Source organism: Labrus mixtus, chromosome 22 (assembly GCF_963584025.1).
Source record: "Labrus mixtus chromosome 22, fLabMix1.1, whole genome shotgun sequence".
Lineage (NCBI taxonomy): Eukaryota > Metazoa > Chordata > Actinopteri > Labriformes > Labridae > Labrus > Labrus mixtus.
In genome coordinates, this window is record NC_083633.1 from 17,707,888 (window position 1) to 17,779,073 (window position 71,186).

The window sequence follows — 71,186 nt, forward strand, 5'->3', positions numbered from 1 at the left end:
CCTGCTGGGTCATACCAGAGGAGATAGAAAGGTTTAATGCCATGCTTTGATACACATCAGCATGTATAATGTCACATTTTAAACATTAATATAGCAGAGATGAAATATATCCTAGCGTTAAGTGATGACTTTCTAAAAAAGAGTGAAACAGGATGGCACTTCCTTCAGCTTATTTATGTATTTCTCAGAGGCTACAACATGTTTCATTATGCATTTACACCAGATTTACGTTCCTGCTGCGATACCTTAAACGTAAGTAGTGTGTAATCTCGGTCTGAAATTAGACATTTTTGTTATTATAAAAAACTATTCTCATCAGCTTTTAAACGTAGCTGGGGCAACACAGTGCTGGCATCTAATTCCAATCTTTTCTGGTGAAATAACAAGAGACTCAAACACACAAAGAAGGACCAATCAAGTTTCAGGATTCTTTAAAATGACACCTTACATTTTACATTCCAGGTTTACATTTTTAGCAGCTATGCTATCTCAGAGATCTACACCGTACAGAAAGAATAAAGGCCATGAGCTCTGCTGTGAGCTGAGGTAGCGCAAAAAAAATGATTCCAAAAATAATCTAATTAATATGTATAATATAGTAAGTACAATACAAAGGTGGATGTAAAATCTATAACTTTTGAGACTACAGTGGAATATTTCTTTTGGAATACATTTAAAAACAAAGACCTCTGTTGAATGGGTGATTCAGTGTGAGAAGAGAGGGTTTCTACTTTCTGCAGTAAGCTATAGCGCCGTATGCTACAATTCCTACGACGGCCACTAAAGCAGCATTTCTAATCAGCAGCTTTGTGGAGCTCTGAGGTTTGGAAGTCTTTGGTAGAGGCGAAGGTTGAGGCTCCGACTTTTCTGTCGCCGCTTCAGAGCTTTCGGCAGAATGTTCCTCCACGTCGGAGAGGAGAACCTGTGAGAATTTTAAATGCTCGGGACTCTCCGTCGGCGCGAAGATGAACGGAGGGTGGAGCCCCTCGGTGATGTAAGGCTCCTCGGCTTCGGAGGTTGTGATTGACGGGATGGGCGTTGATGTAGTGGAAGGGGGATGAAGCCTGACGATAGGTAGAGGAGGCAGGGCCATCGGGGGAACCACCTGCATGAACTCCGCAGGCTCCTTTTCCACTATGGGCTCCTCCGCTGACACCAGGAGCCCCTCAGTTTCTGGGGCCTGGAGGTCCATCTCCTCCTCCTCCCTCAGCTCAACTAGCTCCCTCTCCCCGCCTAAAACGCTCAACACACTCGACTGCAGGTCGTCGTCCTCGTCCTCCTCCGCCTCCTCCAGCATCTCGGCCTCCTCCCGCTCCAGGTGGACCATGTCCGAGTTGGACGAGTGGTTCTCCTCTCCGGCCTGCACTGCCCCATCGCTGCTGTCCAGGCTCTTAGTGTCCTCGGGGTCCATGTCGCCCATCGTGGACCACGACTCTGCCAGCAGGCTCTCGCTCTGCCAGGGCCCAGGGCTCTGTGTCTGGGTCAGAGGCAGCGCGGCAGGGCTGGGGCTGAGGGAGCCGGCCTCCCCGTCTCCTCCGTCCCCCCTCCTGGACTCGACTGGGGCCTTTCCCTCCAGAATGAAGGCTGGTGGCTAAAAAGAGACATTTTAAAGCAGTTAATTTAAGCTCCAATTAGACGTCAAACATCTTGACTTTCTGTATCTGAAAGTTACTGAACAGAAGTTTATTTTTGTACTGAAAATGTCGAGATGATATCAGCTAGCCTGGCCCTTTCAGACGCTATCAAAATCGACCTACAACTTTCTCTAAAGCTGTCTGATTTGCCATTAAGCTAATAAATATAGCCTCCTGATTACTTGTGACTCCAGTCTTTAAATGCTAAGTGAAGCTAACCAGGTGCTAGCTGTAGCTTGAAATGTAGCAGACAAGACTTTGAAGGGGTAGTGATTCTGTATCCTACCCTGGACAAGTAGGCTAACAATCATTTTAATTTTGCACCAAACTAAATGTTACACTCGGGTTAGAGTTCATTTAAATTGATTTAAAGTTGCCAATTTCATCAAGTCATTGGACTTCAGGCCCAATTTTTAAATACGTCACAAAAACATCAAGTGCTAATTTAAAGACACTCAGGGGGGGGGGGGGCTTTGGGTGGTACGCCATAATCCATAATCTGATTGACCACGCAAGGTGCAAACCCATAATCATAAACAATGATTGACTTTCTACCCACTAAGAGGCCGGTTTAAGTTTAAACCAACTTTGTAACATTTATTGAAATTGGCTGCAATCGCATTTTTGGATTTCCATTTTTGGTATTTTATTCTGTCACTTTTGTGTTGCTTGTTGGCAATGTGTTTAGAAACCCAGTGGCATCAATTTAACCAGAATAACATATTTTTCTGCAAACAGTTATGTAAACATATCTCCACATTGTGTCTTTATTAGGTAACAATATGCATAATGCTTTTTTTGTCAACAGGCCTGTGGTCTCAGTGACGTCAGTGGGGGCTGTGGTTGGAAAATGTTGCTCACTGGCTGCTCTGTATTGCAGCGGCTGTGACTATCTATAGCCTCGACCTGCATATCTTACTATGTTTAGGCACCATATACATCTCCATCTGTCGCCCTGGAGTGGAAGCTATTTCAGTGATTTCACATGACGTGGGAGCAGGGACATGAAATGGAAGTGACACGTTATTAATTTTGTCTGGAAAAGCTCAGTTCTAACAGCAACAACCTCAATCTCACCTACACACTGAGACATCAAGGTTTCACCCAAAGAGTTAAAAAAAATAATGTCATTAAGATAATTAATGACGACTAATCACATGGCTGCTTGCATACATTATGTGAGTGTCAAGGTGACCCTTTTCACCTCTTGTGCCGCGTCGCAGCTTCGACTGCAGAAGGTATTCACCCCAACGCCATGCAGGCCCAGAATAGGAACTCTCAACACTTGCTCTGCACTAACTGTAACGCTGTATCACGTTCACGACATCTGGTGTCTGGTTTCAGAAAATTCTCCTCTAACAGGGTTGATCAAAGTGAGTGCCTCGCTCGTTACACCCCTGATATCCTGATTCTTCTACATTTGTAAAAGCATTACACCATACAAAACTTTTTAATGTGATTATATTTATATATATTCATAACTTAGAAATAGAAAGAGAACACTTTCATAATTCTATATTCCTCATTTTTAACGTTTATTTATTGTTTTGTTTCAGGAAGTTCAGTCATTTTAAATTTCATTCAATTGTATTTAAAGATTTTGGCTGTAATTAAGTTCATATGGTGGCTTTATGTTGTAATTATTGCTGTTGCTCAAAGAACATTTTTTATGTAAATCAAATGTAATCATGTTATTAATTAAGCAAAAAAAAAAAAAAAATAAATAGTAAATAGTAGTTGAGAAGAATTTCTGGACCGGCGCTCTGGACCCTTTATATCTCAGATTCATCATTTGAGTTGTGATTATTAAGAAATTTGAGAATGTCACTTTCTTAACATAAATAATGGTTAAGTAAGGGGATTTAATGGTTTAATGTTTTGGAGAAAGTGACATCAAACCTAAACCCTTACTTCTAAAAACACAAATATTTCAAATATTTGTGGACGCCACACTATTTGGAAATGTCACAGATTGTATAAAAAATGGACGTAGTCTCTGTGCCATCATCCACTGGTTTCTGAAGCTGAGGCAATGATTGCAGCCGCCATATTGGAAATGCTGTCTTCAACTAACTTTCGGTCAACCTAGCAACAGGTAAAGAGGTGGAGCCCCTCAGATCAGCAACGTCCCTAATAATGATGATATAATAAAAACATGAGTTATAAAAACATTCACCCCCCATACCAGTAAAGAACCAACAACGACATGAGCTATTGAGACTGAAATCATTTTTTTGAACCAGATTGTAAATATGTTAATTTCTGCTGTCAAAATTAACATTTTGCAGCTAGCCCTCCAGTGGACACTCAGGGAATTGCAATTTCTTGCACATCAACAGTGGCTCCATTTTTCAACTATGGAGGTAGCAGCTTGAAACTCATTTGTAAAACACAATGGATGCTGGGTCCTTTGTTGGTTCAAAAGTAAATCTTGTATTTCATCATTCATTTCATAATAATCTCCTCAGTTTTTAGTTGCTCCTGCATACTCGACTCTCTGCTTGATGTCAAATGTTTCATTTAAAACAGATGCATCAGTTCATTCATAAAAACTAAAACAACACTGCACTGGGATTCTATAATGGAAATATAAGCACATCAATATTAAAAACTAATAAGCTTATCTTAACTAAGAACACTCCTCTACAGAGGACACTTCAGGGCAAGAATATCTGTTTAATATGAATCCAAACTTAGACGAAATACATTTTGGCTGACCCATTATTCACTCCATTATTTGCAGGTTTGTAAAAATAAGCAGCAGTTAAACATAAAATCCATCTTTTCGCTCACAGCTCAAATAAAAATAAAACATTTGAGAAGTTTGGATCGTTCTAAAGGCTGATGAGGGACTTCCAGTCGTTTTTAAAAATCTTTTTTTTTATTTTCTCTGGTTGATGCCGACACATTAAAATATGATACTATTGTAGTTTTTTTACTTTTACTTACTACTTATTACTTTAACTGCCTTTCGATATCTGCCTGCTTTTGTTTGAGTTATTCTTGTCGACCTTTAGGGTTAGCCTTTGCGTTTGCTTCTTGCCTTTTTTTTTTTTTTTTTTTTTGGACTTCCCCTCTTCGGCCCGACTGTTGTTTGTCTGAATGTTTATTATATTATCCTCAGTTTCTTTGTGAACATCTGCTTTAAAATAAAATAATGATTAACTTTTTTTTTTTATTAAAGCTTATGACAGTGCAAACAAATCCAAAGTTTTAGCTTTGAGTTGACTTCCTTGATTCTTCAGTTCCTCTATTTAACCCTTAGAGGACTCCATCGAGGCTTCAGTAAGACTTTCAGACTGGTCTCTAATTCTAGGCCGTCTTAGTAGAGCTGCCCTGTTTACATCGGACACAATAAGTGTCGTATCGGTTTTGTATTTTATTCTCATTTAGTTCAACACTAGTTCTTTTGTTCGGCCTCACAGGCGGAAAAGCAAACATTCTTTTTGCCTGTTATGCAACAACGTTTTGTGCAATAAAAGCCAGCAGCTGGACAGAATCAATAAACAAGGCTTATGAGGCCTTGGTGGAATATTTCCAGTTCACAAAGGTTCATTCAAAAAAGCCAGATCAGCTCATGAATAGTGACCAATGTGTGTGTTTCCACTCTTCACCTGCATTTATTTTGAGACTGGTCGGGCTATATTGCATGTTATTATTGATTTCTGATTCTGTCTTTGCTCACATCCTTTAGGCCTCACTCTCCAGACTGAAACAGACGTCACCCAGACACCACTAATTTTAATGACCACCGCTGCCGAACTGTCTGCCCCCCCCCCCCCCCAGCTGAGCAGCCTGCAGACTTCTTTTCCATTGTGAAACTTTAAAGCATGTGTGCCCTCTGAGAAACCAATCAATCTTTTCCACTCCTGTGCCTTACTGGCCTACTTGAGTAATTGGATTGCCAATGATCCCATCGCAGCCATAACAGACTCCCGCTGAGGTGAATGATCAGGGAGATTTAGGCCACTCTTTCTGTGCCAATGTGTGATACAGGAAACATCTGATATCTGGGGACAGATTCTCCAAAAGGGTCAGACTTCAATGTCAAAGAGGGGGTTAATGGTGGATAAGAGAAAAGACGCTCTAACGGGGGGGGGGGGGGGGGGGGGGTTTCTTGTGCTTGTGCAAGGTGAGATTTTGCCCTTGACAACACCAGAGTGACCCATAATGACCTCTCGAGCTCTGACAAGTTTACAGATAACACTTCTTTTTTTTTAAACAAAGCATGGCAACACAAATGCCACAAAATGAGGTCACATTCTTGATTTAAGACAGCCTACATTCTTCCCTCCTTTTGTTAAAAAACTTTCCTCCATGTGAGTGAGAAAAGGAATAAAGGTCAGAGCGTACCTGCGTCCTCCTGGCGGGCTGCTGAAGGAGCTGCTAGATGGGAAGATCAGCGAGAGATTTGTGTTCAGACGCGGAGCCACAAAACAACAGGAAGGCAGACATGCATTGCTGGAGCTGCCACAGGAGTATCAAGGTGGACAAGCTGTGCTCTCCCTCCCTCTCCCGCTCCCTCTCCCTCCCTCTCTCTCTCACTCACCCTCCCCTCTTCCCAAATCCATGACATAACACTTGGCCGGGGAGCAGTCAATGGTGACTTTGCTGCCTAATCAACACTTTAAATGTTTGGATAAGTGGGAATAAATATCAAATCTTCTAAATCAGACTTTGCTCTGTGTGTGGAGGGTCAAAAGGGGGTTTTTGTGTTTATCCATGTAAACAAGCTGTGATGTTTTCTCTGCCCAAACAGCAGATAATCAGTCAGTCCTCTGTGTGCTGTGAGCCGGTGACACCGAGTGGAAAAACGAGTGTCAGACTGGGAGAAGAGCTATTTCTAAAACTAACCTTTCCAGGTTCTACTTCCCTCTACTGGAGAGACGCGTTACCAGACTGGAAACTATGCCAGCAGGGGTTTAATGAGGCACATTCTCAGAGTAGATTAAAAACCTTAGACCTGACCTGCTGCCATCTGTCGAGTGAAAGTAGTTTTTATTTATTTATTTTATTCTATGTTCTCTCCTGCATTGTATCTTTACTATTATCTCCCCGTGCTTCATAACACTCTGGCTCAGCTGTGTTTCTTGTTTGGTTCTTTGTAAAAAAAACTGAAGAGAACGAACCAAACGTAATAACAAAAACAAGAGTTGGAAATCCAACTGTGAAATCAAATAAATTAATGCAAAGACTGTAAAAAATAATCAGAATCAGAAATACTTTATTAATCCCAGAGGGAAATTCGATCATTACAGTTGCTCCAAAATATTCAATATAGCAGTAGAAATATAGTAATAAAAATATTAATCAAATAGAAGAGGAATGTAAGTAAGATTTCAATAATAGGTACAAGTTAATTACATTTTACTCTGCCCTTTTCCCCCGAGCTAAGTACCAAACAGACTATTTAGATACCTGATAACAGATTCTTCAATCTTATACCTGCTGCTATTTTTACTGCTAAACACAGAGAAGTATTTTGATCATTGGTCATTGTTAAATTAAAATAAAGGACTACGGCTGCTGCAATCTGATTTTTTAAAATCACAAGGAATCATTGCTTCTTCCTCATAAGAACATTTTCACACTAAATGTAATGAAGAGATGCGTCTGCATAGTACGGAAGACGATTAGGGCCACACATTAAAAAAAAATAGAATTCTGACTTTTAAGTCCTGACTTTGTGTCAGGAAGTTCAGTCATTTTAAATTTCATTCAATTGCATGCAAAGATTTTGGTTGTAATTGAGTTCATATGGTGGCTTTATGTTGTAATTATTGCTGTTGCTCAAAGAACAAATTTTATGTAAATCAAATGTAATCAAAAAACCAACATTTTTTGAGCAATTCAAAAATAACGGATTATCACAGAATTTTGACTTTATTCTCAGAATTCTGAGAATAAAGTCAAAATTCTATTTTTTTTATGTGTGGCCCTAATCCTCTTCCGTAGCATAGGGGCCTACTGAAAATAGTTTGATTTAATTTGTCGACTAAAACACTACACACATTGAATGAATGTTTCCGTAGTTACAACAGATGTTAAAAAGGTCTCAAACATCCACAAACGCACTCTTTACACTGCTACAATAAATAAGTAGGATAAACATCTTCGGTAAATGCATAAAAGCAAAGAGATTATCAAAAAGTAGGATTAAACTACGGTTATTTATTCGGTTTAAAATACATGTTAAAATATTTACAAGTGTGAATAAAACATAAATTGATAGCATACTAATGTCATCGAGCCGTGAAAATTATAAATAATTCCATAAATCAACGATAATGTCCCTATTTTCCTATTTTTTTTTTCTACGCTAGGATAAGCGCGTCACTCGTTCTCGCACCCGATTGGCTGCCCGGCCGGAAGTAAACATCAGGTGACGCTGCAAATCAGCTGATCCTCCGTAGACATCTTTACGAGTCACGACTGCGGTGCGATTAATTCATACCTTCTCCTCTGTGATTTTCGGGTATAAAATTATCTCTTTATCTTTCATAGTATGAAATTTAAACCCCGCGCTCTTAAAGACCGCGTCGTGTGTCGCTTAAATTTAAATTTACGTGTTTTTTGTCGTTTTTTCATCGCAGGCCCGAGCGGATCTTTGACAGCTGCAACCATGGCGCTCAGCGATGCCGACGTACAGAAGCAGGTAATGAAGCTTTTTACCCTTGAAATGTGACACAATCCAACCTCTTCTGTTCCCTTGCTAATGGTCTTATTCATAAAAATGAAGAAGCCTTTCTATAAGCTGTAATATTTCCTGTAAGCCTGAGTGTGGGGCAGAATGACATTGAACGAGCTGCAGGAGGTTAACATTGAAATGTAGACAAACCTTAATGTTTAACAGCTGTTTGATGCTGTTTGTTGCAGACATTTGAAGCCGTTTTGAAGCCTGTGTAACATGTCAGATATTGGCTGTGATGGAGAGGGCATTATTTCCAAATGGTCACATGATGAACACACGCCACGGCCTGATGAGGAAGTTGGGAGTGAGCCACAGTCTGCACACTTTAAAGTCAAATGGGAAATCTGAGCAAACACTGGAAATAACCTTTTTAGAGAAGAGCTCATGTCACGCTGCAGAAGTCCAGCATAAAGATATATGGGGTCAATTTGTGAATTTTCTGTCTTTTAATAGCTTTCATGCCTTGAATTAAAAATGTCCAACACATCATCACTGAAGATGTTTCCTCTCATCTTCAGGAGAAATTCATGTTTTATCATAATCCAAGGAGACATAGCATACACTTTTGTGTAAACTGATCTGAATCTGTTTTTTTTGTGTGTGTAACATTTTGGGTGTTAGGCTCATTCAATCAATCATTAAGTCTACAGTGAGCCTTTTATTCATAATATTTACCTTTAATTCTGATTAAATAATGCTTGAAATCTCACATTTCATTGAGCATAATTCACTGAGGTAAGGCTGTTTTAGATTGAAGCGGTATTTGTGTAGCAAGAGGCGAACACCTTGTGAAATCCAGCTCGTCCATGAGCAGTATTCTGGTTTATTAGAGGTCTGAACACATTAAGAAACAGAGAATCACAACTTTGGAGCAAGCAGAGAATACAACACGTTGTTCTGTTGCAAGCTTAATCGTTTTCTTTAACAGAGAAGCCGTCAGCGTGCAGGACGGGACGCCATCGACACGAGCTGATTCCAAACGCTTGCGTTGAAGTAGTTCATCACGTTCAAGTTTCCGTCAAAAAGTTTGCGCAATTTTTATTATCTTTGACAATTTTATGTGCCGTGCGATACGCGGTCAACCTCCTGTTTGATGCTAGCCCCGCCCACCTTTGTGATGTCACAAACACGCACTCATCATTGTGTGGAGCCAGAGTTTGCGTTGTGGTGTTCATGAACAAAATGCACAGGAACATTCCTCATCGCAGTGACAGAGTGAGTTCACAGCAGGCTGAGGAAATAGTTCAGGGTCTCACTTTTTGAAGATACTGAAGTGTGCTGCATGTAACAACCTTTCCGTGTCTTCAGTATTTTTTTAGCCCACAGCTGGGGAAGGAACGAGGATTCATCAACAAATACATCGACATACACAAAAAAAAAAAAAAAATGTTTTGTGTGAATCTGAATCCTTCATTTATCGTATTTTTCCGTCTTCCTTTCTGCAGATCAAGCACATGATGGCCTTCATTGAACAGGAGGCCAATGAGAAGGCGGAGGAAATTGATGCAAAGGTATAAAAACATGGCGGTTCTTTATTTAACGCTCCTGTGAAGAGCTTTTTAACTGGTTATATTTAATGTCTCTGTATCAGGGGTTCCCAAACTTTTCAGGTCGTGACCCCCAAAATAGGGGTGACAGAAACTGGGGACCCCCCCCACTGTTCTTTAAGGTGGTTAGTTAGGTATATAACGTAGCGACCGCCATGCACACTAAAAACTAGTAACACAAAATAATACAACAGCCTAAAAGAATTAAAAATGTAATTTCCATTTCACTTAATGATACTGTCTTATATGACATTGGACTACTTTTTGTATATTTACAAAAATGGTAAAAAGATATACTTATGCACTTTTAATTTTTTTATGGAAGGCATCTCGCGACCCCCCTCTTGGTGGCTGGCGACCCACCTTGGGGTCCCGACCCCCACTTTGGGAACCACTGCTCTACATGACCTGCCAGAGCAAACACTTGAAAAGATTCTGATTGATTTTGATCTTTAATGCCTTCACCTCTGCTGCGTGTCGGTCTCAGACAAGGCGATAAAACATGCTGATACATGAGTTGCATGTTAGACTTGGATGAGATTTTTTCGGGGACAAAAAACACTTCTGGTGTGTCACATTTTAAAGGGCTGCAACCTTCATTGGGTGACCCGCTATCCTCCTACTCAATATAATCCCACAAAGAAAATAATTAATAACCCAAAACGCCAAAATATACTTCAAATATACTTTCTTCTTCAAAGTTATTTTTATTGAATTTTAGATAATTACACACAATAACACAAACAGATCCCACCCCAATACAATCCCCCACCTCTTGCTGTCACTCACGTATAAAGACTCTTTCACTACCTTCTGTTGACGGTTAAAATGAAAGAATAGTTGTTGAGGCACTTGGTGAAAAATAAATGAAATAAACATAAATATACACAATTAAGTATTAATAATAATATTCTGATGTATAGGTAAGGTGGAATAAAACAAAAAAGCCAGCAGCATTTCCATTGTCAGTAGATAGAATGGGTCAAGGCAAAGCAAATTCACTATTTATTCCTGTACATGTGTGGAGGGTTACTTCAAATATACTTTGATGACTCCAACATGATTGATGAACAGCAAACATGATTTACTCGGTTTATTATTGAGAGATCTTTACCACAGCATTCAAAATACTCCCCCCAATCAGAGTGTGTTATGTGTGACTTTCACCACTAGAGGTCACTAAAAACACACCAAAAATGATCCCTTACCAGAAGTCTTTTTTTTTTCTCTCAGCTGACATTTACTGTATATTTTATGTGTAATTTTCCTTGACTTGTCGTTGATATCAGGGCAGCATAACGCTCAGATAAAAAGTTGTTTAAAATAAGTTCTATGAAAAAGGAGTTATTTATATTTTTAAATAATATTTACATAAATTAAAACAGTCCTCCGTGGTTGTTCTAGTTGTTTTAAAATGAAGTAGTTTTTTATTTCAAGGATGTTTTTGTGTCATAATTGTCGAGGAGAGTAAACGCCTGTGGACATTTATTCACAGCACTACAATCAGACTGATCAGTGTTTCTGTGTAAACAACACGACACACTGTTTTAGAATTCTTTCTACAGGCCGATTTCACAAAGAAAAGTCTATCATTAAATATTAAAGCTCTAAAGCAGGCCTATTCATCTCCGGCCCGCGGTTGACACCCGACTGGCCTGCGGATCATTTCAATTAAAATATAAATAAATTATGAACAGGGGGGAAAAGTTGTGAACGACTGTCATTGTTGCCACAGTAAAGTTTTTAAAAACAGCAGAGCGCTCCCGTTTAATAGAACATCTTTGGTCCTGTACTGCTGTGGTGGGCTTGCTCGTCTGGCCCCCTTGGCTTTCTGAATTCTAAAGTTGAATATCTCTGCTCTAAAGGGCCTTTGGTTGTCCCTTAGGCTGATGGAAAAATAAAGATGTGATTAATAATAAACATTTAACTGTATCTATGGAGGGTTAACTGTGTCTCCTCCTGCAGGCAGAGGAAGAGTTCAACATCGAGAAGGGCCGTCTGGTGCAGACTCAGAGGCTGAAGATTATGGAGTACTACGAGAAGAAAGAGAAGCAGATCGAGCAGCAGAAGAAAATGTGAGTCGTCTTTACGAGAAATCACAGGACGCCCGAAGGCCTCCTTTTTCCTGACTCCTTTTCAGAACAAAGAAACATCTGTATGAGCGACACTGACTTTCCCTAATTTGATTACGTCCCTTCTTCCCCACAACGACCCGTGTTGTAACGTGGGCACCAAGCTGTCTCCAGTGTTTCCGCACGCACAAACATAGACATCTAAACGGACCCAATGTGTTTGTGATTTGTCCTTTTTAACAGCCAAATGTCCAACCTGATGAACCAGGCTCGCCTGAAGGTGCTGAAGGCCCGCGACGACATGATCTCGGTGAGGAGTTTGTTAAAAAATGATGACGTCATATTTTAGTGATTTAAACATGAGAGGTGATTTAGAACATCTGTGTGTGTGTGTGTGTGTGTGTGTGTGTGACCTCAGGAAATGCTGAACGAGGCCCGCCAGCGGCTCGGTAACGTCGCGAAAGACCCGGCCAGGTATCCAGCTCTGATGGACGGCTTGCTCTTACAGGTTTGTTTATGATCTCAGTGGCCAGTTTGTTAAATAAACCTCGTTTAATGCAGTCTTATTCAGCTCTCTCTTTTTTTCTTTTTTTCACACACATGCAAACAATAGGAATGAATATAAAAGTCATCCATTAGAAAAAGAAGAAGGAAAAAGCTCCTAAAGAAGCAGAGATGATATAATAGTGAATCTTAGTCTTTGTGTTTTTGGGGGCGAAACATGTCTTCAGGCCTGTGTGTGTGAGAGAAGCATGACTCTGAATAACAGAGTGTAAACCAGAATTCCCCTCAGGGATTAAGAAAGTTTATCAAAATCAAAAGTGATCATGTGATCATGTGATTCCCATCCCTATAGTAACATTCAGGACAGCCATGTTGATATAAGTTTGATAACTGTTCCTCCGTCCTCTCAGGGTTTCTATCAGCTCCTGGAGTCCAAAGTGACCATACGCTGCCGTAAACAGGACCTGCAGATGGTCCAGGTGAGTCGACTATCAAAGCGTGTTTAAATCAACATTTTAAATGATTGATGTTGAAGCTCTAAAAACGTCTGAAATTACGATTTCCATTTTAAATCCATCTACTGTCGGTACTTTTTTAAGACAGATAGATGGATTCAGTGTACAGAATCAATTCAGGAGACTTTGTGTTTAAACTGTATGGACTCTCGTCTGTCAGGCGTCCATCCAGAGGAACATCCCCATCTACAAAGCAGCCGTGAAGAACAACCTGGAGGTCCGCATCGACCAGGACAACTTCATCTCTCCAGACGTGTAAGCAGCCGCTCGTTTACAACTTCAAATCAGACTTCATCGAGTAAAAAAAAAAGAAGAAGAAGAAAGAAACGGCCTTTTCTCAACTTTTGTCTCTTGTTCTCTTTGTCAGCTCTGGAGGTATCGAGCTCTACAACGCTGACGGGAAAATCAAGGTGTCCAACACCCTGGAGAGCAGACTGGACCTCATGGCTCAGCAGGTAGGGAACAGAAACACAGCTCATGTACTCTCCCTCTTATCCTGGAGTCCAGATTTTGAAATACATATAATATCTGCTTCCTTTAGCTTCCTGTTGAAACAGAATGTTCCTTTATTGATCTATTCTTAAGATCAATTTTTTTAATTGAATCTCCTGTGGAAAAGTTCTTGATGTTCTCAGGGTTTAAGTAAATACTCTCAACATCATAAGAAAGGGCAAAACAAAATTCCTTTTTAATAAGGAGCGCAGTCTTTAATAAATTAAATGTGATGGTAATAACATCAGTGAAGCTTTCGTTTAGTGAAGAGCTACAAGTTAAATGTCATTATTATTCTTTCGTCCTGTATCTGAAACATTCTACTTTTTATCAACATCAAGGTGGCGCGGTTAATGCGCGTGTTCAAATCCAACCTGTGGCATGTCATTCCCCACTCTCTCTCTCTCTCTCTCTCTCTCTCTCTCTCTCTACCTGCTTTCCGAATATATCCACTGTCCTATCTGTCCAATAAAGGCACAAAAACTAACATGTCACACCTCTAAATTGTCACTGAGAAATGATCTCCAGAAAAGCGTGTGAGTCCTGTTCTCTGTGTGCTGAAACACGCTCATGCACTTGATACGGCAGATAATAAAATCACAAACACGTCTGTGTGGTTCACTGCTTTTTCCTTTTATTAGATTTTTTTTTTTGCCATGGTTGTTTTCCAAACGTAAGGTCAGAGGAATACAACGGCTATTGGTGTAAAATTGAATAAACTCCTAAATGAAGTCGAGCCGCTAAAACGAATGCTTTTGACCAAACTAGATTAGCGTAGCTCGCACGTTAGCACAACGTTGCAAAACATTTACCACACGATGGAGTGATTTCCTGATGTGTTTGGCACTTTATGCATTGGTCACTTTGATTCACACATGAGGTCTGTTAAGTTTACATCATGTCAAAACAACAAGGGAACTATAAAACACAACAGGATATGAAGAAGAAAGTGTAAGAGATGCTTTTCTTCAGCTTACTTGAAGAGAAAATGTGGAACATTTATACATAAAAAAAAAAGCAGAAATCAACTTTATCCTGTCTTAACTTCCAAAAATCTTTTGATCTTCAGCTCCAGGTTCACAAAAATACTCTTAACCTCAGTTCTTAGCGAGAGGCGTTTGAGAAAAACGATGAGTCGTACTTATAAACTCTGTGTTTCTGTGTTCGCAGATGATGCCTGAAGTCCGAGTGTCTCTCTTCGGTGCCAATCCGAACCGCAAGTTTCTTGACTGAGGAAGCTTCTCTGTACTTGAGAAGAAAAAAAAAAAAAAACTCCATCTCTTTGTTTTTTATGTTGTCACATGGAAGACGTCATTCCTCTTGTCTGTGAAACCGATTTTTCTGAAGCGAAAGAGACGCAATCGTTGTTGTGTGATTGATGTATTGCTGTATATTTCTGTGCATCGAGGGACATCATAGAAGCTGTAACTCAACATTACAGATGTGCATCCTTCATTCTGCGCGGTCGTAATGACTCGTTTACTCCACTGCTGCCCATTCACAGGCTCCGAGTTTACACAGATTAGTTAGGTACGATGGGATTGGCTGGATGTTTAACACGTCCTCTAATTGGACCAGATTTCATTACAAACAAAACATCTTTGTCTTTCCATTTCCACAGTTACATAACGTCTACCCCACATTAGAAGTTGTATGGGGCATTGTGTTGCTAATGGGTGTCTGCTCCAACCAATCACAGTGGGGGAAAAAAAACAAAAAAACAGCATCTTTAAGACGTAACGGAAGGACGCACATGACCTCACAGAGTTAATTTATTGATGTTACAGCGATCTGCTGTCATGTATTAAAAGTGTGGGACTTATCATTCCAAAGGGTGCACTGTATGTATATGAGGTTTCCAGATTAAATTATACAGATGTGTGGTTGTTTTGGTTCTTGTTTGTTTTTTTTTTTGGTCTTTTCTTTTTGTCGATTGTGTTTTAAACTGAAAATGTACTATTGTGGAAATGTAAAACCTAATAAAATATAAATCATTACTTTCTTTCTCCGCTCTTTTTTTGTTAGTTGCTGAGAGATTCCCAGTTTTTTTTTTTTTTTTACTAATTTTTGCGTCACTGGTCATTCATGCTTTATTCATTAGTTTATCACATGGTATTTGTCAGACAAAAATGCCCCAATTATCCAGTTCCAGTGAGTATTTTGCTGACGAGCCGGACTGAAAGTGGAAGTTTTTGTGGAAAACAAGCGGAGTCATTTGACAGGACCGCAGGGCTGGGACACCAGACAGAAGAGGCTCCTGATACCAGTAAGTCCTTAACGTTTTAGAGTGGTTTTTAAGATGTCTGTTTTTTTAGTTTTGTTTCAAGAACACGGTTGTTAATCTCTTAACCTCCACTTATCTCGTGGTTTATTTTGACTAAGACAGCAGTCATGTTAGGACTACTGAATGGTCTCTGTCAACACTAATGCAACCTGAGAAGCATGTAATCGTGTTATGACATTAAAAGGAGTTTGTCAAATATATCTACCCACTTATAGAAACTAAAGCAGAACTTCCTACTAGGAGGAAGAAGTTTAATGTCATTAGTTTAAATGTAACAGTATTTCTGTCTTTACAGAATTATATCAAGTTATCCCGCTCTTCTTGTAAAGGAGTGTGTGATGACGTTCTAGTGCCCTCCTTGGGGCATACGGACATGGTGCTCTTACTCCAGGCTGTGGTCACTACTGTGTCCCTCCTGTGGTCTGTAAGAGTTACTGATGCGATGCCTGACCCTGCTCAGAGGGAGCTGCTGATGCGTCAGGAGACTTCTAGACAGACGGGGGGCAGAGTGACCCTGACACCGGCCGAACAGAAGCTGGATGCTCACCTCCATCGTTTAAAGGAGCAGGAGATGTCTGCTGCCCAGTTCCTACCTGCTATTCACTTCTTCAAAGCAAAGCCGCTCATTGAGAAGAGCTCAATCTTCAAACTGCTGCAGGAGATGCCTAAAGGTAAGAATACAGTTGTGTATTGTACATGTGTATGGGTGTGTATGCATGTGAGTGTGTCTGTATCCCTGTGGGTAAAATTCATAGATATATGCATCGATAACAATTACATACATAAAAAACGATAATTTTTTTATACATACATACAGTTCAAACGTCAAATACTTGACAGATGTCATACATACTGTTAGGTGGGGGTTATTTCTGTCGTAGATGGACAATTATGAAATTGTGAAACAGACTGTGGATCATCTTAGATTTATTCAGCCATGGTCAGACAACACAGACACACAACACACATGGCTGACCTAGTGCAGACCATTGCTGACCCATGCTGGCCAAGATCTCACAATCATTGACAATCATTGGCCCAGTGGCAAAATCATGGACCAAAATGGCCCATCATGGACCAAAATGGCAAAGTCTTCTGGCTTATATTCTGCTAGAAGGTACAGCCCACAAATTCCTTTCTATTTGGGTGCATCACTATAAACAATAAAGATGACATACAGATGTAGACTCTCTGTCTAGCAAACAGTTGCTGACAACATATAGTTGGCTCCTATCCAAATATAGATCTGCTACTACTTAGGTGCTTCACCCATCTGAGGTTACAGCTTCACAGAACCAAAAGTAGAATTACTGTGAGATGGTTGACACAATTTAAAGATATGTCCACAAAATTATCAAGATGAATGAATCCATGAAAATACGTACTAACACATACCTATGTTGAAATAAATCTATATATAAACCTGTCAAAAAAAAGAAAACGACATACATACCCATGTTGAAAAAAGGAAAAAAAAACATACATACCTATGTCGATAAAAATGAAAAAACAACATACATACCTATGTCGATAAAAACGAAAAAACGACATACATACCTATGTCGAATAAAGCGACATACAAACCATGAAAAAGAATGATTAACAGTCCGCTCAGAGGAAGGCGTGTAAGGCCACTGGAGGTTTTCAATCACGATCACGATTTTATCTATGACGATAAAAACGAAAAAACAACATACATACCTATGTCAAAAAAACTAAAAAACAACACACATACCTATGTCGATAAAAATGACATACATACCTATGTCGATAAAAACGAAAAAACAACATACATACTTATGTCGATAAAAACGAAAAAAACGACATACATACCTATGACGATAAAAACGACATACATACCGATGTCAAAAAAGCAAAAAAACGACATACATACCTATGTCGAATAAAGCGACATACATACCTATGTCGATAAAAACGAAAAAACAACATGCATACCTATGTCGATAAAAACGAAAAAACAACATGCATACCTATGTCGATAAAAACGAAAAAACAACACACATACCTATGTCGATAAAAATGACATACATACCTATGTCGATAAAAACGAAAAAACAACATGCATACCTATGTCGATAAAAACGAAAAAACAACACACATACCTATGTCGATAAAAATGACATACATACCTATGACGATAAAAACGAAAAAAACAACATAGATACCTATGTCGAATAAAGCGACATACATACCTATGACGAAAAAACGACATGCATATCTATGACGATAAAAACGAAAAAACAACACACATACCTATGTCGATAAAAATGACATACATACCTATGTCGATAAAAACGAAAAAACAACATGCATACCTATGTCGATAAAAACAACATACATACCTATGTCGATAAAAACGATAAAACAACACACTTACCTATGTCGATAAAAACAAAAAAAACGACATACATACCTATGTCGAAAAAACGACATACATACCTATATCAAAAAAACGACATACATACCTCTGACGATAAAAACGACATACATACCTATGTCGAATAAAGCGAAAAAACGACATGTATACCTATGACGATAAAAACGAAAAAACGACATGTATACCTATGACGATAAAAACGAAAAAAACGACATACATACCTCTGACGATAAAAACGAAAAAACGACATACATACCTGTGTCGAATAAAGTGACATACATACCTATGACGATAAAACGACATACATACCTATGTCGAATAAAGCGACATACATACCTATGACGATAAAAACGAAAAAACGACATTCATACCTATGTCGATAAAAACAAAAAAACGACATACATACCTGTGTCGAATAAAGTGACATACATACCTATGACGATAAAACGACATACATACCTATGTCGAATAAAGCGACATACATACCTGTGTCGATAAAAACGAAAAAACAACACACATACCTATGTCGATAAAAATGACATACATACCTATGTCGATAAAAATGACATACATACCTATGTCGATAAAAATGACCTACATACCTATGTCGATAAAAACGAAAAACAACATGCATACCTATGTCGATAAAAACGAAAAAACAACATGCATACCTATGTCGATAAAAACGAAAAAACAACACACATACCTATGTCGATAAAAATGACATACATACCTATGTCGATAAAAACGAAAAAACAACATGCATACCTATGTCGATAAAAACGAAAAAACAACACACATACCTATGTCGATAAAAATGACATACATACCTATGTCAATAAAAACGAAAAAACAACATGCATACCTATGTCGATAAAAACGACATACATACCTATGACGATAAAAACGAAAAAAACGACATAGATACCTATGTCGAATAAAGCGACATACATACCTATGACAAAAAAACGACATGCATATCTATGACGATAAAAACGAAAAAACAACACACATACCTATGTCGATAAAAATGACATACATATCTATGTCGATAAAAACGAAAAAACAACATGCATACCTATGTCGATAAAAACAACATACATACCTATGTCGATAAAAACGAAAAAATGACATACATACCTATGTCGTAAAAACGACATACATACCTATGTCGATAAAAACGAAAAAAAAAAACGACATACATACCTATGTCGATAAAAAACACATACATACCTATCTCGAAAAAACGACATACATACCGATGTCAAAAAAGCGAAAAAACAACATACATACTATGTCGAATAAAAGCAAAAAAACGACATGTATACCTATGACGATAAAAAGGAAAAAAACGACATACATACCTCTGATGATAAAAACGAAAAAACGACATACATACCTGTGTCGAATAAAGTGACATACATACCTATGACGATAAAACGACATACATACCTATGTCGATAAAAACGAAAAAACGAACTACATACCTATGTCGATAAAAACGAAAAAAACAACATACATACCTATGTCGATAAAAACGAAAAAACGACCTACATACCTATGTCGATAAAAACGAAAAAACAACACACATACCTATGTCGATAAAAATGACATACATACCTATGCCGATAAAAACGAAAAAAAACAACATGCATACCTATGTCGATAAAAACGAAAAAACAACATGCATACCTATGTCGATAAAAACGAAAAAACAACACACATACCTATGTCGATAAAAATAACATACATACCTATGTCGATAAAAACGAAAAAAACAACATGCATACCTATGTCGAATAAAGTGACATACATACCTATGACGAAAAAACGACATGCATATCTATGACGATAAAAACGAAAAAACAACACACATACCTATGTCGATAAAAATGACATACATAGCTATGTCGATAAAAAACGAAAAAACAACATGCATACCTATGTCGATAAAAACAACATACATTCCTATGTCGATAAAAACAACATACATACCTATGTCGAATAAAGCGACATACATACCTATGACGATAAAAACGAAAAAACGACATTCATACCTCTGACGATAAAAACGAAAAAACGACATACATACCTGTGTCGAATAAAGTGACATACATACCTATGACGATAAAACGACATACATACCTATGTCGAATAAAGCGACATACATACCTATGACGATAAAAACGAAAAAACGACATTCATACCTATGTCGATAAAAACAAAAAAACGACATACATACCTATGTCGAATAAAGTGACATACATACCTATGACGATAAAAATGATATACATACCTATGTCAATAAAATCGAAAAAACGACCTACATACCTATGTCGATAAAAACGAAAAAACAACATACATAGCTATGTCGATAAAAATGACATACATACCTATGTCGATAAAAACGAAAAAATGACCTACATACCTATGTCGATAAAAACGAAAAAACAACACACATACCTATGTCGATAAAAATGACATACATACCTATGTCGATAAAAACAACATACATACCTATGTCGATAAAAACGAAAAAACGACATGCATACCTATGCCGATAAAAACAACATACATACCTATGTCGATAAAAACGATAAAAAACACACTTACCTATGTCGATAAAAATGAAAAAACAACATACATACCTATGTCGATAAAAACAACATACATACCTATGTCGATAAAAACGAAAAACAACATGCATACCTATGTCGATAAAAACGAAAAAACAACATGCATACCTATGTCGATAAAAACGAAAAAACAACATACATACCTATGTCGATAAAAATGACATACATACCTATGTCGATAAAAACGAAAAAATGACCTACATACCTATGTCGATAAAAACGAAAAAACAACATGCATACCTATGTCGATAAAAACGAAAAAACAACGCACATACCTATGTCGATAAAAATGACATACATACCTATGTCAATAAAAACGAAAAAACAACATGCATACCTATGTCGAAAAAACGACATACATACCTATGACGATAAAAACGAAAAAAACGACATAGATACCTATGTCGAATAAAGCGACATACATACCTATGACAAAAAAACGACATGCATATCTATGACGATAAAAACGAAAAAACAACACACATACCTATGTCGATAAAAATGACATACATACCTATGTCGATAAAAACAACATACATACCTATGTCGATAAAAACGAAAAAACGACATGCATACCTATGCCGATAAAAACAACATACATACCTATGTCGATAAAAACGATAAAAAACACACTTACCTATGTCGATAAAAATGAAAAAACAACATACATACCTATGTCGATAAAAACAACATACATACCTATGTCGATAAAAACGAAAAACAACATGCATACCTATGTCGATAAAAACGAAAAAACAACATGCATACCTATGTCGATAAAAACGAAAAAACAACACACATACCTATGTCGATAAAAACGACATACATACCTATGTCGATAAAAACGAAAAAAAAACGACATACATACCTATGTCGATAAAAAACACATACATACCTATCTCGAAAAAACGACATACATACCTCTGACGATAAAAAACATACATACCGATGTCAAAAAAGCGAAAAAACGACATACATACTATGTCGAATAAAAGCAAAAAAATGACATGTATACCTATGACGATAAAAACGAAAAAAACGACATACATACCTCTGACGATAAAAACGAAAAAACGACATACATACCTGTGTCGAATAAAGTGACATACATACCTATGACGATAAAACGACATACATACCTATGTCGATAAAAACGAAAAAACGAACTACATACCTATGTCGATAAAAACGAAAAAACGAACTACATACCTATGTCGATAAAAACGAAAAAACAACATACATACCTATGTCGATAAAAACGAAAAAACGACCTACATACCTATGTCGATAAAAATGACATACATACCTATGCCAATAAAAACGAAAAAAAACAACATGCATACCTATGTCGATAAAAATGACATACATACCTATGTCGATAAAAACGAAAAAAACAACATGCATACCTATGTCGAAAAAACGACATACATACCTCTGACGATAAAAACGAAAAAAACGACATACCTACCTATGTCGAATAAAGCGACATACATACCTATGACGAAAAAACGAAAAAACAACACACATACCTATTTCGAAAAAAAACACATACATACCTATGTCGAAAAAACGACCTACATACCTATGTCGATAAAAACGAAAAAAAACAACATACATACCTATGTCGAAAAAAAACACATACATACCTATGTCGAAAAAACGACATACATACCTATGACGATAAAAACGACATATATACCGATGTCAAAAAAGCGAAAAAACGACATACATACCTATGTCGAATAAAAGCGAAAAAACGACATGTATACCTATGAAGATAAAAACAAAAAAATGACATGTATACCTATGACGATAAAAACGAAAAAACGACATACATACCTCTGACAATAAAAACGAAAAAACGACATACATACCTGTGTCGAATAAAGTGACATACATACCTATGACGATAAAACGACATACATACATATGTCGAATAAAGCGACATACATACCTATGACGATAAAAACGAAAAAACGACATTCATACCTATGTCGATAAAAACGAAAAAACGACATACATACCTATGTCGAATAACGTGACATACATACCTATGACGATAAAAATGATATACATACCTACAGTATGTCAATAAAATCGAAAAAACGACCTACATACCTATGTCGATAAAAACGAAAAAACAACATACATACCTATGTCGAAAAAACCCGAAAAAACAACATACATACCTATGTCAAAAAAAACCGAAAAAACAACATACATACCTATGTCGATAAAAATGAAAAAACAACATACATACCTATGTCGAAAAAAACGAAAAAAACGACATACATACCTATGTCTGAAAAAACGACATACATATGTAGCGGTTGTATACTCTCTCTTGCGTTGTGTGATGAATCAAGCAAACACTTTTACTTTTGGCACCAGCACGCCGATTAATCTGATAACAACAGAAGCACATACGGTCTCTCACAGCCACTCTTTTAGCAATAAGCTCCAACATTGCTAAAACATAAAAACAATTGAGCTAACTGTTAAGCAAGCTACACCACGGAGATCTGAAGTTACATTTGACTCAAAAACATAGTAATATGATCACAGAAAAGTTTTACAATAATTTTGGAGATTCTCTCAAACATGTTAAATGGAAAAATATTAATTTTATCAAGAAAAACGAACATATTTTATAGTATTTTAGCGGAGCTCATTTACACATAAACCTACCACGAGGACAGCATAGTGTCCCGACTGGCAAAGATACACGGGTTGCACCGCTTAAGTCTGCAGGGGCACCAGCAGAGGGCGCTCATGTTACACAGAGTCCCAGTGGATACTCATTAGAATGAATTATAAACAGTATTTAAACAATAGAAATAGTCAAATAAAGACATTCTATGCCAAGTGATGGCAAGTGGAATCATTAACTTCGTTACACATACCTATGTCGAAAAAAACGACATACATACCTACGTCAAAATAAAAAAAACACAATACATACAAGCCTACATACATACAGAAACGTAAATGTTTACATACAATCGTGTGTACACTAAGAGAATAATAATACATAGGCCTACATACACACATACATATAGACATCAAGACAATAACTGACGTCTCATATACACTGTAGAATAAAAGTCACTTCTATAGACAGAAAAAGTATATAGTCATACATAGGCTACATAGAAAGAATTTCATACATACACATATTCACTGATTAATAATCAATAATACATGGGAAACATTTTACACATAGGCTACATACATCGAGAAAAAATGAACATCATACATACATTAATGAAATACATTTTTCATACATACATAAATACTGTACATACAAAAACGTAATACTTACATACACAACAAATATTTTCATCCAGAAATCTGAGAAAAAAAAGCTCATACACTCATACTTTCATTTATCAAATACATTTTATACTTACATTCATACATGATTAGAAAAAAATGTCATACATACGTATGTAGCCAGAGATTGAGCTCATACAGTATCATGATGTTTTGGTGACAGGTGGAGCCCTCCACATCCACAGCTCCACTTTGGTCAATGTCGAGTGGCTGGTGAAAAACATCACCTACAGGCCAAACTGCTACATCTGCTTCACGTGGGACAACTCGGTCCGCTTCTTCTTCTCTGACCGCCAACCCTTTCCACGGTGGGACTGCTTCTTTTGGCAGCTACTTCAAACCTTGAGAGCAAAAATAAGAGACCCTACTCTCTTTGATAACAGGTAGTGTGAGAAACCCCTGTCCTTCACATGTTTTAATCACGATATGATGAGAGAACATAACCTTTGGGTGCTTTTCAGTTTAATGCAGCACCTCACACTCTTCACTGAGGATCCAGAGGGAGCGTACCCAAACCAGGATGTTGTGTGGCAGAAGTTTGAGAAAGCCTTCATTGCTACTGCAGGGCTGATCACACATGCCCCTGTGCTAAGGGAATACTTCTACAAGGGCCTGGGGGAGCTTTTGCATGACAACATCATGTATCTGGAACTCAGGAGCGGTCTCTCAAGGGTTTGAGTTTTTTTTAATCCCCATCTCCTCAAAGGCTTTATATGCTTATGCATATGCTGTGATGCTTTCCGAGTCCTATCTTCAGTTTGTTTACATCGCCCGGCCGCCGGCTGACTCCTCCCCTCGTGTCTAAAAGTTGTTTAATTGAGGGACTAGAGAAAAGAAGAATAACATACTGTACTCACTGCTTAACTGTGTTTCTAGATCATGCTCATTTCAGGTAAATTTACATGCAGTGTGAAGAGACAAGCATAATAAAGATCGCTAGCATTAGCATGCTAACACAACAATGCAGCGCGAGTTGTTTTGGTTTCATGCTGGTGCTCAAGGGCGACATCTGCTGGATCAAAAAAAAATGCATATAAAGCCTTTAAGGACAACAAAATCAGTACTATCGATCTAATATATCTGTGTTGTAAAATGATAAACCTCTTAATGTGTTTCAGACATACGAGCTTGATGGAACCATCCATGATAAGGTCTGGACTGTGAAAATGTTTCAAGAAGTTACAAAGAAATTTACCAAAGATCATCCTGACTTTCTCGGGGCCCGCATCATAATTTCTGTACACAGGTAGGCGTATCGTATTGACTGGTTCAAACAAAACTTCACAGGGATAAAAACTTAAAGTAGACATATTCCATTTAATTTTACATATCATAAAATGTTTGTCTCATTTACTAGCTTCTCTGTCTATAACACATGTTGTTCTTTAGGGCTTTGGGTGTATCTGATGTCAAAGCGGCGGTGAAAGAGGCCATCCAGCTGCAGAAGGACTTCCCAGATGTTGTCGCAGGATTTGACATGGTGGGGAAGCGATCAGTCTTGATGAACCTTTTTTAAACATCCTTAGCATTTGTTTTGTAGAAATGATTTGTCTTGTTGGTTCGGCAGGTCGGCAGGGAGGACAGTGGGAGGACTCTTTGGTTCTTCAGGGAGGCCCTCTCTCTGCCCGCTGAACTGGGTGTCACACTACCGTACTTCTTTCATGCAGGGGAGACAGGTGAGCGGATTAAAGGCAAAATAAAAACACAATTATTACTTTAAACAGTTTTTCAAAAAAATCTACTTTTATTCTTGTATATCTGCTTCCAGATGATGAAGGCACAGATGTGGATCAAAACATCCTTGACGCCCTTCTGTTCAACACCACACGCATTGGGCACGGCTTTGCTTTGGCACACCATCCACTGGCCAAAGAACTTTCTAGGAAAAGGAACGTGGCTGTGGAGCTGTGCCCCATCTCAAACCAGGTCAGAAAACACATCATCATTGGCAAATTATATATGTAAAAATGGCCTAATTTAACATGCCAAGCAAAACCTCTGGACAAGCAGAATAAGCCCACACATCTTATACAAAAAGGGATCTTCTGCAGTTGTATTGTCAGAATGTTAAGTGAAATAAAATCCCAAATTAAGGACACAACCTCTGCCTTTAAAGACTTGCAGAATAAATCAAACCCAAAAAAGCAGCCTCTGTCTCCACAAAGTTTGGTTATGGTCCCTTCTGGATTTGGACAGACCTCATCACTTTAATCAAATCAATCCAAAACTCTTTCAGTTAAAGTATGCATATTTGAATTTAGCGCCTTCATGATTGTCTTTGTGTATTTTATTACCTGGTTGTTTTTTAACGTCCCACCTTCAGGTGCTGAAGCTGGTGTCCGACCTCCGGAACCACCCTGCAGCTGTGCTGATGTCGGAGGGCCACCCTATGGTGATCAGCTCTGACGACCCGTCAATGTTCGGCACCACAGGCCTCGCCTACGACTTTTATCAAGCCTTCGTTGGCATCGGAGGGCTGAAAACAAATCTGGGCACTCTGAAAGAGCTTGCCGCTAACTCTATCAGGTGAGAGTTGGTTGATCTTGATCTCGTGTGTCCATAGATTTTATTCTTTGTTACAAAGAGCATACTGTAAGTGAAATACTCGGGCAATGTATATTCATCCCCAGCTGAAAATAGTCCCCAGCTCATTTTAAAACGGAAACCCTAAGCAGACATCCATCCCTACATTCTCATATTGTCTTATTATTACTCTCGTTATGTCTGTATAACAAAGCTGGTTTTCCCATCAATTGGATTAATTTATCTCCTTATACAAGCTTATTTTCTCGTGATAATTTTCTGATATTCAAAGAAAACAAAACAAGAGGCTGGCCACTGTGATAAGCCAGACAGCAACATGCCATGTTGCCGACACTGATTACGCTAAATTCTATGTTTTATTTGTGACTCTGGGGATACAAGGAAAAATACGTCAAGATCCTGAGGAAACAACCACTAATTTCTCCTCATCATAGATGTATGTCTGCAGTGGGCGCCCATATTTGACTCCTGTTTGATAGAATTGACTAAAACTAAAATAACAGGATATGTAGTAGAATTAACCTTTCGACTTTAACGCATTAAAATGAATTCAGTTTAAGGATATTATTCTTTCTCCTGCAGGTTCAGCTCCCTGCCAGCTCATCTGAAGGAAACCGGTCTCGCCATGTGGCAGAAGAAATGGGACGCTTTCATCGTTGATCATTCATGACCAGCAAAATCTCTACGGATCCTGTTTGACTTGAAAGATGTTTTTTAACAGTATAAAGCCGTAGCAAACATCTAGAGGCAACCGGCAGACTTTATTTGAACTCTTCACTGGATCCTTGGAGAAACAGGCACGAGAGAGTTAAAAACAAATGACATCGTTGGAGAGGATATACTGATGTCAGAGTTTATGAGGACAATAGAACAACGAGTTAGCCTCCTGATGAATTACAGACAAATCCTGAACCTTCATCTGAGTATTCATGGGGGACTTTTTGAATTCAGAACAAAAACTATAATTATTACGGAACGCCACAACATTGGTAACATTCATCAAAAAAATCAAGTTAAAAATAAAAAATGTAATTGCAGGGATCCAGCTCACAATGTCTCTCCTATAAGTCTCAAGTCGTCCAGAGCAGAATACTGAAACCGTCCCTAAGACAAGGAGTCATTGTTGATCTTTGGCTCAGGACTTTTCTGGTCTTTCTGCCCTCCAACCTTCCAGGTTTCTGTGACTGGATATTGTATGGTCCAGCTCTGACCAGTGCACCTCTGAACAATCAGTTTGTACAAGCCGTCTACATCCATCGCAACTTCAATACATCTGTTTGTTTTTCTGTTCCGGATTTGTCCACCCTGGGAATAAAAACACACATGAATAAAATCATTCATTTCCTCTGGAAAAAAACAAAACTGTATTACCGACCTGTTTGAAGTCCCACAGCATGTTGAAGTTCTCCCTCTGAGCTGTTTCGCACTCGTATAGTCCCGGGTAGAGGCTGTTGGATGGATCCACCAGACAGCGGTTGTTATCGTACGTGTGAGATTTGAGTTCACCAATCAAGACTTTTCCATTAGCACGATAGCAACAGAGCTGCACAAAAGAAAAGTTTTATACGGGGACAAAAATGGAACAAAAGCAAAAAGTTTGTTTTGCAAGTAGTTGAATCTCTCATCAAACCTGAGGGGAGGCGTCATTGCATGAGTACAAAATGGGTGTGTTTCCTGGCATTGGACCTTGGTCGACACAGAGATCCGGCTTCAGTTTATTTTTTAGCTGTCAACAGAGGCACGAACACAAAGTTAGTCTTCAAAGTATCTATAAATAAATATATATATAGGTAAATTATAAACAACAATACAACAAACTGATGATGTTGCTTGTGATGCTCAAACCACGAGTACAATTAAAGGAATGGAAATTATTATTTTCTAATCAAATCTCATGAAAAGCCAAAAACAGATTCCTGTACAGCATATGCAGAAAGATGACAAAAGTGTACATCACATGGTTATTTGTTTCTAATCCTATAGAAACATCTCAATGATAAATAGTACTTTAACTTTATAACAGTAGCTGCCCAAACAGAGAAAGATTTTGGAAGTGTTTCCTGCAGTAGATTAATAAACACTTTGTGCTTTGGTGAGTCTCTCTTGTATTTTCATGGGATTTGTTGAAAATAAGAGAAAACATTTTTTTTTTCCCTTTAAATTTCCTTTTTAATTTTCTCTGCTATAATTGTAGATAGTTATAATCGATAGTTTAGTCTGTTAGCGTTCTCATTTACATCGCTTGTTCCAAGTTGTTTGTTGGGAAAAAACAAAAACCTGATGCAAAAAATTGCAGTTCATCAAGCGTCCACTTGAGGTTGTTATCAAAACGTGTCGCCTGAAAGAGGAACTTTTTTAAAACCGAAAAAGAAAAATGTCTGTTTTCAACAAATCGTTCTCGCATAAACGTGGTCTTACATTTTTTTTTTAAATAGCGTCCTGTAAAGCTTCTACTCACCGCTCCATAAGCTAGCACGTCACTGAAAGTATCCAACGTGGGGTAAACATGATCCAGATACCATTTAAAGGGCTTGCAATTCAGTTTCTCTCTCAGCTTTTTCCTGTCAGACACATCCCCAATATCTATCCCATGATTCTGTGGATATGAGAAAAATAAAACTCTTATGAAGTCAAATGTGTTTATTTGGAAGTAGGAGTTTATACAAGTAATAAAATGTTGTCCCTTACCTCAGGGGGAAGGTTCCAGAGAAGGTTTACATTATTTTTATACTCATCCATCCACACCTCTGCAACCCTCAGTGCATTTCGTTTTACCATTGAACTTAAGTCAGGAAGGTAAGGCTTGTTATACCGTTCAATGTGAGCGATTTTAGAGCAAGGTATAACTTCGATGCTTCCACCACAGAGCCACACCTGCCAACACATGAAAGGTTATTTAAACTGCATTTTTAAAGACACAGATGTTGTGCATTTAGACTATTTTAAGCAATGGTTAACATTGGTTAAAGGAAATATGCAAGAAACGTTGTCCAACACAACATGCCCAAAGCTAAATATGTCATTATTGATTCTGGTAATTCATCACTTATTTTTAGCCTTGCTTACTGTAAATAATGTGATGCTAACAATAGCATAATGCTCCTTGTTTTCTTACCCGGATGGCCAGCTCCACATTTTCCCCACCGTATATTTTCATTCCACCATCGAGGCTCCCGATCTCTCCAAAGAACTTGCGATCAGCTACAAGAATCCCCATGATAGAGGGGCTCCTGAGGACACATGACATATTAAGCAATTTGAAATGAAAGAAAACCCATTAAAGAAAACCCTTTTTAAGAATAAAGTAAATTTTGCTGAAAGTTTGCTGGTTAAATTATTCATTTGAACCATCTGAAAAAAATCCTTTCACATTGTTTTTCAGAGAAGTCCTCAAGCCTCCCAAGGTTAGAATAACCCAGCATCTCAAAATCTCATCAGTTGGCATATTTGCGCATGGTTAATACGTATTAAAATCTGAGTCTTCTGTTTGACTTCTCCTCAGCTTGGAGTAGTGACCTAGCCTATAGCAGGTGTCTGGTATATTTGGGACAAATTGTAAAAGGTAGAATAGTGAAAGTAAAGGAAGTAGAGAGATGTTCGAAGCTCAGGTTGGATTTGCAAGCTCTTCCACTGCATGAGTCAGATGTGGAGTATTGGACTGATGGGTCCTGCTATCGAGTAGGTGATACATTGAGTGCTGGTTATGCGGTAGTCAAAGCCCAGGGAACTGAATTTGTTGTTGAGAAAGCGGAAGAAATACCACAACCTGCATCTGCACAGCTTGCTGAGCTTGTGGGGCTGACTGAAGCATGTCTGTTGGCCGAAGGCAAGCAGGTGACAATATATACAGATTCTGCGTATGCACATAATGTGTGTCACTTATTTGGATCAATGTGGAAGAATCGAGGGTTTAAGAAAACAGATTGGTTCTCCGATACAGCATCATGCCCAGATAATGAAATTGTTGCATGCGATGATGAAGCCGAAAGAAATAGCAGTAGCTAAGTGTGCGGCACACAAAATGGACATGTCAAGGGTCACACAAGGTTACAAAGCGGCTGATGAGGCTGCAAAGGCAGTTACAGGAGCAAACAAATCGGGCAAGGTTCTTCTGGTCACCCATGAGGTGGACTTGGAAGATAAAATTACGCTCAGAGATGTGGTCTTGATACAAGAAGTAGCTTCTGCGATGGATAAACAATTATGGATAGACCGAGGGGCCACTCAGGATTCTACTGGCCTGTGGAGAAATCATGAAGGGCTGATGGTAGTGCCCCCAGACCTGCTAGGTCTGATGATTCAGGAAGCACATGGTTTAGCCCATGTTGCAAGGGGGGAAGATAGGAGAAAGATTACGAAAGAGTATGCTTTTTGGGCACCGTACTTGCTTGAGCAGATTGATTATGTCATAGGCAGGTGTACTATTTGTCTAAAAAACAATGTTCGGAGGGGTGTGATGGTTCCTCCCAGTCACATTCCAACGCCGACAGGTCCTATGCGTGAGTTAGTTGTGGATTTTGTTGATAGGATAAGACCAGTAGGAGGTAAAAGATACATGCTAGTCGTTGTGGATAGATTTTCAAGGTGGCCTGAGGCCTGTCCAACCAAGCGGAAAGATGCTCAGTCTGTTGCCAAGTTTTTGTGCCGTGAGGTCATAAGCAGGTGGGGACTCCCAGACCGCATATCCTCAGATAATGGGAAAGAGTTTGTGGATAGAACAGTAAGACTAATTCTGCAAAAATTTGGAATTAAACAACGTCTAGGAGCTGTTTATCATCCGCAAAGCCAAGGTGTTTGTGAAAAAATGAATGGTGTGTTAAAAAAACGCATTGTTAAAATCTGCCAACACATCAGGTCTGAATTGGGTAGAGGCACTTCCGTTGGCGTTAATGGTGTGTCGTTCAAGTGGGCTCCGTGATTTGCGCATGACACCCCATGAGTTGGCTATGGGAAGACGGATGCCAACACCTTGTTTGCGCACAAGTGGAAAGGGTCCAAGTTGTTGAAACTTATAAGGGATTCGTTTGGCCCATCAGAAGGAGCGGGATGGTCTGATAATGCTTGGTTGCAAGAACAATTAGGACCAGTAGGAGTTATAGTGGTTCAGATTCTGGTGGCTGCTCTATCACTGTGTGTGATGTTTTGTTTTTGTACACTGTTGTTGACCTTTGCTAAGGCTATGATATTGAGATGGGTAGGAGTTGTAATGCCGGGAGAAAATGTTCAGATGCCGTGACTGAGTGGTAATGACCTAAGCGAAGACGAGGAGGTCACAGAGATGGAAAAAGAGCTAGTAGAGAAATATCGATTTTGAATATCTGACTTCATCATTGACTCACCATTGTTTTGAATAGGAAGTGCATGGATAAAGGGGGGAAATGGAATATGTTAATCATGTATATGTTAATCATGTAGTGGAATAATGTGAAAGTATGATACAAAATGAATATATTTTTGATGTTTTTGTTTTTGCAAGATACTGGTTGTTGATTTTTCTTCCCAGGACAATATTTGGGAGACCAATGTGAGGGTGGCTGATTGTCTAGAGATCCTTACAGCCTAATGGACTTGAACACCCAAACTTAGGAAAGTGGAGGATGAAAATGGACAGCGGACCCTGAACAAGGACATCATGATGAGGGGTTTCAATTGAAAAATCATTGGTTTATTAGAGTAGAAGCTAATGCTGCTAAAAAGCAACAGTTTGATATATACGTATGTTTCCTGCATGTTTTTATGGTATTGGATTTTGTTTATTACAAAGTAACTGTATATTCTGTACTTTTTACTCTATACTAGATATTTTTAGTGAGACATATTACTCTGGTTTAGTATTGGAGTTTTCTAGAACTGTATAAAATATAGACATTGGGACCTCAGGTGTTTTCTTTTTTTCCTCGGTCCTAGTAGATAGTGGGATAGTGGTGTTAGGTAGGGAAAGGTCCATTGGAAGGTGCGATGGGTCGACCAGCCCGACTTTGGACAATTTTTTGATTTTATTTCTGAGGTTCTAAATGTATGCATTTATATATCATTCTATAAAGTTTTCAGAACCCTTCTTTTTAATTGGTTTGGAGTACTATATGTGGTTGCCTGGGGCAGACGGATGATGGATGATGGATGGATATAATAAGAAAGAAAGCTGCCTGATGGGTTTTTCGCTCTCACACTCCCCAAATTTACTATATTGCTAAGATTAAGCATGGACAGAAGGGTATATCATGAGCATTCTGTGTGTGTTATTATGTGATTCTTATGAGGCCAATTAACATCATAATTGAATAATTTTTCTCTTTTTCGAGACTGTTGTCTCAAAGGGGGGAAATATGAGGTGTCTGACATATTTGGGACAAAGGTCAGCGCTGCTCCCCTTAGACTGTGCAAAACAACATCTGGGTAGTGTTTGTATCTGAGACCTGTGTTGCTCCTTGAGTTACACCACAGTGGAATGTATGCATTGGGGCCCCTGTGTTTCAAGCTAGCTAGCTTGAAAGCACGCTAACTGACTCCCCCAGCTGCATTTTATCAAACAAAAATGAGTCTTAATCAACTTTGGCTAATTCTGTGGAAGAAATTAAAAAAGGTTAAACTAAAACTTTTTATTTGTTTTTGGTTAAATTTACTCTTAAGAAGAGAAACTTACTTTCCAGGTTGTGACTCGTCGTTCAGAGCGTACCACTCAGGTCTGAAGTGGTCATACAGGCACCACAGAGCCCAGTCAAAGCCCTGTGCAGATGTTCCATATGAAGACAGTATCAAGTCATCAAAGTGGACATTGTCAAACACTGGTGTCAGTATGACAGTTCTATCCTCCTTAATGCGAGTTAACAGTGGCTCTGCCCTGGACACACAAAGCATAAAGAGGGATCACAGGTTTTATAATCTCTATCAACTGAGAGAAAAACTGAATTGTAACAACTGAGACCACTCAACACTTAAACCAACCACTGCACATGGACTTCAATGTGAGAATCCAAGATGGCCACCACGTCCCCCACAGCAGCCTTCCACCCAGACAGTCTTGCCTGGGTGAGTCCGAGCTGCTGTGAATGCCGGATTCTCTTCACCAGGCCTGGACGTACCTCATGGATGGAGATGATGTATTCATCCAGTTTGCCCATTAAATCCTCTGGAAGATAAAGATTTATTATAGTGAACCATTTTGGACGACCACATCTAATCTACAACAGACTGCTACTAGATTGAAAGCTAAAAACAGGCAGACCCACCGTTGCTGCTGTGATCGTCCACCAGTATGATTTCTTTTAGCAGCCGAGCTGGTGTTTTGTCTATGATGCTGCGGATCGCCCTTTTAATGATGGAGAGAGCCTCGTTCAGGTAGATTAAGATAACACTGATGCTGGGAAGATCCTCTGAGTACTTTTTCTCAGCACACCTGTGGAAAGGAAAAACATTGCAGTTTTTTTTTTCTGTTGAGGGCAGTTTTGATGGAGATGTCATTGATCAGTAATTGGTTAAATAGATCGAAAATGTGCACACAGATCTACAAAGGTGTAGGAGTTGAGGAAGTTTTAAAAGTAAGACCTTAACATGGTGTGGGTAACATGGTGACTCACCCTTTGGGTCTGGTGTCCGGGATCGGTCTGTTGAGTTGCAGCCGGTCACTGAGGAAGGCGTTGTAGCCGTAACTCCGAAACAACTCCTCAGCCTCCTTCTGCTCCTCCTCCGACAGCTCGTCGCCCCACTTTTTGAACAGAGGCGAGTTGGGGTACAGTTTCCTCACCGACCCCTTCTTCTCCATCTTCACCTGTGTTGTCTTCACTGCCGCCGGTTCGCTCTCTTCAAATTTACTCACCAGGGTCACTAAAGACAAGAGAGACTTGTTTAAACTTCTCTCTTCTTTGGGAGGGGAATGAACAAACTGTGAGACAAAAGAAACATTTCTAATTTTTCTTTAACAACTGTCCGTGTTTTTTTTTTTACAGGGGGGTGTGTGTGGTCAGGGTTATTGTTGTTCAGGTTAATGCTTCATGAGCTAGTTAATCAACACAAGATGTCAGGTCTGGTGGTATGGTGAAGTGAACGTTTCAAAGTCACAGAAACAACCAATCAATCAACAGAAAGTGGGAATTCATTGGACAGTAATTTTAAAATACTCCCCTGGATCTGCTTTATCTTACTTTAGTTTATTTAACATGGTCAACTCATTGTTCTCGGCCTAGTGATTAGGTCGCGCTCCATTTAGGAGGCTGTAGTCCTGTAAGTTGGCCCCCTGTTTCCTAGTCTATCCACTGTCCTATCCATCCGTTATCTATACCGCTTTTTTCCCCATTCGGGAGGCGGGACTGTACACCCTGGACTGTTCACCAGCCAATCACAGAGCTGACATATAGAGACAGAGAACAAGCCACAGTCACATTCCCACCTAGGGGCCAATTTAGAGTCACCAGTTCAACTAACGAGCATGTCTTTGGACTGTGGGGAGGAAGACGGAGTACCCGGAGAGAATCCACGCATGCACAGGGAGAAACATGCAAACTCCACACAGAGAGGGTCCTGTCCGAAAAGGGATTCGAACCAGAAACCTCCTTGAGAAGAGGTGGAACATTTTGAGTGAAGTACGAGTTACTCAAACTTTTACTCAAAATCAGCGCTCAAGTAAAAGTAGTGATTTCAACCACACTCAAATCCAGCACAGATTACATCGACTACTTCCTCAATGTATTAATCACAAAACTATTTAAAACTTGGTTTAAAGTATCGTAACTTTTAAAACAAGTAAACCTAATAACCCCACAACAGAGACATGTACTCGTTTATTTTTCTTCTAAAAGGACTCACACAGCCTGTTGATGTCTGCCTCCATCCTCTCCATCCTCTCGAGCATCCCCCAACTCCTGATGGAGTCATTGTTGTGTGCCCTCTGCGGACTCTCTGAGTGGATGGGGACTTCGCTTTTGATGGAGAACTATGAAGGTAGATATGTTGCAAAATAGGAGAGCTTGTAGAATGTGATGTGAGAGCATGAAGGAAAAAAAAGTGAACTGTATGTAGCCTAAAAATGTTTACTTGTATAAATAAAATCCACTACTTTTCTCTGCGCTGCTTGAGTTTTGCAACACATTTTGCAAGACGTCTGCAGCAAATCAAATTTGTGCCCCCCTCCCCTCGCTGTGTGTCTGCGTGTGGGGGGAATTGGCCAATCAGAAGTAAATTTCCCCATTCAAATCCTCCATTGATTTTTCACAAAATTCTTATATCAAGAGATTGGTGACTGAAACCAAGACAACCAAGACACCCCAATACTCGTGACTATAGTACATTTAATTCGGCGCCAAAACGGCATCGAAAAAACAGAGAAAAGGGCAAAGATACAAGATTGTGTACATAATTTTTGTCCTGAGTCAAGGGACTACATATCCCACAATTCCTTGCGAATTATATCGTTTCTTCTTTAAAAGTAACTTGAGTCGTTATAGTGTTTATACTGTTAATGCAAGTGTTGTACTATCTTGTAGTTTGTGATTGTGGTGAATATATAAACTGCATTCACTGGAAGTTTACTTCTGATTGGCCAATTCCCCCCACGCGCAACATATCTACCTTCATAGAGAACAGGTAACACAGAGCCGCGCTGCCGACCAAGAGGAGGAGAAGTGCTAATTTAATCCCACCAGGTCTCATTCTGCCGCTCCGGTGAGTGTCTTCACTTCACACTGAGAGAAAGGAGGAGGAGGGATTCACCTGCCTCTGATTTCTACGCGTACTACGGAGCCCCTAAAGGGACATGGGAAGGAAAAATTATCGTTTTATCGTGCGCACTGGAAAGTTCGGTGTGAGGAAAAAACAGTTAAGTCTTGTTCTCATGCAGAAGATAAGAGACAGACTACGGGGGAAAACAAGAAAACTCCTGATGCCCGGCCCGGACACAGCCAGGTCAATGTGTTGGGAATAGACATGCAGCCAAAACGCCAAACGCATCTACACCTGCTCCCGGAAAAAGCAAGAAGTTTCCCCTCAAGATAATAATAATAATAACAACAATAATAATAATAACAACAATAATAATAATAACAATAATAATAATAATGATAATAATAATAATAATAATGATAATAAAATAATAATAATAAAATAATACAAAAAAATAATAATAATAAAAATAATGAAATAATAATAAAAAAAAATATATATATATATATCTTTATTTATATAGCACCTTTAAAAACAAATGTTGACAAAGTGCTGTGACAGACAGAGCAAATACAGCAAAAATCACTGAGACTAAGAATATGGTCTGAACTTTATTTCCAATCTATTTGAAACATGATTTTGTTTCAATTTATGTGGTTGATTTGCACATGCTGGAAAATTGTTAACACAATTTGTAAAAAAGTACAAAATATCTCGTTTAGAACAGTTTGACTGCCTCTTCCAGCACTAACTGGTCCCATAATCTTCTGATATGCTAATGTCTTTACAGACCAGGAGGAAGCTGAGACAATCATTGAGGACCAAAACCAAAAGATATAACTGGAATAATGCAGTCTGAAAATACATGTATCACTGATTAAACATTCTAATTAAAAAGCAATTAATATCAGTGAATGCTTCCAATTAGACTATACAGATTTGAGGGTGGTGGGCATTTTTTAATCATTAATGTTTTAGGAACCTTTAACCCTTTATAGTCCTTATTTTGTTTGTCCCATTTAACTCTCTGAAAACAGTGGAAGTCAATAATTTAATTTAAATAAGTTGGAACAATGATTTAGGCATGCAAGTTTAAGTTAAACCAAGTCTGCAGCAGGATTAACTTAAACTCTAGACATGGGGACCTCTAGTGGTATAAAGTTCCATCTGCAGGACACATACAGTAAATGAGTTTAAGGGGCTAAATGATTTTGCGCTTGTAAACAAACCAACATCAATTCTAAATTTAAACCAGAGCTGAGCTTATGGAAGTGGGTAAAAGTTTTTGAGTTTGATGCCATATTAAGTAAATATTCGTAAACAAAACAGTTGAAGTGAATGGCTCAGGTTAGATAAATCATAAACAAATCTAAGGTAATGTTTCTCAGTTCATAATCAACAGGCTGGGGAACCAAGCAGGCAGGCAAGACCATCCTCTCCTGAGATGTGTAACACAGAGATTCTGAATTCAGTATCTTTAGATAATGTTGGCAGTCATACCCGTCAGTTACCAAGCAGGCATGAATCTGAAGATGACTCTTTAATTCATGAGTCAAATGGAGATGCAGACCAGTTATTCTGTGATGGGTCAGATTCCTCTGTTGCCCTTTGCCGTCCAGGAATCTATTGGAAGACTTTGAAGTACGCATTGGACCCGTATCTGTTGGAGATAATATTGACCAAGACTCTCCACCCTTCCCTGGAATCCACATGACCTCAACACTATGCAGGTACAGTGTGAAACTAAGATATTTTGAAAAATGCTGCAAAAAAATTAATCTTCATGATCAATTAATGTCAGACTCAATTTTATGTGTATACAATGTCCAAAAAATATGAACTGCCATCACCGGTTCCCCTGATCTCTCAGTTAATGGGTTTAGATTACTTGTTCTATCAAACACAAGGTCCAAAACTCAAACACATTTGGTTCACTTTGATATAAAGCTGCAAACTAATAACTAATGTCATAATAGAAGTATCTTAAATGATACAATGCATTCATTGTCAAAATTGCTAATTTATTTTCTTTCAGTTGATTAATTCATAAATAATCACATCTAACTACTTTTTTTTAAAATCTTGCAGCATTCTTCACTCAATGATGGACCTGCAACATCAAACAGTCTTCCGGGATCACCTGCCCATTATGAAAAATAAATCCACCATGTGGCATTAAGGCGAGTAAGCATAGTTCAAGATGTCCTGAATATCTTCATGGACCCACAAGTACTGAATGTTAATCTAAAAATGGAGCTAACAAATGAGAAAGCAGTGGACAGTGATGGTCTACTATTCGACTATTCAGAGAAAGAATGGGAAGCTATTGGGAGAGTTTGGTTGAAAGGATACCGGGACCACAATATCATACCCATCAGACTTTCACCATCTTTTATCCTTGCTTGTTGCCAAGGAGTTAGTGCAGTGGATGAAGAACTCTTGATGATGTCATTTTTTCAGATTTCTTTCAGTGTCTGAGCGAGCATCTGTTGAAAAAGCACTACAGGGCAACATGGATGAAACTGATGAAGAAGACTTGCTGGACCTCTTCTCAAGAATGGGCTCACACAACCTGCCCTCTAAAGACAACATGCATGTTTCCATTTTAAGGTTGGCACAGAAAGCTCTTCCTCAAGAGCCAAAGTTCATCATTGACTGTTTCCACTCTGTTATTTACAGTGCCTTGTCAGCACTCATTACCAAAAACAACATAATGGAACTTTATGAATCAAAGAGACCAGCAGTCAGCCCTGAACTACCTCATTCGCTATGTGAGAAGCATTGACCAAAGGAAACTGGAGATCTTCTTACGCTTCTGCACAGGTTCCACTGTGCTGTGCAAAGACACAATTGAAGTAATGTTTATGTTAGGATTAGGTCACAAGCTTGTGGAACACACATGTGGAGCAGTTCTTGAGTTACCATGCACCTACAGCTCATACCCTGAGTTTTGTGCAGAGCTGGATGGCATCCTGTCTGGCGATTGCTTTACAATGGATATTGTGTAGTGAATGTCATGAATCTTTCATATTTCTCTCATTTGATATCAATCCTATGGTTTTTGACTTAAACTCATGGCTCACAGATTAGCATTTAACAAATAAATACATACAATATGTTTGTAGTTTATGTTTGGTAAAAGTGGTACTTTGTCATTTACTTGGTGAGAAAGGTTATGTATGCTAAGGTGTTGGATCAGGCCACATAATTTTGGCTTAATTTAAGTGTTCTTTCTCTGAGCTTTCATGCTTCCACTACTTCTTTAAAAGCTGTGACGACCACAGGCAATTTACATTTGGGTCCATTGTCATGTAAAGGGAAAGGCTTACTCTTAAAAATCTGAAATTTGCTGCATGAGAAGACATCCTTTGCTGTCAGACAATATGTTGACAAGGATATTTTACAGCGGGTTCAACTTTGGTACAACTAATAGTTGTTTTTTTTCTAAGCTATCTTGTTTCGTAACCAATGATGAAATATATTTCGGCTTTTACCAATACAATACTCACAGAAGCTCTTACTGTACAATGGGAGTATAATATCAATCATGAATTTGCACTTGACTAATGTAATACAACTACAAAAACATTGTACTTCTTCTCTACTACAGGGAGAGAAGATCAAATAAATCATGTCCAGTCATATGATTTATTTGATCTTAACCCATCTCCCTGTAGCAATCTATCCATTTCAGCAATATATATAATATATTGCTGAAATGGATAGATTGCAAACCTCCAACAATAGCTGGGTGGCACAAGGTTATTTTTGATATATCACCCATGGAATATCTGACTTACAGATCTAAGTGTATGATAAAGGTTTTCTATGATATCTGGTCCCCATTCTTAAAATATATTGGTACTAGACTGACAAGCATTGTAATTGATTTTTGTTATATCTGTTGTTCTACTACAATTCAGATTTCTCTGTATTGTTTTTGTTGCTGGTCTGTGTACGGCCGGCCGAGATGTGATCTCTCCCTTTATTTCTTCCACTTATCACACGGCTCGCCTTTGTGAAACTGTTGAGTAATATTTGTTATATAATTGTATATTAGAAAATCAATAAAGATATTTGAAAAAAAAAAGGCAGTTCAAAAATAAAATTTGAATTGCAGGGATCCCGCTCACAATGTCTCTCCTATAAGTCTCAAGTCATCCAGAGCAGAATACTGAAACCGTCCCTAAGACAAGGAGTCATTGTTGATCTTTGCCTCAGGACTTTTCTGGTCTTTCTGCCCTCCAACCTTCCAGGTTTCTGTGACTGGATATTGTATGGTCCAGCTCTGACCAGTGCACCTCTGAACAATCAGTTTGTACAAGCCGTCTACATCCATCGCAGCTTCAATACATCTGTTTGTTTTTCTGTTCCGGATTTGTCCACCCTGGGAATAAAAACACACATGAATAAAATCATTCATTTCCTCTGGACTGGCCTGTCCAGACTATAAAAAAAAATGTATTACCGACCTGTTTGAAGTCCCACAGCATGTTGAAGTTCTCCCTCTGAGCTGTTTTGCACTCGTATAGTCCCGGGTAGAGGCCGTTGGATGGATCCACCAGACAGCGGTTGCTACTGTACGTGTGAGATTTGAGTTCACCAATCAAGACTTTTCCATCAGCACGATAGCAACAGAGCTGCACAAAAGAAAAGTTTTATCCACATTTTTTTTTTAACAAAAGCAAAAAGTTTGTTTTGCAAGTAGTTGAATCTCTCATCAAACCTGAGGGGAGGCGTCATTGCATGGGTACAAAATGGGTGTATTTCCTGGCATTGGACCTTGGTCGACACAGTGATCCGGCTTCAGTTTATTTTTTAGCTGTCAACAGAGGCACGAACACAAAGTTAGTCTTCAAAGTATCCATTATAAACAACAGTACAACAAACTGATGATGTCGCTTGTGAGGCTCAAACCACAAGAACAATTAAAGGAATGCAAATTATTTTTTTCTAATCAAATCTCATGAAAAGCCAAAAATGAATTCCTGAACTGTATATGCAGAAAGATGACAAAAGTGACACTAACACTAGCTGCCCAAACAGAGAAAGATTTTGGAAGTGTTTCCTGCAGTAGATTAATAAACACTTTGTGCTTTGGTGAGTCTCTCTTGTATTTCCATGGGACTTTTTGAAAATAAGAGGAACAATGAATTTTTACTTTAATTTCCTTTTTAATTTTCTATGCTATAATTGTAGATAGTTATAATCGATAGTTTAGTCTGTTAGCATTCTCATTTACATCGCTTGTTCCCAGTTGTTTGTTGGGAAAAAAAAACAAAACAATGCAAAGGTGCAAAAAACTGCAGTTCATCAAGCGTCCACTTGAGGTTGTTATCAAAACGTGTCGCCTGAAAGAGGAACTTTTTTAAACCGAAAAAGAAAAACGTCTGTTTTCAGTAAATCGTTCTCGTATAAACTTGGTCTTAAAGTTTTTTTAAATAGTCAAGTCAAGTCAAGTCATATTTATTTATAAAGCACATTTAAAAACAGCTACAGCTGACCAAAGTGCTGTACAATACATTAAAAAAGAAAAAACAACTTGAGATCACAACGTCCACAAGAGAGAAATATATATATGTATACATATATAAAGAAAGAATATATAAAGAAAGCAACAAAGGAACCTGAAAGAAATTGTCTATTCAGGACCAGAGGACTCAAATGCTAAAATATAAAAGTATGTCTTGAGACGGGACTTAAAAGAGTCAACAGAGGGTGCAGACCTGATGGAATCAGGGAGGTTGTTCCACAGTTTAGGGGCTTTTACTGAAAAGGCCCGATTTCCCTTTAGCTTGAGCCGTGAGCAGGGAACAGCCAGGAGGCCCATGTCTGATGATCTCAGGCGCCTAGATGAGGTGTACGGCCTGAGGAGGTCGGTAATATAAAGGGGGGCCAGGCCATTCAGGGCTTTAAAAACAAACAACACAATCTTAAAATCGATTCTGAATCGTATTGGGAGCCAATGAAGGGACGCTAGGACAGGACTGATATGCTCCCTCTTCTTGGTTCCAGTCAGCAGCCTTGCTGCAGCATTTTGGACCAGCTGCAGACGGGACAGGGACGACTGGCTTATCCCAGTATATAAAGAATTGCAGTAGTCAAGCCGGGATGAAATGAGCGCATGGGCTACTGTCTGTAAGTCACTGAATGAGAGGATAGGTTTTAGCTTGGAAATTGTACGGAGCTGAATGAAACTGGATTTGACAACTGTATTTACCTGCCGATCAAACGTAAAGCCTGAGTCAAAGATAAAGCCAAGGATCCTGGCGTAGGGTTTTTCTGAGTCGGTTTTTGACTCATTTAATTGTAGGAAGTTATGGGCCATCCAGTGTTTTATGTCTTCAAGGCATTGTGTAAGAGAGGTGAGTTCTGCGAGATTGTTTGGTTTGACCGGTAGATAAAGCTGAGTGTCATCTGAAGTGGTATGAGAGGTTGTGCTTCTGGATAATTTGACCCAATGGGAGCAAGTATAGTGAAAATAGTAGAGGGTCTAGGATGGATCCCTGTGGTATCCCACAGCTCAGACCAGATTGGGAGGATGTGGCGTTGGCTAAGTTTACAGAGAAGGTTCTGTTGTTCAGGTATGATGTAAACCAAGTCAGGGCTGTGCCCCCAACACCAACCCAATGCTGCAGGCGATTAATTAAAATTGTGTGGTCGACAGTGTCGAATGCTGCAGTAAGGTCCAGTAAGATCAGGAAAGCACAGTTTCCAGAGTCCATTGTAAGCAGAAGGTCGTTGTGGATTTTGAGAAGTGCAGATTCTGTACCATGTGCTGCTCTGAAACCTGATTGAAATTTGTCTAAAATACTATTATGATGAAGGTAGGGTAGCAATTTCTCCAGAATAAACTTTTCTAGCACCTTAGAAAGGAAGGGTAGTTTTGAGATGGGTCTGTGGTTGGAAAGTGGCATGGGGTCCAGGTCGTTTTTTTTTTTTAACAAGGGCTACACTATAGCATGTTTAAATGAGGGAGGAACAGCACCGTTCAGGGATGTGAGAGTGACTAGAAGTTTATTGAAGTCAGCTTTTAGCAATTCAGACTGCTGTTTGGGAATGTATAGCGTCCTGTAAAGCTTCTACTCACCGCTCCATAAGCTAGCACGTCACTGAAAGTATCCAACATGGGGTAAACATGATCCAGATACCATTTAAATGGCTTGCAATTCAGTTTCTCTCTCAGCTTTTTCCTCTCAGACACATCCCCAATATCTATCCCATGATTCTGTGGATATGAGAAAAATAAAACTCTTATGAAGTCAAATGTGTTTATTTGGAAGTAGGAGTTTATACAAGTAATAAAATGTTGTCCCTTACCTCAGGGGGAAGGTTCCAGAGAAGGTTTACATTATTTTTATACTCATCCATCCACACCTCTGCAACCCTCAGTGCATTTCGTTTTACCATTGAACTTAAGTCAGGAAGGTAAGGCTTGTTATACCGTTCAATGTGAGCGATTTTAGAGCAAGGTATAACTTCGATGCTTCCACCACAGAGCCACACCTGCCAACACATGAAAGGTTATTTAAACTGCATTTTTAAAGACACAGATGTTGTGCATTTAGACTATTTTAAGCAATGGTTAACATTGGTTAAAGGAAATATGCAAGAAACGTTGTCCAACACAACATGCCCAAAGCTAAATATGTCATTATTGATTCTGGTAATTCATCACTTATTTTTAGCCTTGCTTACTGTAAATAATGTGATGCTAACAATAGCATACTGCTACTCGTACTCTTACCCGGATGGCCAGCTCCACATTTTCCCCACCGTATATTTTCATTCCACCATCGAGGCTCCCGATCTCTCCAAAGAACTTGCGATCAGCTATAAGAATCCCCATGACAGAGGGGCTCCTGAGGACACATGACATATTAAGCAATTTGAAATGAAAGAAAACCTATTAAAGAAAACCCTTTTTAAAACTAAAAGTACATTTTTTTCCCCGTTTGCTGGTTAAAGGCTTTATATGCGATTTTTTGATCCAGCAGACGTCGCCCTTGAGCACCAGAATGAAACCAAATTTACCTGAAATGAGCGTGATCTAGAAACGCAGTTAAGCAGTGAGTACAGTATGTTATTCTTCTTTTCTCTAGTCCCTCAATTAAACAACTTTTATACGTGAGGGGAGGAGTCAGCCGGCCGTCCAGGCGATGTAAACAAACTGAAGATAGGACTCTGAAAACTCTGAAAACATCACAGACAGTGGGACTCGGGTGTTACACCCATTGTAGACAGTCATGACTCACAGAGTTATTTTCAGAGGATATACTTGATTTCTGTTACATTTAAGTGAAAAATCACATATAAAGCCTTTAAAGGATTTATTTGAACCAATGGAAAATCCTTTCACATTGTTTTTCAGAGAAGTCCTCAAGCCTCCAAAGGTTAGAATAACCCAGCATGTCAAAAACTCATCAGTTGGCATATTTGCGCATGGTTAATACGTATTAAAATCTGAGTCTTCTGTTTGACTTCTCCTCAGCTTGGAGCAGTGACCTAGCCTATAGCTACTGAGCTAGCTGGCTAGCTAGCTTGAAAGCACGCTAACTGACTCCCCCAGCTGCATTTCATCAAACATAAATGTGTCTTAATCAACTTTGGCTAATTCTGTGGATGAAATTAAAAAAGGTTAAACTTTTTTTTTTTTTACAATTTTTACTTGTGTTTTTAGTTAAAATTGCTCTTAAGAAGAGAAACTTACTTTCCAGGTTGTGACTCGTCGTTCAGAGCGTACCACTCAGGTCTGAATGATTCATACATGCACCACAGAGCCCAGTCAAAGCCATGTGCATATGTTCTATATGGAGTCAGTGTCAAGTCATCAAAGTGGACTTTGTCAAACACTGGTGTCAGTATGACAGTTCTATCCTCCTTAATGCGAGTTAACAGTGGCTCTGCCCTGGACACACAAAGCATAAAGAGGGATCACAGGTTTTATAATCTCTATCAACTGAGAGAAAAACTGAATTGTAACAACTGAGACCACTCAACACTTAAACCAACCACTGCACATGGACTTCAATGTGAGCATCCAAGATGGCCACCACGTCCCCCACAGCAGCCTTCCACCCAGACAGTCTTGCCTGGGTGAGTCCGAGCTGCTGTGAATGCCGGATTCTCTTCACCAGGCCTGGACGTACCTCATGGATGGAGATGATGTATTCATCCAGTTTGCCCATTAAATCCTCTGGAAGATAAAGATTTATTATAGTGAACCATTTTGGACGACCACATCTAATCTACAACAGACTGCTACTAGATTGAAAGCTAAAAACAGGCAGACCCACCGTTGCTGCTGTGATCGTCCACCAGTATGATTTCTTTTAGCAGCCGAGCTGGTGTCTTGTCTATGATGCTGCGGATCGCCCTTTTAATGATGGAGAGAGCCTCGTTCAGGTAGATTAAGATAACACTGATGCTGGGAAGATCCTCTGAGTACTTTTTCTCAGCACACCTGTGGAAAGGAAAAACATTGCAGTTTTTTTTTCTGTTGAGGGCAGTTTTGATGGAGATGTCATCGATCAGTAATTGGTTAAATAGATCGAAAATGTGCACACAGATCTACAAAGGTGTAGGAGTTGAGGAAGTTTTAAAAGTAAGACCTTAACATGGTGTGGGTAACATGGTGACTCACCCTTTGGGTCTGGTGTCCGGGATCGGTCTGTTGAGTTGCAGCCGGTCACTGAGGAAGGCGTTGTAGCCGTAACTCTGAAACAACTCCTCAGCCTCCTTCTGCTCCTCCTCCGACAGCTCGTCACCCCACTTTTTGAACAGAGGCGAGTTGGGGTACAGTTTCCTCACCGACCCCTTCTTCTCCATCTTCACCTCTGTTTCCTTCTCTGCTACCGGTTCGCTGTCTTCAATTTTACCCACCAGAGTCACTAAAGACAAGAGAGACTTGTTTATGGGCCATTCTACCAAATTGGTTCAAAGTCAGGTTGGAAATATTTAGAATTTTTTAAGTAATTAAGTAATATTGCCAATTTTTTTCCCTATATATATTGTACCATATCTGAAGTACACATATCAAGTAAAAGAATCGTCAAATTTGATATTGTATTTTTAGACTGTTTTTGAATGTTTTTCCTCTCCCCAAATTTGTCACTACCGAAACATAGTATTAAAGTATGATAAAAACAATATTATGTTATCCTGTTAGTATTATGTTTACGTCCCTTACAGTATATAAAGATTATTTTTACACATTTTTATTGAAGGTTTTCACAATAAAATCAATAAAAATGATTTTTTAACAAATTTCAAATTTCAATTTTTAAAATTCTTCAAAATCTATGTGCAATCTTTCTTTCTAAAATGTAAAACGCTGATTGGAATTAATTTCAGAGTTAATGATTTATGAGATGGAACATACAGTTAACCAATCAGTATCATAACATTTTAGTTGATAACTCAATATACTGTATATATATTTTTGTAAAAACAACAAGTGTTTTGGTAGTGACCAGTATTTTCTTTGTAGTGTTTTATCATATTCTTTCAACCTTATTGCTTCATTTAACTCATAACATGCCTGATGTTGGGAATATTACAAGCAAGTATGTTTAGTGGTCAATAAAATAATTGATTTTTGAAGAAAAATGTTCATCCATGACCATTTATAGTACAAATATTACTTATCAATTGCTTATTTGCAGTAAATAGATGATTGAAATGATGATACTTAATAGAAACTCACTGATTCTAAGACTTTGGAACACATTTATTTCAAAATGATGAGATTTAACTACTTTACCATTCCATTTTGTCACTACCGAAATTATAATGTCACTACCGAACTTGACCATATGTTTCGGTAGTGACACTTCTACCTCATTTTGAGCATAATTAAAGAATGCTAGCAAGCACATGGCTAGCAAACACATCTTTGAAGAGGTGTACACCCATAGAAACATAATAATTTGCATAAAACCCCAAAAGGTTTACATAATTGAAGAGAATGTGTGTTCGGTAGTGACAATTTTTAAAGTTACACACTGATTTTCAGACTTTGGAACACATTTATTTAAAAATTATGGGATTTAGCTGCTTATCATTCAGCCGTGGGGGACAGGGATGTAATGTCACTTCCTGGTCAAAAATTCAGGGGTGTGGCTTAAATCTAGGCTCAGCCAAGCCACTAAAACTCAGTATGTGTTTCGGTAGTGACATGAAAAGAAGGGACATGATTGAAGTCTTTCAACCTCTGTTTTAACTTAATCATAGAGATCTTTTAAATTACACAGTTGAAACAAATCTAAAAAATGTTTTAAGTGGTATTTACATAAATTGGTCCTGGTCCGTGTTTGTTTTTACAGGAGTGTGGTCAGGGTTATTGTTCTGGTTAAGGCTACATGAGCTAGTTAATCAACACAAGATGTGACAAGGTATGGTGGTATGGTGAAGTGAACGTTTCAAAGTCACAGAAACGACCAATCAATCAACAGAAAGTGGGAATTCATTGGACAATCTTTTTAAAGATTTGCCTCCCAAAAAAATGAAACATTTTAAGTGAAGTACGAGTTACTCAAACTTCATCTCAAAATCAGTGCTTAAGTAAAAGTAGTGACACCACACTAAAATTCAGCGCAGATTACATCGACTACTTCCTCAACATATCAATCACAAAACTATTTCTCAAGGACTCACACAGCCTGTTGATGTCTGCCTCCATCCTCTCCATCCTCTTGACCATCCCCTGACCCCTGATGGAGTCATTGTTGTGGGCCCTCTGCAGACTCTCTGAGTGGATGAGGACTTCTCTTTTGATGGAGAACAGGTAAAACAGAGCCGCGCCGCCGGCCAAGAGGAGAAGTGCTCCTTTAATCCCACCAGGTCTCATTCTGCCACTCCGGTGAGTGTCTTCACTTCACTGAGAGAAAGGAGGAGGAGGAATTCACCTGCCTCTGATTTCAGATGCTGTCTCTCTCTCTCTCTCTCTTTTTCTCCACACTCCTTGTACTCACACACACACTGATGCCCTATAGCCGTGTCATCTGATATCCTGAGGTCGGTATATAGTTTATTGGCAAGTAGGTTTACGCATACAAGGAATTTGTCTCAGTATTTTTGGTGCCAAAACAATGAACATATGTTTAGAACATGCAGCCATATTCTAAAGATCTCAATTCTTTTTTTCTTGTTATATCGAGATGGAAAAGCTGGTTTTCCCAATTCTATAGATACATTTATTGTTTCGAGAAAGACTCCAGTGACACTTTATCGAGGTCAGGGCGACGGGACTGTAGCCGTTCTGTCCTCTTTTTTTTTTTAAGAAAGGAGTGATGGCCTTAAAGCAGGCTGTGTGGCATGTGGTACATCTTGACTTTAGGATTAGTTTGCAGAGCAGTTTTTCAGTTTCTCTACATCTCTTTGTTTCATTCCACCTGGGATGCAGGATCTTTACCATTGGCTTTAGTTAACTGGGAGGAGAAACAAAGAGAGGCTCAGCTTCTCTGATGACAGATTTTCTCAATGTTTTTTTTAAGGATTAACCAGGATGCAAGTGTTTTTTTTTTAAATTGTCTCAAAAAAAGAGACAATCTGGTTCACCTTATCCAGATCCTGTTTGTCACTGCATCAAAATACGATGAATTGCGAAACTGGGACATCCTTATTTAAATTAAAGGGAATCAATTAAGATAAAATATTGGATTATTAGTTAAGAGGTGACATCTGTGTAATAATTGTGCAACCATAATGTCCTCCATTGCACAGACAGAAGTCTTCATGTACTTTAATAACTCAGGGGAGTTAAAGCTGAGGCTTGTGGTTGGCTTCTAATAACATGTTTTAATTCTTGATACCCCTCCCACCTGGAGGGCATTCATGAGCTTTTGAACCACAAACAAACAGGACTCGACATCCTTGAACTATATGATCCTACAACAAACAAGTATGGATTAAATTGGCTTTTTGTCTCGTAAAGGATTTGTAGATCTTCAGCACTGTAAAAAAAAATATTTGTCAAGTCAGTGTCAACAGCAGAAGTCTGAGGCACCATGTTGTTTAAATTCTTTTTTTTTTTTTTACCCTAACCCAAAAATGGCAGGCAAACTCTCAATTCCAGAAACTTAAACTTACTATAACTTTTAGAATTTGAAATGCCACTTTGAAATAGATAAATACACTCATTGCTTTTAAATTTTATTGTTATCATATATATGTACATAATATACAGTCTGGACTCACAATGGTACAGAGGGGAGAAATTAGGAGATTAAAAAAAGAAATGGACAAACCACATTTTTCCTGAATCTGAGACGTGAACTCTGATGGGAGAAGAATCGACACACACCAGTTCTCTCCGGATATGGATGTGACGATGACACTGTGAGAGACAACAAAGCCACGTCCCTGTTCCTGAACCTTTTTACTCTGTTGCCAAATCAAACTGAGGGTGCAAAAAACATCCTGTACAGAAACAATGACAATTACCTACAAACATATTTAGAATAAGACGTAAAGCTAAAAGGACAACAAGAACTGGACTCTGCCGACTCGAGCTGCACCCACACACGTTTCAGTCAGTGGCTCGTCACGCTCGGGTGCAGAGGTTTGACTCGCACCCGACGGGACAGTCCCAGCCGCAGGCCCTGACCTGGGGACCTTCCAGCAGGACTCAGAGATGAGTTGGGACTTCTACCGACATGACCTGAGGGATGAAATAGTAACCCTATGAGCCTTCATTTTAATAAAACACAAGTGTCTGTGATAGACAGCACAGAGGCACAAAACTTCCTGCAAACATTTTTCACTCTGATTTTACCCTGAACTCGAGTTAACTTTCTGAAAGAAGTCGGGGGGATCCATGTGACACATGGTGTTTCACACAGAAATATACTGGAAAAATTCACCCCGAGGGAGATGGAAGGGGGGGATGACGTTTATATCCTGCATTTAGTGTGTGACCATAGACCATATAAGGATATATGACCATATAAGGATATGTTTAAATGTAGTCTCCCCCTATGAGGTGAAGGTGTGAACAAGCGACTCAGAAAAGATTTCAGGGTTATCCTGTGCATGTGTGAACATAGCTATAGTTTTGATTTATTGCACCTGGTGGGGTCCACTTGGGTACTCTGCCCCCCGCTGGGCTCACAGACACTGCAGGTTTGGACTTGGGGACCACAGGTGCCGGAGCAGGTCTTTTGGGTGCAAGTTTTTCCGTCGGAGGACTTCTCACTGGTGGTGAAGCGGCTGTGGGGAACAGAGCAGTTCTCTTAATAATGACCTCATCGTTATTATGAGCACATGCACAAGCGTCTCCGTCTTGAACGAACCTGCTGCCTGTGGTTTTGGTTTGGATGATTTGGGGGGTTGCTTTTCTTTCTTCGACGCAGTTTGAGGCGGCGTTGTCTTGGTAACTTTCTCCGTCTTTTTTGCTTTGCTGACCTTCTTCACTGTGAACTCCTCATCGTCGCTCTCGGCCGGTTCACTGAAATCTTCATCACTTTCTGAATCTGGAAAGGCATTATTGTGATTTTACCAACAAAAAAGTAAATAAAGGGCGGGGGTGGGGTGTGGTGGGTGGGTGGATAACTTGGTGACTACCTGGTGTCAGTTTGGGCTTATAGTCTTCATCTTCTTCAGCAGGCTTTTTCCACTGATCCTTGTCCGCAGCCCTTTTCTGTCTGGAAGGGGGAAGGGACCCTCTTTCTGATGTGATTTCATCCAGGCCTGAGGGAGGAAAAAAAAACATTAACCAGCTGCAGATCATTTTCAAACTCTTTCCTTCCTTATCAAACAACATTAAAGTCAAGACATAATGTGCGTAACTACAAAAGATGAAAGAAGGGAAACTTACCCAAAACTGCAATGTCCACGCTGCAGTTGGAAATGTGCAGAGAAGTTGGATCTGTATTTTCATCGGCAGGAACATGAAGCTTGGCATCTCCTAGAAAAATGTAATATATAAGGAACATGACGCCTTGTTTCCACTGACGTACACGTACAGAGGAAAGTCAACCGGAAGTCCTCCCCTCCGTAACATTTAGGTCAGGAAAATGCGTCATGTACGTTCAAAAAACTGAACGTCTGTGGTGGATCTTTCACAACAGACAATAATAATAATAATAATTGTTTTTTATAGTGCTTTTCTAGGAACTCAAAGACGTTTTGACAAAATATAAAACCATAAAAACAAAACAAAATACGACGAGGACAGTACAATGAAGAAGTAATGTAGGGGGAGGGGGGGGGTTAGTGGTTGTAGGCAGTGATGAAGAGGTGAGTTTTGAGGGATTTCTTGAAGGAGGTGAGTGTGGGGGAGTCTCAGATGTTTTTTGGGAGTGAGTTCCAGAGGGTGGGAGCAGCAACAGAGAAAGCCCGAAGGTTTGTCCTGCAGGGGGGGGGGGGGACAGGAGGTTTGCATCTGCAGACCTGAGAGTGCGGGTGGGAGTTATTAAGGATTATAAATCCTGTAATACCTTTAGTGGGCAGAGGTTGGTCCTTTTTCTCATCTGCACCATTGAGCATGGATAGTGTTATTGCTGCTTCTAGATCTCTCTCTTGCAACCGCTCATCCAGTGGTCTTCTGTAACATGAAGAAACATTGGATTATTTTAAAGGTTTTCAACTTTCATTTCCCTCAGACGCCATGAAAACACAGCTGACGTGTTTATTTAAACTTCTGAGGATTCAATTATTTATTTACATGTGTCTTTTTAAATGTGATTTATCTACGTCTACGACTGTCTAATCTATAAAATCTGTTTATCTACAAGGGCGAGGTGTAACCAGGGCTTTGATCCGAGAACTCACACACACCCATCTAATGCCAACATATGAACTGTTTGTTTTTCCTCTGTGTGTGAACACTCCTTCTCGAGTCACGTGATGTCGATGTCGTTCTTTCCGAGCAGCAGACTTGCCTGACAAACTCTAAATACATTTCGGGACATTATACAAATGTATCCAATCAAGTCAGTACCTACGTGGGAACTTTTACAGTCAGTCCTAAGAGCAGGCAACGCCAGCGAGCATCAGTGACAAAAAGAGCGTGATTCAATCATTTCCTGTTGGAGAGTCCTAACAGCCCACAAGCGACAAGCCGCCATTTTTACCCTGACGCTCCGTTTCTCTTTTCCTTTCTGTCGCTCGCATAAACACGGACAAAGAACGAGGGAGCTCCACAGGTCACTTGCACTCATTTTTCTCCCTCAACAGAGCTTATTTAAAGGTCCCATATTCTGCTTTTTCTGGATTTATATGCCCTTTAGTGTGTTTTCCAAGTGTCCTGTGCATGTTTAGGCACATCTGTGTGCATGTAACGCTCGGTTCTAGCCCCCCTCGATTAAAATGTGTCAGTGCGGCGTCATCGTCAGTGTGAGATCACTGATCTAAGCCCGTTGGCTCGTTGTGGCAAGTCCTGCAGCTCATGTTGAAATTTCCGAGACGCGTGCTGAGCAACTGACCAATAACGACAGAGCGGATCGGCAGACCAATCAGAGCAGACTTGGCCCACGTGGGGTCTAACAGTGTGGGCTCAACAGAGTGCAGCTGACGGACTCAGAGCGTAGAGGGAGCAAGGAGGAGCAGTACATGAAAACAGACACTTTTTTCAGACTTTATCTATTGTGAACGTACAAAAGTAGGTACATAGATTAAATATATGAACCCCAAAAAGGGCAGAATATGGGCTCTTTAACAAAGTGGAGATAGTGGCGCATTATTAATATCCACATCCGTGTTGTTGTGCTTAGACTTGTGTCAACACGGAGGAAAACTTTGTTAAGCTGTTAACTGACGAGCCTTTGAGTGTTATGATTTGAGTCTTCAGCTTCAGTTTTTTCCTCTTAAATACAAAAGAGAAACTGACATTCACAGAGCAAAGAATGAAATCTTTAACAGGTGCAGTGACGGACAGCCAGCGTGTGATCATGCGTGATGTGACGCGACATATATAACGCTTGTGTGCTGTTATGTGTCTGCTTTGCTTTTGGGTGAAAACCACATCAAGATTTCTCACATTAAGTCTTCTCTCATGTGCTATCGATCTTCTCCACGACACAATTCTCATGCTCCTTTATGTCACATTCTCTTGTAACATCACCTGCTCTTCTGGCTCACTGAGGTTTGGAAGTTGGACTCTTGACTGGAGGACTTGCTCAAAGATCGTTTGTGCTCCATCTTTACGTCCTCCCTCGCCTTTTTACTGGGCGGAGCCTTCGCACAGGCAAAATCCTCATCTGAGAAAAACATGGAGAGAGAACATGAAGATGTGTTGGCGGTGAAAAAAAACAACAATTTGTTTCAGACTTCAGAGCTGCTATATGGTGGATAAGTATGATAGTATAACATGTTTGTGTGGGCGAGGGTTTACATACTACCTGATGGATACATGGATTTTATTCCATTATTAGATTATGGTGATGTACTGTACATGACTGCCTGCTCTACCTCTCTGCACATGCTGGATGTCCCATGCTGTCCCTGTCAGCTCGCAGGCTTCTTCACTGGTACACCTTCATCTATAAAGCAATTACTGGACTACTCCCTTCATACCTCTGCACCTACCTCACTTTTAAATCAAATCCATCATACAGTTTGCGCTCTCTGGACTTTCTATCTACGTCAGTCCCCCGGACTCGTACTGAGTTTGGGAAGAGGGCCTTCATGTACTCTGCTCCCTCCGCATGGAACAGTCTTCAAAAAAACACTCAAATTGCAGGAACTCATCACTTAATGATTTTAAAACTCGGCTCACAAGTTTTTTAATGGCTAATTTTGGAGAGTGTAAATGTTTCACTGCATAGTATTTTATCATCATCACATAATTGTTCTTTTAGCGTGTGTTGTGTTTTTGTTTTTGTTTAACATGATTTTGTCCTCCTCCTCCTTCTTCTTCTCTGTACAACAGCTCACCTCATGCGAGCAGAGAACTGTCATCATGATAATATCTGTCTCTCCATACTGTAATCTGTTCTGCACATGTTACATTTACAAATTATCCCTGCACTCATGTTCACTTCATTTGTCTGTCTACTCACCGTTATATTGTATAGTTTCTGCTTATAATATGTCTACACTCATGCACTTTAACTTGATGTCAATACTGTCCATTTACGACTCTGTTTTTGCACATTTACATTTAATCTTTCATATTTAATCTTCCTATTTAAGACTAGTAATGTTTAGTTAAATCCTGGTTGTATATAGTCACATTCTTAGTTTTGATATTTTTAGTGCTTATTTACTTTGTATTTAATATTATATTATGTTTAGATTTGCTAACATTGTGTTTTTTTACTCATATTGTGTGTTTGGATAACCTGCTGCTGTAAAGCCACAATTTCCCAGTTTGGGATCAATAAAGTTATTCTATTTTATTCTATTTTATTCACCTTCTGGACTGTATTTGTCTCTTTTTCTCATGTCTGTGCTTTCTTTCTGGGTTTGTCTTATATTTCTTTTTTGCTGCCTTGCTGTAAAATAAAGGTAAAATAGATAAATAAAATAAATAAATACACTATTAGTATAATACAACTGTATAGGAATTGTGAAAAATCAACGTAAACAAATGTCAACAAACGTCTCACCATCATCAAAGTCTTTGGCTTCACAGTAATTCACAACCTTTGACTTCCTGTAAGAAACGCGTCAGTGTTACAGACAATCACATTATCAGGTTAAAGGTTGTTTGAAGGTTTAAAAGACTGTTTACAAACCTTGCTGGTCGGTCCATTGTTTTCTGAAATTAGGAGATGAAAACTAGTTTTTGTTCAGCTAGAAAACATCAACCACAACAACGTGTTCAGGTTGTTGTTGTTGTTGTGTAAACACTCACACAAAAACTCTTCTTTGCTGCGCTATCTTAAGTCGACCTTGCTTTAAATGTAAACATGTGTCTACTTAATCGTATTAACGCGACAAATAGCTAATAAAAGTTACTTTCATCACACATCGGGACGACTGAAGACGTTGCTGCTTTCAAACGAGCCCGCCTGAACTGAACCGAGGAGACGTGACGCGTTGTTGACCAATTTTACGAAAACCGGAAGCTGATTCGTTTTCTCATAAATCACCACAAAAATACTCAAGATAAAAATTAAACTAACACTCAAGCATATTGTCCGATATCATAGTCTTCGAAATAGGTAATATATTTACAGAGTCAGGAAAATGTTATTTTTTTCTTTAAAAGAACATTTTTGTCGAATCTGCTTCTCTTAAATATGACAACACACGACTACATGAAAACACCTCCACAGAGAGAACTTGGTGTGATTAGTTTAATTACACAAAAAGACGACTAAGCTGCTAATAAACTCAACAGTTACAGCTAACCTCGGAATTTTATAATTTCCCAGGTAACTTGAACGCGTTTTCTGATGGAAATGCTTATAAATAATTATGTATATAGAATAATAATTGTTTTTTTTAAATAATTATAAAATACCTGGGGCAGAATGCAGAGTTAAGATAATCCTTTATTTATCCCACAATGGGGAAATTTACATTGTTACAGCAGCAAAGAGCAAAGATTGCAAACAAAAAGTGAACACAGTACAATTTAAATATAAAAAGAAAAAATGTATAATGTACAAAAAATAGATACTAAAAAATAAAAAATAAAATAGTTAAGTAACCTAGTTTAATTTCTCAATGACATCTTATCACTTAATTAAATTAGCATCATATTACAGCATCACCATAAGTTACAATATAAATATATGTTGTGTTTTCAGTCGTGAAGAAACAGTGTATTAATCATTACACAGTTTGTCCAGCAGAGGGCACACACTTTATATTTATCCATTGAATTTATTCTCTTTTAATAGCCGTGCATCTTTAAAAAAAATAAAAAATAAAATGCGACCCATATCAAAAAGTTTGTTCACTCTTTAAATATTCTATAAAATGATATACTATAGGTTTCCTCTCACCATTAAAAGACCTTTTGAAAGGCTAATTTAGTAACTCATCATACCACCCTTACAGTACCTATCAGCCAAATATGTAGGTGTGTGGAAAAATTAACGTCACTCACTCTAAATATGTTTTAAAGGAAATAAAATCATTTCCCCTAAACTATATTTAAGAATGAAATGAAGAATGTAAACATTGTGTGTGAACATGTCAGAAAGATCTATATTTATGTTCATCTTGATCTTTTTTGACGATTGTAAAAAAACAACAACCTCCAATCGTATTCTTATACTCGGACATTAATGTGAATTATTTTTGTTTTAGTACATAAATACACACACAGTGGATCGACCCCTCAGGTCAAGTTTACTCTCATCTTATCCTGAATGTTTCAACCCAGCTAATGCAACATCATTTTGTTGTGTTTACTTAGAGATTACATTTCTGTTTCATGTGTTTGCAGGCCATGTGAGTGACATTTATGAGAGTGAATTCAGTGAAGCAGTCCAGAAGATGGCAGCAGGAGTCTGAGGCTGCAGCTCCTCAGATCACAGAGGTACGGAGTCCAATCTGCGGATTGACATGAACATGACATAACCTCAGCCGCACAGTCGCCCACATTTGGGGCGGAAACAATCACGACTCCTTCTGAAGTGCAGCAAAAAAAAAAAAAGGGAAATTGCTCCATTTTTACTGCACTTCTGAAGCAGCAGCCGCCGCCGTCCCGGAGCAGAGGGTTGTCATTTTTTTTAAGCTTGTGCGTGGGTGGGCGGTCGGCTGCGGTTTGTCACACAGTGGACCTGGAGGAGACGTTCAGGAGAGTGTGATGGTCCGTGTCTTCGGGCCCCAGACAAGAGAGGAAGACGTGCAGCCGTGGGGGCCAAAGTGCCCTGTGGTCACACATTCCTGAACTCCTCCAGTGCTGCCTACAGCTGTGACCAAAATACCCGATTCAGTCATGCAAACACTGCGGCCACAACATCACGCTTCCAACCACACATATACATGTTTATCGTGTGTTCCAGACAACATTACAGCAGCTGTGGGTAGCAAAGGTGACTTGTGTAACACCCGAGGAATCCTAAACTCAATCATAAAACGACATTTATCTGGCTCTCCTCCATGTATACATCCCTTTTTAACTCCGCTCAGGAAGCCGTTTAGATTTATGTTGCTGGAGTGAAAATTGCTCCGCCTCCACTCTTATACTTCATGTTCCCAAACAAAAGCATGTGACCACTGGAACAGAGTGTATTATATAAACGCATATGTATGTATATGGTTCACTTAAAGGTCCCATATTCTGCTTTTTCTGGTTTTATATGCTCTTTAGTGTGTTTTCCAAGTGTCCTGTGCATGTTTAGGCACATCTGTGTGCAAAAATTCAAAGTCCGCGGAAACGCGGCTTCTCCTACGTCCTCCTGTTAGCTGTAGCATTAGCCGCATGTAACGCTTGGTTCTAGCCCCCCTCGAAAAAAATGTGTCAGTGCGGCGTCATTGTCAGTGTGAGATCACTGATCTAAGCCCATTGGCTCGTTGTGGCCCCGCAGCTCATGTTGAAATTTCCGAGAAGCGTGCTGAGCAACTGACCAATAACGACAGAGCGGATCGGCGGACCAATCAGAGCAGACTTGGCCCACGTGGGGTCTAACAGTGTGGGCTCAACAGAGTGTAGCTGACGGACTCAGAGCGTAGAGGGAGCAAGGAGGAGCAGGACATGAAAACAGACACTTTTTTCAGCTATTGTGAACGTACAAAAGTAGGTACATAGATTAAATATATGAAGCTAAAAAAGGGCAGAATATGGGCTCTTTAACGAAAAGCAGAAGTAAACTGAGAGATTAACACTCTTCTAGAAGTGCTGAAAGTTATTCTGAATTGAAAGTATTTAGGTATTTGATCAAAACATTTAATTTAATTTGGCTCGTATACACTTTGGTGTTTGTGTTTCAGATCTTATATTCACTTTGAATCTTTGTTTCTTAAATGTTATGACCATATTTTGTTTGACCTTTTATATTAATTTCTTAACAGTTAGTCAGTAAGACATATTAATTATTGTGTTTCGCACGTTCAAGCACCAAGCACACAATGACTCAAAAAACACCCCACACACGTCTTACACATTGTAGATGAAGATTCTCCTCTTCTGTCCAAAGCGCACCAAAAACATCTGCATCAAAGTGACTGTCCATCATTAGCCTAACGTAATCCTTAAAACTAATTGTTTTAACACCTCATTGCAATCAGTAATCAACATATTTGCAATATGTGTCGATGTAAATATGCAGTCCTAAGGCAGGTATAAAACATTAAAAGATAGAAAAAGTACTGAGTCCGCACACCAGAAGCTGCTCCAATTAAATTGAATTTAATGTAAAAATAACATGTTCAGTTTCGGGTCTGATGAAGGGCGAGGGCCCGTAACGTCACTTGTGATTTTTTTCCATTAAATTCAAGTCAATTGGAGCAGCTTCTGGTGTGCAGAGTACTCAGTACTTTTTCTATCTTTGGATGTTTTTTGTTCAGCACCCAGTGTTCAAACTTTCTCGGATGTGCTTGCCTTTTTTGACATTTAGGTATAAAATATTAAAACGTATTTTACGATTACCTGACACCTCACAGGACGCCTCACTAGGCATGCACCGACCACTTTGCCCCCAGAAATGTTACATATTATAACTTTATTCAGCAACATTAAATGAAAGAATGAGAGACACCTGTTGTACTTTTTAAACTCAATCTGTGACGCATGCAGGCAGCATTTTGAAGTAAGACATCCTGCTGGATCGACCAGCCTAGTCTGCAGTCGTGACATCATCATTGGTCTTAATTTGACTTTGTTAGTTGGAAGTGGTCAGGAGGCAGTTTCCCCCCTCAACCACTGATGTGAATGCCATCATTATGTACTGTACGGCCTCTCAGAGTGGTAGTTTGTGTGGGGCTCTCTCAGTCCAGCACCGCTGACCTTGTATGGTTGTTCCGCAGGCGGATGCTGCCGTGTTGTTATTTACATTCCTCGCAGAGCAATGAAGAAAATAGATTCTTTTACTATTGACATATTTTAGGTGAAACGCTTAAAATATTTTTGCAAGACTGCTGTAAACATGATGAAGCCCTCAAAAACAGAAGCATTGTTCCATTCTGCCTCTCATGAACTCGGTGTAATGTGAAGTATTTTTTGGCTCTTCAAAGAAAATGAGAAGATGCGTCGTTGTTCTGAAGGGGGCACCAGTTATTTACAAGCCTCAAACTAAATCTGTCTCGATGAGTTCCTAAGTGTTTCGGATATCCGGGCGTTGCGATGTCAGTGTGGTGGTGTTGTTGTAACCTAGAAATGGCCCATGCCTCAGAAGTCTGCAGACATGGGCCGGTGGCAACCACAGCACGGCCGCAGCAGCCACGGCCTCGGCCGGTGAACCAGAGTGGGCAGACACGTCTGTCAATCAGTGGCTTCCGGAGTTTGTTTTCTGAGACCTCGTCTTCTTAAGTGCATGCTTTCACTGACTTTTTTATTTTTTTATTTGGAGTACAGAGCGAATTGCAAGGGAGATGAGATACTGGAGAGGGACGATCACAACAAGAATTAAGGAAGTGTGGGCAACAAACTATGACAGCGTTCAAGAAAAAGTGATTCAGTTATGTGAATCAAACTTTCATTCATAAAGGTGATTTTTTTAACATCTTAAAGGTGAATGGCAATCATTAGGAGTGTATGTTAGTCAGGTTTCAAGGTATTTAAAGCACGCTAGGGCTGTTGTTTGAAACCTTTTTGGCCTGTGACCCCTTGTTACAGTTGGTGTGTGTGTGCTGCATGAAGTTCAGATATAGTCACATTTCTCAAAGATTTTAAGCAAAGCTTCAAAAAACAAACAAAAGGAACTCCACCAAAAGTACACGTCAAGGTCTTTTGCAGTTTTCTAGTAAGGAGTTCTCTTTACCATGATGGAGATGTATAAATCTCGGTGTTGTTTCAGGGGTAGGTAGCTGTGCAATACTTGGTAGATTGCCTCATTAGATGTCACTTGAGTCAGATGTTTTAAATGATTAATAACTGGTGTAAGAGAGAGATGGGTTTTCCTGACCTGTGTAGTCAAAGTCATCTTTATTGTCGATTTTTTCATACATACTGGACATACAGAAAAAAACGTTTCTCTCTCCTTATTTTCACAAGAATGCTGCCCTGGATTGAAAAACAACGTACTATATCTGGTTCTGCTGCAGTGATTTTAAACTATTCTATGGATCAGCTGTATCATTTAAATTCTGATATTTTAAAATGCTAAATTGGTGTAGTTCTCTTTCAATCATCTGCTGAGGCTTCACATGTATCTAAAGTGACCTGACCCCAGTTCGGGAACTGCTGGGCTAGAGAAAAATAGTGACACATTTCCAGTGCAAGAGTAAAGCAAAAAGCCTTTTACAACTTCCTGTGTGCTGAATCATTCTGATGAGATGCCGCTGCTTCTGTGTTTTTTCGGCAGTGTATTGTCAATATCAGGCCCCGGGTGAGGAATCTGCAGAATGATTTTTACGTGTTGACAACACCGCAGGGATATAAACAGCATCAAAGGGTCTCGCAATAATTCAACGCTGCCAGTTTTACACTGTGACAGCGTTCAAAATAGCACCTTGTAACGCAGCATTGTGTCCCGCGCTCCAGCCCGGCACTCGAAGGGGAGCAAGTCTTATTAGTGTGACCTTTTAACAGGGAGGTCACGGGCAGAAGGACACGAGCACATGAGACCTCGGTGACTCATGACTCCTCACTGCGCTCAGTGCTGCCTCATTTGTTGATGGATCCGCTGTATCGGATTCTCTGCTGAGAGGACTCACGGCCATGTTTGATAACCCGACAGCAGGGACTCCTCACAAGGAGCCACGCTGCCCGATGAACATGTCATCTTTGTAAAAATAGTCACAACTGTTTACCTTCAATAGAAGATGTGAGACGGGATTCATAGTAATTAAATCTACATCTCTGGCTAACTGGTCCATTGTAATCAAATGACGCCCTCAGCTGATTGGATTTCATTTGAATACTCCACAGATACACCAGCTGCACTGCAGGGGCTTACTCAGATTTCTTTCCAATGTTTAGATGAGTATCTGTGCAGCACTTGATGCATAATATTACCCTGTGTAAACACTCACCGAGTCACTGAGTTTGGTCTTTGCAGAGGAATCCTATGGCACACAAAAAAAAGTTACATAGTGTACTTTTCAAAAGTTTTGTCCCAGCAAAGTGAGATCAATCACAGTCAAACCACAAGCCAGAATCCCAGTGCTGCAATGCAGTGAGTTATCATCCCCTCAGACAGGCCAGGACCGACTGTCCTAACATCTGTTGGACACCAGAGGGCGATGTACACATGTTAGAGAGAGGTTAGTGGAAGGTGCAGCAGGGGAACTGTTACAACATTGTAAGTATTTTTTTGACTTTCATCAAGGGTGAAACAGGTTGCTCAGAAAACCTGTTTAAAAAAAGGTGGATGTGAAGCCAAACTGTGGAGCCATCAAGGGCTAAACCAGGAGGCTGACACAGGAGTGGAACTCAGCCGTGATTTTCTAAAGGATTTATACTTGATTTTGTTGTACTTAAAAAGGTCCACAGAAGACTTACAGAAGTAGCATTTAAAGACCTTTCCTTTGGTATAATTCGATATGGGCCATTTTTATATATCAAAGTCTTTATATGTGATTTTTCACACTTAAATATAATATAAATCAAGTATCTCCTCTGAAAATAACTCTGTGAGTCATGACTGTCTACAATGGGTGTAACACCCGAGTCCCACTGTCTGTGATGTTTTCAGAGTTTTCAGAGTCCTATCTTCAGTTTGTTTACATCGCCGGGACGGCCGGCTGACTCCTCCCCTCACGTATAAAAGTTGTTTAATTGAGGGACTAGAGAAAAGAAGAATAACATACTGTACTCACTGCTTAACTGTGTTTCTAGATCACGCTCATTTCAGGTAAATTTACATGCAGTGTGAAGATACGAGCATAATAAAGATCGCTAGCATTAGCATGCTAACACAACAATGCAGCGCGTGTTGTTTTGGTTTCATGCTGGTGCTCAAGGGCGACATCTGCTGGATCAAAAAATCACATATAAAGCCTTTAACGACTATTCTGCGAACTGAAATAATTCTTAAATTACCTGAATGTGAGATGTTTTGTTTTATTTTCAGGCCTGGCTCAAATTCACAATAGCTCAGGGAGCTGGTGGCTTAGTGGTTGTTGCGCGTGCCCCATGTACAGAGGGGGAATCCCTGGGTTCGAATCCGGCCTGTGGCTCCTTACCCGCATGTCATTCCTCACTCTCTCTCACCCTGATTTCCAACTCTATCCACTCTACTGCCTCCCAAATAAAGGCATAAAAAGCACCAAAGTAAATCTTTAAAAAAAAAAAAATCCACAATAACGCAAACCTCAGGACAAATAGCTTTTTATGCTAAAGCTAAAGGGGATCGAAATAAAGAAACATAGTAGCTCAACTGGTGAGGTAGATTTTGCTGTTGTCTCTGGAGAAACCGCAGCTTGACACAGATTCTTCTGGATCATTCTTGGGTGTCATTGTTTTATAGGTTGCTCTCCAGGACCGGCTGCATGCCAGAACCTTTGATCAACTCCTTGGGGTTTTAGATTTCATCCAGCAGGGGCCGTGACAAAAATAAATGATCGGATCTTTGTTGTTCTGGCCGAATGACAGCAGCTCCGTCCAGGATGACTCACTCTCTCAGCGGTGTGCCATTCCTGACGCTCTACTCTTCCCATCAGCCAAATTACATTGATCCTCCACTCGTTGCCGCCTCGCGCCCAGACACCGTGGAGCAAGGTGGTCGCATCCTCATGGCCCGGCGGCACTCCTCACATCCTGTAGGGGTGAGAACGTGCAAAGCGGCGAGCAAATGTGTTGAGAGAATTCCTCGCATTCTCCTGCTCGGTCCTGGTGGCCTGGCCCGGTGTTGGGTTCCTGGGAGAGAGGGAAGAGGAGCCAGGGGGGGAATCAGCAGCCGACTCAGCAGCTGACACCTCCTCTGATCTCTATCTCTTCCTGCAGCCATAAACCAAACTGCCTGACTCTTCAGCATGGCCGCCACGTAAACAAAGCTTTCCTCGTGGCCTCGAGCGGGTCTGCCAGGTTTTCAGAGGATTGCATCGTTAAAGTCAGGGGTCCAATATTTCACAAAATATCCACAAAGAAAATGGTCACCGGACTTTTTTCTCTGATTTATTGTTGATTTAACGGGTTTGTTGGCAGGTTATGTCACATTATTGGCCTTCATGGACCCGATAAAGCAATGATGACAAATCAACGAGAACGTTTCAGTTATCTTCTTAGTAATTGATTCTCTCACCATGGGTAATGTACTTTTGGGGGGAAAGTGTTCTTGCTCTTCGAATACGTCCCAGGACCACTTTTCATCATAGAATGGATCACGTTTGAAGTGGTCTTTGACTAAGAGGATCTGGATTTTACACACTGGACAAATCAAGACCACATGCAGGGATATCTGTGAAAAGCCTGATGTGCATTGTTTGATGGAACACATCCTTCTTTCATTGCACCAATAACTTGTCTTTAAGAGTATAATAATCAACATTTTAAAGGTCCCATATTCTGCTTTTTCTGGTTTTATATGCTCTTTAGTGTGTTTTCCAAGTGTCCTGTGCATGTTATGCACATCTATGTACGTCCTCCTGTTAGCTGCAGCATTAGCTGCATGTAACGCTCGGTTCTAGCCCCCCTCGAAAAATTTTTGCCAGTGTGACATCTTGTCAGTGTGAGATCACTGATCTAAGCCCATTGGCTCATTGTGGCAAGCCCAGCAGCTCATGTTGCACGCCCGTTAACTTCTGTAGCACGCCCACAATATGCCGTAGCCTGCGGTAGCACAGTAGTGCTAAGGTGCTAATGGTTTTGCTTCCCAATATGGTAAAAGGGGCGTGACATTTCCGAGAACCGTGCTGAGCGACTGACCAATTACGGCAGAGCCGACAGGCCGAGCAATCAGATCAGACTTGGCACACGTGGGGACTCTGAACGTGGGCACTTCAGAGCCTTAGAGAGAGAGTCAGAAGAGAGCCGGTGCATGGAGCGGCAGAACATGAAAACAGACACTTTTTTAGAACTTTAGCTATTGTGAACATACTTTAGTAGGTACATAGATTAAATATATGAACCCCAAAAAGGGCAGAATATGGGCTCTTTAAATGTTAATAAATAGTAAAAAATATCCTTACTTACTATATATCCTGAGTGAAGTCAAACTCCCTCTGGATTTGTTGTTCCTAGCTCTGTGTTCACACCGGACAGCGCTTTCTTCAGTTTGTTTAGGTTTGGCTCAGAGGCCCAAACATGATTCCTGTTATTCCTGCCACCACATGTAGTAAGAATGGCGGCTTTACTGGTCTAGTCTTGACTCAGTTTCTGTCTTTGTATTGTCTTGATCTCTCTGTAAACTCTGATCTTGGTCATGACTCAGTCCCGGTTTCGGTTTTCTTTTTTACTCTTCTGTTAGAGTCTGAGAGTCGATCAACCCTGCTGAGCTCGCACACGTCGGGGTAACACGGCTGCTCACAGAACCGTTTGATCACATCGTGTTAAACAGACGTTTCATTCCACATCTTTCAGCTCTCCTGGGATGCAACGTGATTACTGGGCTTAAGTGGAGATCAATGGCCCTGATGTGAAGCTTTCACCATCATTCAGAGTACAGGGATCTTCAGGGCTTTTTTCTCTTCATGTTGCACGTTTCAGCATGTTACTCCGTATCCATCAGGCCTTAAACAAATGAGAAATCATGTTGTGTTTTGAACATTGTAACATGAAGCTACCGTCTCCTGTTTGAAGGGTTAAGAGTCCCTCTGCACCTTTAAGAAAAAGCTAAAGACCCAGCTCTTTCATGAATACCTACTAACTTAATGATGATGGTCTCCATATTATTGATGATGATGATGGTAATGACGATGGTTTTTGTTTGATAACGACGACTTATAAGATGGTTTCTATACTGATTAGAGCTCTCAAGAACTGCCCTCAATGTTGTGCTTTGCCTCTGGTCACTTCCTGTCAGCACCTGTGTGTCCAATCAGACTCAAAGCTGACCGTTTGCTCTTACTGACATTGTTCCCTTTTTTCTAGATCCTTGCTTGTGTTGTTCTTACTCTCTGATGTACGTCGCTTTGGATAAAAGCGTCTGCTAAGTGAATTGTAGAATTGTAAACGTCACCGTATCCTTTTGGACAATTTAGAGTTACACAGAATAATAATCCCTTTCAGATGTGATATCTCACTTTAACTACCATGTCTCTCTTTTTTCTTTAAGGATACAGAGTGTATCTTGTTGCCATGAAACATAAAATTTGCTGTGTCATTGGTTTAGATTTGTAACTACCATTGCAGTCACCTCTGCCTTGCTGTTTTTCCCCTTAGTCACTCTACGCCCAATTTAGCAGCACACACATCTTCCTGTGCAAGGTGCACACCACGCTTTACCCTTGAACAGATCTTTTTTACTGGGAACACTCCCTTCTGACAGGCCGCTCTTTGTCAGCTCAATGCTCGACACGATTATAAAACAAGAAGTGGAACAGATCTCCTTATATACGGTATTTCAGCCTCCGCATATGTTTTTAGTGACAGGGCATGTCAGCTTGTATCAGGCTCCCTGTGGGGTTGGCTGCTACTCTCTGTGTCACGACTTTTACAAAGCAGCAGTGGAAAAGAGCAGAACCCAGTGCAGTTTTAGGCTGTTGAATTATACATGAGCTGACTCAGCTCAAAACCGAAACCCCCGTGCTCCATTCAGGGTGGCACGTTACTATTTTACAAGCCCCCGCTCCCTCAGAATAAAATCCAATTTGTTTCCATCGATTGCCCCATTACTGCCATCGGCTCAATAATGTAAAGTTTTCTGACTGTAGCAAAGGATCTCAGAAATGTTTAGAGGATTAGTTTGTTGGAGGTTCATGGTATATGAAGTATTAGAGTTTCTTTATGCAGCCATACAAATAAATCATGCAAACACATGATAGGTACACAACTGGATGAAATGGATTTCAATCTTGGCAGGTCAACTTCTTCCAAATTAAAGTATCTCAACAACAGGGGCGTGTCCAGAGGTGTGACCAGGGGTGGCCACCCCAAAAATCCTAAACTGTGATTGGCTATTTGCCCTGTCAGAGGCGGGACTTATGTTAAAACCAATTATTAGGTATTTTTTGCAGCAGGCTGCTAGCAGTTTTCTTTTCTTTTGTTTGTACTTTAAATCGTAAATATAAATGTTGCACATTTTTTTAATAAGACAAGTGCATAGGAAAGTAAGTCACACTGTCTTGCAATGAACTAACTGGCTTATGTGTCGGGACCAATACATTGCAATTTGCAGGAGTTTGCATGCACTTTTTTAATTACTTTAAATGGTGACTTTGAAACATCAATCTTATTTTGATGTCATTAAAAAAAAATAAGCTAATGTTGCCATTTTAAAAGTAGCTATGATTGGTGAGGAAGGCACACATACGAGCACTTACATGTGTTAATGTTACTTATAAATGTTCTTATTGTAATCCTGTGTCTGTATGTGAAGCTAGTGCAGCCTTGATGTGTCATCTGTACACATGCACTCAGTCTGAGTATCATTGCTTGTCCATGCCAGCGATTATGATGTCATTCCAGAAAAATCCCCCCCCCTGTCAATCTCTGGGTCCCCCCAGCTGTTGTTTCAATATTGTCTTTTAAACCCCATGTTAATAAAACAGTAATTAAAAGAGCTTTGCATCCTCCTGTATCCAGTTACTTACACCTTTGTAACATGTTTAAAAGCTGTTTGTACGGCGATTCCCTCTGGGCCATTTTGTGATTGATGTGTGTGATGTGTGTGTCAGTGAGGTGTCTGTGTGTGTGTGTGTGTGTGCACTAAATGGATCCTATAATTGCAACAAAGACAGCTGATCAGACAATCGTAAAGTGCAGACACATTTCTCTCCCTTGAGCCTCTCGTTTCTCGTCTTCTACTGAAGCTCTAATATATTCATTCAAGGCGAGTCCATATAGGCGAAATCAATTGACTGTTGTGTGGCCAAGTTTCCATCTCTACATGCCTCTCTCCTCTTGCTGCTCCGCTCAGAATCTGTTGCAGTGGTCGATGTTATTTTCGTTTTTATACTTTGACTATCTATGCTGTTGTGATTATCTGATTAGTTTGTTAATCAACCAAATATTCATAGTGCTCTTCAAAACTTGTATAAAATCTCTTGGCTCTGGAGGAATCTTTTTATGAATTGAAAGGCAACCCTGATGATTTTTTTTGTTATGTCTGCTCAATGCTGCTCCATGTCTGTCCTGCATGATATACCTTTTTTGTATTAACCAAATGCTGCTTTATGTGTATCCTGCTTGGTTTATGTATTTTCTCCTGTGGCTGCTTAATTACTGTCATGATATTTCTATTTTTGTAGACTTTAGCGATGTTTGAATTTTTTTTTTTTTTTAGGGAGCCTTTTACAAAATCTGGCCAGGGACAACAGATGAAAATGAGCCTTTTGGCTAACTGTAGCATATCTACAGAAATGTTTATCAATATGCAATGTCCCTGTAAAATAAAAAATAAATAAATAAAAATTTTGCTCTGATTTTTGATTACATTTTTTTTTTTTTAGAAAAGCCTGCTACACTAACTTGGGGTGTAAAGTTTGAAAGCTTGTAGAAAGCAGGGGCAATGTAATGAAAAACATGACTGAGTTGCATTATGGGAAATGTAGGATCCTGTGTTTTCACAGGTTGCATTAGACTACACAACTTAAAATCAGAATAACTAAATTTCCACATCTACAATTTTGATAATTTTTGTTTTAATCAGGCTCTTGGGACTTCCTAAACATAAAGAAAGTGTAACACTCAGTCGCTTGAGGACACCTTTAAATGTTTTTTTTTTAAAATGCACTCAATGAGTGTAAAGCTTCTGAAATTAGAGAGTTTGCTGCCTCCTTTTATTTTACATTTTAGCAAATGTAATATATTTAGGGGCAGTTTTTAACATTTTATAGGCTAAACAAGCTATCAAAGACCGTTGAGAATTTGGATAAAAAGAGTAAAAGTAAGGGTGTTGTTGAACTTCAGGCTGACTTTGCTGCTTACTTCTTATCCCTCCATATTTCAATAGAGAAAACAGTATACCTGATTTACATGTTGTATGCACTAAACATGGAGGAAAAGTTTTGTCATGTCATGCTATCCTGCAAAAAGTGCATTTGTTTCAGATTCTAGCATTTAAGACAGGTGTTATTAGCAAATAGCAGCCTCAGCGTCACGCCTGTATAACACTATTAGCTGAATTAATCTGAAGAGCTCAGCAGCGTCTCATTAACGGTGCCCACTCTCCATTGATTGAAGTTACGCTTTGTCAATAACCCGGTAGTTTTGTCTATTCAGGCTGTTGGACTGCATATACCGTAGCCATGTGCTTACACAGCAAAGCAAAAGGCTGTCTCATTACTTTGACATTCAACGTGGTCCGGTCTGTCTGCTCCAGTGGCACTATGAGACGTCCTGATTTTCTCTTTTTACCTCAGCGGTGTGTCTGTGTTCAAGTCGGAATCATATCCTAATTGAATTGTTATCACACTACTGTTTTTTTTTTTTTTTTTGCAGTTTTGTCTCTATTGTCCAAATTAAAATGTACAGCATTCAGAGTGTAGAGGAATACCAAGCAGGTCAGCAAGACTGCTCTCCTGCCCAGTGGTGCTTCGAGCTAAATGCTAACACCAGTATGCTAACAGGCAGTGAAAATGGGCTTATGTACAACGGACTAATTTTGCACAAGATTGTCATCTTGGAATAGTGTGTCAGCATGCTATCATTTTCAGATTTTGACCTGCTGGTCTGAACACCAAAGTCAGTTTGATTGCTCCTCTGAGGACCCTAAATATAAAGCAATATCAAAGCTGTCCATGGTACCCAATGACAATGTGATTCACTTTAAAAAAAAACATCTGAGCATTAAAAAGAATCCCCATGCTATACTGTTCTTCTATTCTTAATCACTGTCGACTTGTACATGTACATTGTTGCTGCAGTTTCTGTATCGCCACACAACAGGCTACATGAAATGTTTTGTTTGTTTGTTGGTTTTCTATTATGGGGGTTGTCTTGTCGCTGCTTGTTTACCAGCAGCAAGGCCTCTCCGGTTGCTAAGGTGGGCCCGAGGCTCCCTGACAGCAGAGAGCACCTTTGGGCCCCAGAGCCTGGTGCTCTGTGACGCGTTGGGAATTCCCCAGAGTCCTTATCGCCTATACAGCTCCCTGCAAGATGGGATGCAAACAGGGATGTAAAGGAGGGTGAACCCAGCGCACTCAGCTTGGACAGTTTTTTTACTCTTAAGTGGGGAAATTAAGTAAAATTTTGTCATTTTTCTTAAGTAAATTTGACATTTTTGTCTCACTATGAACATAAACTGCAGGTCTTCTTCATTATTTCCTTTTCTTTTATATTTCTTTACCTGACAGCACAGTGCAATCACCAGTTATTATGATATGTCTCTGTTAAAAGAAGGTGTGTAACTTACAATAATAAAGTGCAATCTGACCAGGAAAAAATGTGTAGTTATGTAAACTTCCTGAACAAACAGCTAAGGAAGTGTCAGACAGGATCGCCTCCTGCTCTCCTGTGACTGGCTGTGACTGTTTTTACACCTTCCTTCTAAATAAGGCAGCAGGCTGCCAGGACATATGACCACCGTCCCGATTTGGGTTCTGGACACAGTATCCATCCATCCATCCCATGATTGCTCAACGCCAATGAAACTCGCACACACACACACACGCGCACACACTCCCCTCCTGCAGGTCTCCCATGTGAGGAAGAGCTGCGTCAGGTCAGCCGCAATTAGCAAGAGGAAGACTAATAAAATAGGTTAGTTTACTTTCAAAATAAAACAAAACTTTTACAACCTTTGATTCCAGTTAACAACAGATTTAACATTCATTTATAGATTATATTCTGTTATGTTTTTGTACATTTTGTGTGAGGAAAAATACATTATTTTATTTATTTATTTTTTTGTTGAAGTGTCAGAAAGGACAAAACAGTTTCCTAACTTTAAATGACTTTAAACAGATATCTGCGTAATAACTCAGAATCTATCGGAGAGTGACAAGATTAAACATTGTGATTAAATTGTTAGTCTATGTTGTATTGACCAATCACGTTTAAGCAGACTTCAGCTGCATGATCAGAGTGGATTTAGACATGTTCTGGGGCGCTCTGAGAATTATTTAAACTGGTTGAAAAGGAGGATAATATGTGACCTTTAATGTACAAAAGGCCGAAATGCTTTCTGTTGCTGTCAAGGCTTAAATTGTATCAAATGATGAGACTTGTAAAATTTGCAAAATGTTGTTTTAAAATGTAATTGATATAAAACGCAAATATTTGCCAAAAATATCTGTGCAAAATTGGCTCCCATTCATGCTGCAATCCAGTTACTGGAGGCCATAGGTCTGACTTCAGGTCTGACTTGCATCATTTTTAAAGTATAGATGCCATTAAGTGACTTATCAAGCTTTGTATTGAAGCATTGTTTTTCAGTTTCTATTTATTTTCTTTAACTGGGGTTTGGTCAGTTTTGGTAAACACGGTAACACCGGGGCTCTCTGAAGTGCTAGTTCACTGTAGGATTTGTAAAGGTCACACTGATGAGGGTTTATTTTGAAAAGTACCACAGGAAACGCCGCTTCACATTCTGTCTTTCTTGTTTGCCGCTAATGTGAAGGTGCTGCACCCCCCATCACTCCTATCAGAACTGCTGCTGCTGGGGTCCTGTAACTCTCTCTCTCTCTCTCCTCCTCCTCCTCCTCCTCCTCCCATCTCCTACTTTTGAAAGGGGGCGCAGCAGTGAAGTCACAGTGATGTCATTGTAGGATGTGAGTGTCGGACAAGGTGAGCTGGTTTTTTTTGTTGTTGCGGTGAGTGGTTGTGTACCCTCCACTGCCAGCG

General features: G+C 39.5%; 7 protein-coding genes across 7 annotated transcripts in view; 3 read left to right on the forward strand and 4 right to left on the reverse strand.

Moving 5' to 3' along the window:
* Positions 1-414: 414 nt before the first annotated feature.
* Positions 415-6,146, reverse strand: si:ch211-214j24.14 (uncharacterized protein LOC559160 homolog). Its single transcript, XM_061029909.1, has 2 exons — positions 5,988-6,146; positions 415-1,591 (listed from the first exon to the last, which is right to left on the reverse strand). The coding sequence occupies exon 2, from the start codon at positions 1,418-1,420 to the stop codon at positions 728-730; it is 693 nt and encodes a 230-aa protein (XP_060885892.1). The 5' UTR covers positions 1,421-1,591; positions 5,988-6,146; the 3' UTR covers positions 415-727.
* Positions 6,147-7,968: 1,822 nt separating this feature from the next.
* Positions 7,969-15,452, forward strand: atp6v1e1b (ATPase H+ transporting V1 subunit E1b). The gene is made up of 10 exons (XM_061029262.1): positions 7,969-8,109; positions 8,228-8,289; positions 9,771-9,836; positions 11,838-11,947; positions 12,188-12,254; positions 12,363-12,452; positions 12,859-12,927; positions 13,124-13,218; positions 13,331-13,418; positions 14,626-15,452. Exons 2-10 carry the CDS (start codon positions 8,257-8,259, stop codon positions 14,686-14,688), a joined length of 681 nt encoding a protein of 226 aa, XP_060885245.1. The 5' UTR covers positions 7,969-8,109; positions 8,228-8,256; the 3' UTR covers positions 14,689-15,452.
* A 154-nt stretch (positions 15,453-15,606) lies between these two features.
* On the forward strand, positions 15,607-27,691 carry ada2b (adenosine deaminase 2b). The gene is made up of 10 exons (XM_061029259.1): positions 15,607-15,721; positions 16,035-16,410; positions 24,270-24,489; positions 24,568-24,778; positions 25,225-25,352; positions 25,496-25,586; positions 25,674-25,782; positions 25,875-26,032; positions 26,430-26,632; positions 27,233-27,691. Exons 2-10 carry the CDS (start codon positions 16,113-16,115, stop codon positions 27,318-27,320), a joined length of 1,506 nt encoding a protein of 501 aa, XP_060885242.1. The 5' UTR covers positions 15,607-15,721; positions 16,035-16,112; the 3' UTR covers positions 27,321-27,691.
* Positions 27,393-36,379, reverse strand: LOC132956087 (probable polypeptide N-acetylgalactosaminyltransferase 8). The gene is made up of 12 exons (XM_061029257.1): positions 36,215-36,379; positions 35,453-35,579; positions 34,228-34,474; positions 33,880-34,046; positions 33,596-33,779; positions 33,294-33,491; positions 29,766-29,880; positions 29,339-29,524; positions 29,109-29,246; positions 28,281-28,376; positions 28,026-28,193; positions 27,393-27,955 (listed from the first exon to the last, which is right to left on the reverse strand). Exons 1-12 carry the CDS (start codon positions 36,293-36,295, stop codon positions 27,755-27,757), a joined length of 1,908 nt encoding a protein of 635 aa, XP_060885240.1. The 5' UTR covers positions 36,296-36,379; the 3' UTR covers positions 27,393-27,754.
* Positions 36,380-40,355: 3,976 nt separating this feature from the next.
* Positions 40,356-48,203, reverse strand: LOC132956089 (probable polypeptide N-acetylgalactosaminyltransferase 8). The gene is made up of 11 exons (XM_061029258.1): positions 47,960-48,203; positions 45,948-46,194; positions 45,601-45,767; positions 45,317-45,500; positions 45,015-45,212; positions 44,052-44,166; positions 43,625-43,810; positions 43,395-43,532; positions 41,031-41,126; positions 40,777-40,944; positions 40,356-40,691 (listed from the first exon to the last, which is right to left on the reverse strand). Exons 1-11 carry the CDS (start codon positions 48,150-48,152, stop codon positions 40,491-40,493), a joined length of 1,893 nt encoding a protein of 630 aa, XP_060885241.1. The 5' UTR covers positions 48,153-48,203; the 3' UTR covers positions 40,356-40,490.
* A 1,240-nt stretch (positions 48,204-49,443) lies between these two features.
* rad51ap1 (RAD51 associated protein 1) lies at positions 49,444-55,294 on the reverse strand. The gene is made up of 9 exons (XM_061029260.1): positions 54,982-55,294; positions 54,853-54,899; positions 53,367-53,502; positions 51,742-51,848; positions 51,120-51,209; positions 50,867-50,992; positions 50,596-50,775; positions 50,372-50,512; positions 49,444-49,964 (listed from the first exon to the last, which is right to left on the reverse strand). Exons 1-9 carry the CDS (start codon positions 54,996-54,998, stop codon positions 49,837-49,839), a joined length of 972 nt encoding a protein of 323 aa, XP_060885243.1. The 5' UTR covers positions 54,999-55,294; the 3' UTR covers positions 49,444-49,836.
* Positions 55,295-71,066: 15,772 nt separating this feature from the next.
* The window catches only part of LOC132956269 (fibroblast growth factor 6-like), a 4,809-nt gene continuing 4,689 nt past the window's right edge, over positions 71,067-71,186 (forward strand). The window contains exon 1 of the mRNA XM_061029621.1: positions 71,067-71,186. This exon is cut by the window's right edge and continues 576 nt beyond it. The gene's annotated coding sequence lies outside the window, so the exon portion shown is untranslated.

Coding starts and splice junctions, on each gene's coding strand:
- rad51ap1 (XM_061029260.1), bottom strand. Junction 50,993..51,119: donor CGTGGACATTGCAGTTTTGG/GTAAGTTTCCCT, acceptor TTCCTCCCTCAG/GCCTGGATGAAATCACATCA. Junction 49,965..50,371: donor ACCCAAGTGGACCCCACCAG/GTGCAATAAATC, acceptor TTCATCCCTCAG/GTCATGTCGGTAGAAGTCCC.
- ada2b (XM_061029259.1), top strand. CDS start 16,113: ATGGTGCTCTTACTCCAGGCTGTGGTCACTACTGTGTCCCTCCTGTGG. Junction 26,033..26,429: donor TGTGCCCCATCTCAAACCAG/GTCAGAAAACAC, acceptor TCCCACCTTCAG/GTGCTGAAGCTGGTGTCCGA. Junction 26,633..27,232: donor CTTGCCGCTAACTCTATCAG/GTGAGAGTTGGT, acceptor TTTCTCCTGCAG/GTTCAGCTCCCTGCCAGCTC.
- LOC132956089 (XM_061029258.1), bottom strand. CDS start 48,152: ATGAGACCTGGTGGGATTAAAGGAGCACTTCTCCTCTTGGCCGGCGGC. Junction 44,167..45,014: donor GACGAGTCACAACCTGGAAA/GTAAGTTTCTCT, acceptor ATGTGTCCTCAG/GAGCCCCTCTGTCATGGGGA. Junction 43,533..43,624: donor TCTGGAACCTTCCCCCTGAG/GTAAGGGACAAC, acceptor TCATATCCACAG/AATCATGGGATAGATATTGG.
- si:ch211-214j24.14 (XM_061029909.1), bottom strand. CDS start 1,420: ATGGGCGACATGGACCCCGAGGACACTAAGAGCCTGGACAGCAGCGAT.
- LOC132956087 (XM_061029257.1), bottom strand. CDS start 36,295: ATGAGACCTGGTGGGATTAAATTAGCACTTCTCCTCCTCTTGGTCGGC. Junction 29,881..33,293: donor GACGAGTCACAACCTGGAAA/GTAAGTTTCTCT, acceptor ATGTGTCCTCAG/GAGCCCCTCTATCATGGGGA. Junction 28,194..28,280: donor GCAATGACGCCTCCCCTCAG/GTTTGATGAGAG, acceptor TCTTTTGTGCAG/CTCTGTTGCTATCGTGCTAA.
- atp6v1e1b (XM_061029262.1), top strand. CDS start 8,257: ATGGCGCTCAGCGATGCCGACGTACAGAAGCAG. Junction 8,290..9,770: donor ATGCCGACGTACAGAAGCAG/GTAATGAAGCTT, acceptor TCCTTTCTGCAG/ATCAAGCACATGATGGCCTT. Junction 12,255..12,362: donor CCCGCGACGACATGATCTCG/GTGAGGAGTTTG, acceptor GTGTGACCTCAG/GAAATGCTGAACGAGGCCCG.